This window comes from Hordeum vulgare, chromosome 5H, assembly GCF_904849725.1.
Source record: "Hordeum vulgare subsp. vulgare chromosome 5H, MorexV3_pseudomolecules_assembly, whole genome shotgun sequence".
In the NCBI taxonomy this organism is placed as follows: Eukaryota; Viridiplantae; Streptophyta; class Magnoliopsida; order Poales; family Poaceae; genus Hordeum; species Hordeum vulgare.
Genome location: NC_058522.1, coordinates 256,779,924 through 256,852,012, shown reverse-complemented (window position 1 = coordinate 256,852,012; position 72,089 = coordinate 256,779,924). Strand labels below are relative to the sequence as shown.

General features: G+C 49.1%; 1 protein-coding gene across 4 annotated transcripts; it reads right to left on the bottom strand.

Moving 5' to 3' along the window:
* Positions 1 to 22,253: 22,253 nt before the first annotated feature.
* On the bottom strand, positions 22,254 to 65,958 carry LOC123397376 (E3 ubiquitin-protein ligase RGLG2-like). 4 transcript variants are annotated; one of them, XM_045091941.1, is made up of 12 exons: positions 65,747 to 65,958; positions 65,077 to 65,580; positions 64,454 to 64,538; positions 64,237 to 64,377; positions 64,035 to 64,148; positions 63,853 to 63,950; positions 63,643 to 63,722; positions 53,763 to 53,868; positions 53,563 to 53,690; positions 53,258 to 53,462; positions 22,630 to 22,686; positions 22,254 to 22,547 (listed from the first exon to the last, which is right to left on the bottom strand). In XM_045091941.1, exons 1-12 carry the CDS (start codon positions 65,759 to 65,761, stop codon positions 22,467 to 22,469), a joined length of 1,614 nt encoding a protein of 537 aa, XP_044947876.1. In that variant the 5' UTR covers positions 65,762 to 65,958; the 3' UTR covers positions 22,254 to 22,466. The 4 variants fall into 4 exon arrangements, 3 of the variants coding, with proteins under 3 accessions (XP_044947876.1, XP_044947877.1, XP_044947878.1); XM_045091942.1 differs by having other exon boundaries at positions 64,469 to 64,538; XM_045091943.1 differs by having other exon boundaries at positions 65,077 to 65,523.
* Between the last annotated feature and the right edge of the window lie 6,131 nt (positions 65,959 to 72,089).

Genomic DNA, 72,089 nt, shown 5'->3' with positions numbered 1-72,089 from the left:
CTTGGGGATGCTAGTTTTGCTATGTCCACTACTTGTTGCAATGATCATGATTGGGGTAATGATTTTTCTTATGATCTTGAAAATTTGTTTAAGCCTCATGATGAATGTGATATTTTCAATAATATTGAAAGTGGGATTGGATAAGTCATGACTTTAGTTGATGATAATCCCACTATTTTTGAAAAGCGTCAACTTTGCATGCATGTGGATCATGAAAAGAATATCCTTTGTGATAGCTATATTGTTGAATTTGAATATGATCCCACATGTAATTGTTATGAGAGAGGAAAATATTGTGGTAGAAAATTTCATATCACTAAATCACCTCTTGCTGTGTTGAGATTGTTATTGCCTCTTTCTTCTTCCTTGCATATGGTAACTATTGGTTGTCTTGACAATTTGTTTTCCTATAAAATGCCTATGCATAGGAAGTATGTTAGACTTAGATATGTTTGTCACATGTTTCAAGATGCTCTCTTCGTGTCCGATTGCTATATTCTATGTGAGCATCATTGAATTATCAATGCCTAGCTAAGGGCGTTAAACAAAAGCGTTTGTTGGGAGGCAACCCAATGAATTTATCTTTGCTTTTTTGCTTTCTGTTTTGTTGTGTCCACACCATCATAATTTTGTTATGATTGTGTTCTTTGTTTTTCTTTTTGTGTTTGTGCCAAGTAAAACCTTTATGACTAGTTTTGGTGATGGTTGTTTGATCTTGCTGAAAAAGACAGAAACTTTGCGCTCACGAAATTATTTTTAATTCCTATCCAGCAATATCTTTTGAGTTGATTCGTTTTGCTGCTGGTTGATATGCCAATTGCCCCAATTGTCATAATTGTTCAGAATTTTTGAGATACCATAAGTATACGAAGTATACAAATTGCTACAGATTGGTCTGTTTTTGACAGATTCTGTTTTTTGTTGTGTTGATTGCTTATTTTGGTGAAACTATGGATAGTATCGGGGGGGTACTAGCCATGGAAATGTGATAATACAGTAATCTAACACCAATATAAATAGAAATCAAGTTTGCTACAGTACCTAAAGAGGTGGTGGTTTGTTTTCTTATGCTAATGATATCACAAGTTTCTGTTTAAGTTTTGTGTTGTGAAGTTTTCAAGTTTTGGGTGATGTTCTCATGGAAAATGGGATAAAGAGTGGAAAGAGCTCAAGCTTGGGGATGCCCAAGTCATCCCAAGCCAAATTCAAGGACACCAAAAAGCCTAAGCTTGGGGATGCCCCGGGAAGGCATCCCCTCTTTCGTCTTCAATCCATCGGTAACGTTACTTGGAGCTATATTTTTATTCACCACATGATATGTGTTTTGCTTGGAGCGTCGTGCATTATAGGAGTTTTTTCTTTTTGTTGTGTCACAATCATCCTTGCTGCACACCTTTTTGAGATAGACATGCACTCATCGTGATTCTGCTAGAATACCCATTGAGCTTCGCTTATATCTTTTGAGTTAGGCAATTTAGCTCGCATGTGTTTCACTTATATCTTTTGAGCTAGATAAATTTGCTCTAGTGATTCACTTATATCTTTTTAGAGCACGGCGGTGTCATATTTTGGAGAAATAAGAACTCTCGGTCTTCACTTATATCTTTTTGAGAGTGCTCTCTCTGAGTAACTTGGTAATTGGCGTGTGCTATGAAAGTAGTCCTAAAGTTGATAGGCATCCAAAGAGGATACAATAAAAACTTCCATATTCATGTGCATTGATTAGTAAGAGAAGTTTGATTCCTCTCAATTAGTTTTGAGACATGGAATTAGTGATATTAGAGTTATGTTAGTAGGGTGTCATGAATCTAGAAATACTTGTGTTGAAGTTAGTGATTCTCGTAGCATGCACGTATGGTGAACCGCTATGTTAGGAAGTCGGAGCATAATTGATTTATTGATTGTCATCCTTTGTGTGGCGGTCGGGATCGTGCGATGGTTAACACCTACCAACCCTTCTCCTAGGAGTATGCATTTAGCGCTTTGTATCGATTACTAATAAAACTTTCACAATAAGTATATGAGTTCTTCATGACTAATGTGAGTCCATGGTATAGATGCACTTTCATCTTCCACCATTGCTAGCCTCTCTAGTGCCGTGCAACTTTCGGCGGTGCACAAACCCACCATATACCTTCCACAAAACAGCCACCATACCTACCTATTATGGCATTTTCATAGCCACTCCGAGATATATTGCCATGCAACTCCCACCGTTCCGTCTCATGACTTGTGCCGTCACTTTCAGATTACCATTGCATGATCGTTAGATAGCTAGCGAGATGTTTCAACGTCATACGCTAAGCTAGATCGTTGCACATCCCGGTACACTGCCGGAGGCATTTCCTATAGAGTCATCATTGCTCTAAGTGTTGGGTTCTGAGTAAGTAAAAGTGTGATGATCATCATTATTAGAGCATTGTCCCATGTGAGGAAAAATGAAAAGAGGCCAAAGAGCCCAAACAAAGAAACAAAAAAAAGAGAAAAAATAATGAGAGAAAAAGAGAGAAGGGACAATGCTACTATCTTTTTCCACACTTGTGCTTCATAATAGCACCATGTTCTTCATGATTGAGAGTCTCTTGTCTTGACACTTCCATATACTAGTGGGAATCTTCATTATATAACTTGTCTTGTATATTCCAATGATGGGCTTCCTCAAAATTGCCCTAGGTCTTCATGAGCAAGCAAGTTGGATGCACACCCACTAGTTCTCCTTTTGAGATTTCACTCACTCATAGCTCTAAGTGCATCCGTTGCACGGTAATCCCTACTCATTCACATTGATATCTATTGATGGGCATCTACATAGCCCATTGATACGCCTAGTCGATGTGACCATCTCCTCCTTTTTGCCTCACAACCTCCACCACACTCTATTTCACCTATAGTGCTATATCCATGGCTCACGCTCATATATTGCGTAAGAGTTGAAAAAGGTCTGAGAAAGTAAGAGTGCAAAAACAATTACTTGGCCAATACCTGGGTTGTGCGTGATTTAAATTCGTTGTGTGGGAATGATGGAGCATAGTCAGACTATATGATTTTGTAGGGATAACTTTCTTTGGCCTTGTTATTTCGAAAGTTCATGATCACCTTACTAGTTTGCTTGAAGTATTATTGTTTTCATGTCAATAGCAAACTATTGTTTTGAATCTTACGGATCTGAACATTCATGTCACATGAAAGAAGTTGCAAAGGAAAAATATGTTAGGTAGCATTCCACATCAAAAATTCAGTCTTTATCACTTCCCTACTCGAGGAGGACCAGGAGTTAAGCTTGGGGATGCTTGATACGTCTCCAACGTATCTATAATTTTTGATGGTTCCATGCTATTATCTTGTCAACTTTGGATGTTTTGTATGCATTTTATATCTTTTTGGGACTAACATATTAACTTAATGCCAAGTGCCAGTTCCTGTCTTTTCCGTATTTTTGACCCTTTTCAGAGAAGAATATTAAACGGAGTCCAAACGGAATAAAATCTTCGGAATGATTTTTTCCGTAACAGAAGATACGCAGGGAACTTGAGAACCAAGGCAAAGGACCCCGGGGGAGGTCACAAGCCCCCTAGGCGCGGCCTGGGGGCGCGCCTAGCAGGCTTATGGGCCCCCCGTGGCTCCTTTGCCCTACCTCTTCCGCCTATAAATTCCCTAAAAATCTGAAACCACGGGAGAGAGCCACGAAAATACTTTTCCACCGCCGCAAGCTTCTGTCTCTGCAAGATCCCATCTGGGGCACGTTCTGGTGCCCTGCCGGAGGGGGATTCGGACACAGAGGGCTTCTTCATCAACACCATTGCCTCTCCGATGATGCGTGAGTAGTTCACCATAGACCTTCGGGTCCATAGCTAGTAGCTAGATGGCTTCCTCTCTCTCTTGGATCTTCATACAAAGTTCTCCATGATCTTCATGGAGATCTATCCGATGTAATCTTATTTTGCGTTGTGTTTGCCGAGATCCGATGAATTGTGGATTTATGATCAGATTATCTATGATTATTATTTGAGTTTCCTCTGATCTCTTATATGCATGATTTCGTATCCTTGTAATTCTCTTCGAGTTGTGGGTTTTGTTTGGCCAACTTGATCTATAATTCTTGCAATGGGAGAAGTGCTTGGTTTTGGGTTCATACTGTGCGGTGACCTCATACAGTGACAGAAGGGGTAGCGAGGCACGCATCGTGTTGTTGCCATCAAGGGTAAAAAGATGGGGTTTATATCTATTGCATGAATTTATCCCTCTACATCATGTCATCTTGATTAAGGCGTTACTCCGTTTGTCATGAACTTAATACACTAGATGCATGCTGGATAGCGGTCGATGTGTGGACTAAGAGTAGTAGATGCAGACAATATCGGTCTACTTGTCTCGGACGTGATGCCTATATGTATGTGTGACGCCCTCGAGGGCTAGAATACGAAAGCTCGATAAACACACGAGTCAGCGGAAGCAACAAATATCTGAGTACAGACATAAAACATGGGGGTGCCTTAGAGAAGGCTAGCACAAAAGATACAACGATCGAACGAGGCGAGGCCTCCTGCCTGGGAACCTCCTAACTACTCCTGATCATCAGCGGCCTCCACGTAGTAAAAGGCACCGTCGGGGTAGCAGTCGTCGGTGGCGGGGACCTCCATCTCCTGGGCTCTATCATCTGGTCGCAGCAAAACGGATCAACAGGACAAGGGGGGAGCAAAGCAGCGGTGAGTACTCATCCAAAGTACTCGCAAGTCTTACATCAGAACTATTCTAATTATGCATCAGTATCAAAGAGGGGGGTTATATGTGGAATGACTGCAGCAATGCGAGAATAGAGAGAGAAGGCCTAGTCCTATCGAAGACTAGCATCTTCAGGGTCTTGCAGCAATAGACGAGAGTAGAACAGGGGGTAACACATTAATAGTCATATTGTTGCAGCAATATTAAAGTGAGGTCACGCCTAAAGATCCTCCCTCGACTCCCTGCGAGGAAGCAATCCCGAGGCAAACTAATGATCCAGTTAAGTAACAACTGTAGTTGTATAAGATCGGGGCACAACTCCAAGTCGTCCTGTAACCGTGGACACGGCTATCCGAATAGTTAATTTTCATCCCTGCAGGGGTGCACCACATGTCCCGTCACGCTCGATAACACTCTGGCCGGACATACTTTTATGGGTCCTGCCCGGCCTCGGAATATCGACACGTCGCAGCCCCACCTAAGACTAATCAGAGAGGCCAGCCCGCCGGTCTAACTCCTAAGCACAAAGGGTTCGTGGGCCCACTTCCCCTTCACGCTCCTGCACGTGGCGTGGGCGGCCGACGTCAGTCCTAGCATCCCTTAATCACAAGCGCGATGCATCTCGGGACCACTCGGGCGCGCGCCGCTACAATGCTGGCATCTGAAAAACTTCGGCTGATACCGCGACGCCGAGTACCCATAATTCTTCCCGCGTAGCCGGTTAGTGCGAAAAGGTCTTCGACCAACCCAGATCAAATACCCAAATCCATTAGCATTTTAATTAGGCCAACAATAAAGTCTCACGGGTATCCACCCGTCTTACAACTAATCACCAATGATCCCAGTAACATGGTCAAGTAACTGTGTGGTTGTAACATCGGGGGGGATCCGAGGTATCACCCTCGTTGGATTCCGAACGATGTACCCGTCAAGGTGGGCTTAGAGGAATCACCCTCCGGGTCCCACACTTGCGGGGTTGCACGACAGAGGCGTCTTCGGGAATGGTGAAAGAGGAATCACCCTCGATAACCACGACCGACTAGCTATACTACAGAGATATCATCAGGAGTACTTAGCGAGGTGTCACCCTCGGTACCCGATAGTATCTTTGTAGCGTCGTACAACGAAGGGGGGTGTATGTGCTGTGCCGGGTCTGGCTCGTCGATCAGAGATCGAGACTTGAAAACAAGCGGGGCAACTGGACTACGGGGTCAGAGGGGATGACTGCTCCACCTATACTAGGCATTTTAAAGGTACAGGACTGAAAGTAGCAGTTCATCAAAAACAGGCTATGCATCAGATATAGGAGCTAACTACAACAGTAGAAAAAATACTAATGCAAGCAGTAGGAAGAAAGACATAGGCGATATAGGAATGATCAAGGGGGGTTTGCTTGCCTTGCTGCTCTGCGGCAAAGGACTGATCGGCAGGGTCGTAGATGTACCCGGCAGCAGCGTCAGTCTCGGGGTCTACCGGTAAGAAGAGGGGGAAGAAACAATAAATAATAGCACCGATGCAACACAAAGCATGACATGGCAAGATGCAGGCTAGACATGAGCTAACGCAGCAACATCCGTCATAGACGGGTCGGAAGAATATCAGATGATATTTTCCGGGTGTCGGGCTACTACCGGTCATACTGGAAACGATGGAAAAGTTCCACGTTCACCATGCTAGAGACGCGTGACAAACGAATAGCAAGCGTATTCGGATTCGTCTCGTTTTGCTGATCAACTTTCATGTTGACATTATTTTGATCTGACCTACGGATTATTTAATATTAATTTTTAAAGTTTTATTCAATAATTAGGAATTAAAAACAGATTTTAATAATTTTAATAAAATCCTATTATGACATCATCGCGATGTCATGCTGACATCAACATTTGACTGGTCAACTCACCTGCGGGTCCCGAACGTCATAGGCACAAGTTTTATTTAAGATTAAGTATTTATTAATCAGATTAATTTAGTGGGGGACCCACGTGTCATACTCTAATTATTCTAATTAATTAATTTAACTAATATATCTATTTAACTAATTCATTAACTCATTAATCAATTATTACATCTATTTATTTATTTATTTAATAAAAACATATATTTTTATTTTTATTTTAACTATCGCGTGGGGCCTCCCTGTCATAGACAGCGGGTGCGTTGGCCCCACCGGTAAGTGACCTAAGCCTATTTACTCATCTTTTTTACAGATACATAACCGTGCAAATATCGTATTCCTACAAATATCCATATACGCAAATACATACATCGCATCTCATGCATACATACATTCATATGCATCTAATACATCATTTATTTTATTCTCTCTCAAAACTCTCATCTCCCTCTCTCTGTTAACAAATATAACAGAGAGTCTCTTTGCTAACTCCTTCAACATAGAAGAACATAAACTTCAATCCCTCCTACCGGTCACTACCGTCGACGGATCGGGGTCCCGTTTGCCGGAACGGAACCGGGACGGTGAGTGGAACGCGACGGTGGGAGGAGCCCGAGGAGGGGCTCACCAACGGTGATGAGACGGCCCGATGAAGCTGGAGTTCGCGGGAAGCGGAGGTGACGGTGGTGATGACGCGGTGGTGGTGATGCCGGTGAGGACGGTCGCCGGAGAAGCCTCCCGGAGGTGACCAACCGGCATGACGAGGAGAGGGAGTCTCCCTGCCCGGCCCCTCTTGGACCGAGCGGGAGGGGCTCGCCGGCGAGGTGGAGGGCCGAGGTGGCCGGGGCTCCTGCCGGCGGGGTGGAGGGCCGAGGTGGCCGGGGCTCCTGCCGGCGGGATGGAGGGCCGAGGTGGCCGGGGCTCCTGCCGGCGGGGTGGAGGGCCGGGGGGAACACCGGAGGGAGGAGGTCGGGGTGGGGAGGTGCTGACGGGGGCTCGCCGGCGGGAGGGCTCGCCGTCCAGGGAGGGAGTGGATCTGAGGGGGGGCGACGGGAGGAGAGGGATACGAGAGAGAGAGAGAGAGATTCGGTGGGGGGTGGGGGTTACGAGAGGTGGGGGCGTGGGGAGTGGCGGCGCTGCCAGGGGAGGGAGGGAACGAGGCAAGGGAGGGGGCGCTAGGGTTTGGAGGGGTGGGGTGGCCGGCTGGGCCATTTGGCCAAGTTGGGCCGGTTGGTTTTTTTTCATTATTTATTTTTACTATTTGATTTTTCTTTTTAAATACTTTTTTTTCTTTATACTTTATTTTATCATTATTATTTTTAATACTTTCCTTTTTATATATATTCTTTTAATATTTGTAATGAACTTATAAAGTACTTTTCTTTTGTTTTCAAATTTTGAATCCGGATAGACTTGAATCAACGCGGGTCTGAGATGGGAATTGTCGATGATGTGGCATCATTAGCGGGTGATCATTGTAGCTTAATTACAATAATTATTGTAGCAAAAGTCGAAGATGTCACAATTCTCCCCTACTAACAAGAATTCTCGTCCCGAGAATTAAGAGGTAGAGGGAAAGAGCCCGGGGTATTCATCACGAAGATGATCCTCGCGTTCCCAAGTGGCTTCATCTTGAGAGTGGTTTGACCACTGCACCTTAAGGAATTTAGTGACCTTGCGACGAGTCTTACATTCAGCTTGGTCGAGAATGCGAACCGGGTGCTCTTTATAAGAGAGGTCTTGTTGTAGCTCAAGCATATCGTGATCCACTGCTCGAATAGGGTCCTTGAAGCAGCGACGGAGCTGAGAAACATGGAAGACATCGTGAACCTGAGAAAGGTTCGCCAGCAGTTCCAATCGATAAGCCACTCTTCCACGCCTTTCGAGAACAGTGAAAGGACCAATATAACGAGGAGCTAACTTGCCCTTGATTCCGAAACGGTGTGCACCTCTCATTGGTGTGACACGAAGATAAGCCTTTTCGCCAGGTTGATAGACCATATCTTGATGATGACGGTCATACTGACTCTTCTGACGAGACTGAGCAGCCTTCAGATTCTCATGAATAATGCGGACTTGATCTTCGGCATGTTGAATAATATCCGGACCGAAGAGTGATCGTTCCCCAGTTTCTGACCAATTCAGAGGAGTTCGACACCTTCGCCCATACAATACTTCGAAAGGGGCCATCTTCAGACTAGCTTGATAGCTATTGTTGTAAGAGAACTCGGCATACGGGAGAGATTCCTCCCATTTCTTACCAAAAGAAATGACACAAGCTCGAAGCATGTCCTCGAGAATTTGGTTGACTCGTTCAACTTGTCCCTGGGATTGAGGATGAAATGCAGTGCTGAAGGACAGATGAGTCCCCATAGCCTTCTGAAAACTTTCCTAGAATTTTGAAGTGAACAAGCTGCCACGGTCCGAACTAATTACCAACGGAATACCATGAAGTGAAACAACTCTTGACATATAAAGATCTGCCAGCTGACTAGCATTAATCGTTTCCTTGACGGCCAGGAAATGTGCAACTTTGGACAGTCGATCAATGACGACAAGAATAGCATCATTACCTTTCTGAGATCTGGGAAAACCAGTGACGAAGTCCATTTCAACGTGGTCCCATTTCCACTCGGGAATAGAGATAGGTTGCAGAGTTCTAGCAGGCTTTTGGTGTTCTGCTTTGATACGTCGGCATATATCACATTCTACCACATAGCGTGCAATGTCTTGTTTCATATTGGGCCACCAGAATCTCTGTCGGATGTCTTGGTACATCTTGGTACTACCCGGGTGAATAGACAGTGGTGTGTCATGAGCTTCTTCCATCACCTTCCCAGTCATCCTGAGATTTTCCTTCTTATTTGGGACGAATAGGCGACCCTTGAAGTACAAGGCGCCACCTTCATCAACAGTGAAAAAGGAGGGCTTACCCTTCGCAATATAGCTCTTAATCCTGTCGACATCATCGTCAAAGTCTTGCAGATTCTTTATGGAGCTCACAAGATCTGGTTCAACCACTAGGTTACTGAGGGAACCCTGATTAACAACACGAAGGTTCATCTTTTGACACTCTTCAGGAGGGGGAACAAGGTAACCCTGAGGAACAATGTGGAGGTTCAGCTTACGGAATTCCTCTTGCAGACGATCGTGAACCTGATGAACCTGGAGGTGGTTGCAGTATGACTTGCGACTTAAGGCATCAGCCATTACATTAGCCTTGCCAGGGGTATATGATATACTACAGTCAAAATCTGCTATACGCTCCATCCATCTTTGTTGACGCAGGTTCAGCTCCGGTTGAGTGAACAAGTACTTCAGACTTTGATGGTCGGTGTAGATTTCACAGCGATTACCGACAAGGTATTGTCGCCATTCCTTCAATGCATGAATGACTGCGGCAAGCTCGAGATCATGAACTGGGTAGTTCTCTTCATGAGCACGCAGTTGACGTGAAGCATAAGCGATCACCTTGCGATCCTGCATTAGGACACAACATATTCCTTGACGAGAAGCATCACAGTATATGATGAAGTCCCTTTTCGTATCTGGAGGAGCAAGTACTGGAGCGGACGTCAGTTTGTCCTTGAGCGCGTGGAAACTTTCCTGACATTTATCACTCCATTCATACTTAACACCTTTGTGAAGCAGGTTGGTTAAGGGCTTCGCAATCTTGGAGAAGTTCTCGACGAATCGACGGCAATAGCTGGCGATTCCGAGAAAACTTCTGACTTGCTTGACATTCTTCGGGGGAGTCCAGTCAAGAATAGCTTGAATTCGTTCGGGGTTGACCGCAATACCATCCTTGGAAATCACATGACCAAGGTAAGTCACTTCGTCTAGCCAGAACTCACATTTGGAATACTTCGCATAGAGTTTATGCTCCCGAAGCTTATCTAGTACAAGACGAAGATGTTCAGCATGCTCTTCTTTGTTCTTCGAAAACACCAGAATATCATCCAGATATACCACGACAAATTTGTCGAGGTAGTCCATGAATATATAATTCATCAATCGAGAGAAGGTTGCCGGTGCATTGGTTAAGCCGAAAGACATGACGGTGTACTCGTATGATTCATATCGAGTAACAAAGGCGGTCTTTGGAATATCCTCCTTGCGAACACGGATCTGGTGGTATCCCAATCTCAAGTCGAGCTTAGAGAAAATGGTGGAACCAGCAAGTTGATCATACAAATCATTTATCCGAGGGAGAGGATATTTGTTCTGAATAGTGGCCTTGTTGATAGGACGATAGTCTTGGACCAATCGATTTGTCCCATCCTTCTTCTTAACAAAGAGAGAAGGTGCTCCCCAAGCAGAGGAGCTCGAACGGATGAAACCCAGACGGAGCGAGTTCTCAATTTCTTGCTTAAGTTCAAGGAGTTCATGTGGTGGCATTTTATAAGGACGCTTGGCAATAGGAGTGGTACCGGGTACCAAGTCAATGACAAACTCGACAGCTCGAGCAGGGGGAATCCCCGGAAGTTCTTCTGGAAAGACATCTTGAAATTCTCGGACCACTGGTATGTTTTCAATCCCTTCTAGAGGCGACGCATTTAATGCATTCAAAGCATACAGCCGTGCCTCAACATTTCGGACGAGGTGAGCATGGTAGCTTACTAGTTCATCTGAAGGGTGTAGGAGGTGGACGGTTTTGGTGGCACAAACGATCGATGTCGTATGAGCTTTCAACCAGTCCATCCCAAATAAGAGATCAATGTTGGATGACTTTAGTAGGATGGGGTTGGCAAGGAATTATAATCCTTCAATTTCAACTGGAACATGGGGGCAAACCACAGAGGTTCGGCATTCGCCCCCAGGGGTGTTTACCACTATCGGGATGTTCATCTCTTCGCTCCTAATGTCATGCATGTATGCAAAATTTTCCGACATAAAGGAATGCGATGCTCTTGTATCAAACAATACAGAAGCAGGTACTGAGTTAACGAGAAGTGTACCCATCACGGTAGCAGGCTGGTCTTGAACTTGACCCATATCAATGTTGTTGGCCTGACCACGAACATAAGCAGGCTTAGTGTTGAAGTTGCGGTTCTGGCTGTTGCCACTGCCAGTTGCGGGAAGTGCCAGCTGATTCGGATTCTGCCTGCAGTCTCTAGCACGGTGACCTGGACGGCCACACTTGAAGCACAGCCCGTCCTCGGGACGGGAAGGAGGAACTCGAGGCGGTGGAGCTGGAAGCCTCGGTTGCCTAGGTGGTGGAGGAGGCAGGCGAGGTGCAGCATAGGACGGTCTCGGAGTAGGAGCAGGTGCATGGTACATGTTGTTGGGAATCCAGATCTTCCGCTTCTGTGCAGATGAGCCCGAAGATGAGCCCATGTCACGGTTGCGCTTGCTGCTATCTTTGTATTCCTGCAGACCAGTCTCAACCTGAATAGCCTTGTTCACCAGGGTGGCGAAATCCGCATAGTCCTGAACGAGGAGTGTCAGCTTGATATCAGGGTGGAGGCCTTCACGGAACTTCTCCTGCCTGCGTGCATCAGTCGCAATGCCTTCCTCAGCATAGCGAGATAATTCCAGAAATTCCTGTTGATAAGCATCCACAGTCTTGTTGCCCTGGACCAAGTTGCGGAACTCACGCTTCTTCCGGTCCATGATTCCCTGGGGAATGTATCGAGCACGGAAAGCAGCCTTGAACTCTGCCCAAGTGATGATAGTTCCATCGGGCTGAGAGCGCCTGTGGCTGTCTCACCATTGAGCAGCGGGACCCTTCAGAAAGTAGGCGGCAAAGTTGACATAGCTCGCCAGGGGCACATTGGCAGACTCCAGCTCATAAGAGATGTCACGGAGCCAGTCATCAGCATCTAGAGGCTGAGTTGAGCTGCGGTAGATCGCAGGGTTGAGACGGCAGAAGTCTTGCAGTGTCACGCCTTGCGGTTGGTTCATGTTCGGCCTTTGGAACTGATCCATGAGCCCTTGCATAAACTGGCGGTTCAGCTCAAACTGTTGGATCATCCCTGCCATATACTCAGGAGGCGAGGGTGGTGCATCGTTGGTAGGGGCACGCGGGCGGCCAGCTGGTCTAACCATCCTGTTAAATATTTAGCAGGGGTAGTTTAGCTTAAAGTAATTGCAAAGGCATCGCATGCATTCATGAAGTAATTAAGCATAATGAAAGGGAAATGGGATAGATACTCCATAGTAGTTGAGTTCGACATACAGACCCATACATAAGTTCGATTACAGACTAACGATCACAAATTCGAAATTTGGCGATAGCCCGGACGCATTAGACGATACCCCGGACTCACTAGGCGGCGCGCAGGCACGCGGTGGAAGAGTACCACAACGAGATGTAGCGATCAGGCTACATCAACGTCGGAGAGGACGAACGAATCCTGGTAGCTCGCGGTGATAGAAGGTAGGGACAGGACCCTGTGTCCCGTTGTGACTCTGGTGACGGTACCGCATCCAGTCGAGGAGCTGAGGTCCAAGTGCACGGGTTCTACCCCCAACATCTGTCCACTCGAGAGGTGATGGTAGCTCTGTCCTGCTCGGCTCGCGGATGCGCATAGGGGGAACCCACGGGCAGTGTGATGGCTGCAGCTCTGTCAATGCGTCGTAAAGACGAGCGTGCGTAGCATACAGCTCCACAGTCAGAGCTCGGAGAGCACGATCCATTGCCTCAGTGTACCGCACCAGAACCCGCGTGTCGTAGCGACGCGTCACGTAGGGGGCGCAAACAGTGACGTAGGAACGGTCGTTGCGCTCCCGAACGTCAGAAGTGTAGGCAGTGAGATCAGACCCAGTCTCATCCCCAGCAGGAGTATGCGGGATGTATCTGAAAGGGCTCTCCTCCAGGTGAGGGTACGCTCCACTGAGACGGGTGATGGCGATGTAGGCCGCATCATGGACGGCCATCTCGACCGACACTCCAATACCACAGAACACGTGGCGCTCGAGGGTCTCGCCGCCCCTCTGGTCGAAGATGCGAACCTCAGCCTGGTACTGGTACTGGTTGTACTCGCGGAAATCCTCGAACACAGTGTACTCGGGGTACCAGCGATATCCCAGCCTGGTCAGGAGATCGACCAAAATGGTCGGGAACCCAGTCGTCTCAGTGGCCTGTGTCAGGCACACGTGGTGTCTTGCGGGACGCATCTGAAAATAAGACTGACGGATGTCAAATGACAGTGTGTGTAATATATATTCAGGAGAAAGAGTAGTTAGTCCCGCGCTCCGGATCGATGTGATTCGAGAACCTAATGTTAGAGTTAGTAAAATCTTTGACCCGAAAGAGAAGAGGGAGTAGAGCCCAGAGTATAGGAAAGGAGTAAAAGATACTAATACCACCCAATTGAGATGTGGGCCCGTAAGCCACAACATCAGTGTTAGTAAAGTTTTTCAAACACTAGACTCAACTTCGGCCAAGGAGTTGGAAAGGGGGCTACCTACAGGCAGTCGGCTCTGATACCAACTTGTGACGCCCACGATTTAATCGTACGCTATTCATACACGCAAATGCGTACGATCAAACCCAAGGACTCACGGGAAGATATCACAACACAACTCTAGACACAAATAAAATAACATCAGCTTCATATTACAAGCCAGGGGCCTCGAGGGCTAGAATACGAAAGCTCGATAAACACAAGAGTCAGCGGAAGCAACAAATATCTGAGTACAGACATAAAACATGGGGGTGCCTTAGAGAAGGCTAGCACAAAAGATACAACGATCGAACGAGGCGAGGCCTCCTGCCTGGGAACCTCCTAACTACTCCTGATCATCAGCGGCCTCCACGTAGTAAAAGGCACCGTCGGGGTAGTAGTCGTCGGTGGCAGGGACCTCCATCTCCTGGGCTCCATCATCTGGTCGCAGCAAAACGGATCAAGAGGACAAGGGGGGAGCAAAGCAGCGGTGAGTACTCATCCAAAGTACTCGCAAGTCTTACATCAGAACTATTCTAATTATGCATCAGTATCAAAGAGGGGGGTTATATGTGGAATGACTGCAGCAATGCGAGAATAGAGAGAGAAGGCCTAGTCCTATCGAAGACTAGCATCTTCAGGGTCTTGCAGCAATAGACGAGAGTAGAACAGGGGGTAACACATTAATAGTCATATTGTTGCAGCAATATTAAAGTGAGGTCACGCCTAAAGATCCTCCCTCGACTCCCTGTGAGGAAGCAATCCCGAGGCAAACTAATGATCCGGTTAAGTAACAATTGTAGTTGTATAAGATTGGGGCACAACTCCAAGTCGTCCTGTAACCGTGGACACGGCTATCCGAATAGTTAATTTTCATCCCTGCAGGGGTGCACCACATGTCCCGTCACGCTCGATAACACTCTGGCCGGACATACTTTTCTGGGTCCTGCCCGGCCTCGGAATATCGACACGTCGCAGCCCCACCTAAGACTAATCAGAGAGGCCAGCCCGCCGGTCTAACTCCTAAGCACAAAGGGTTCATGGGCCCAGTTCCCATTCACGCTCCTGTACGTGGCATGGGCGGCCGACGTTAGTCCTAGCATCCCTTAATCACAAGTGCAATGCATCTCGGGACCACTCGGGCGCGCACCGCTACAATGCTGGCATCTGAAAAGCTTCGGCTGATACCGCGACGCCGAGTACCCATAATTCTTCCCGCGTAGCCGGTTAGTGCGAAAAGGTCTCCGACCAACCCAGATCAAATACCCAAATCCATTAGCATTTTAATTAGGCCAACAATACAGTCTCACGGGTATCCACCCGTCTTACAACTAATCACCAATTATCCCAGTAACATGGTCGAGTAACTTTGTGGTTGTAACATCGGGGGGGATCCGAGGTATCACCCTCGTTGGACTCCAAACGATGTACCCGTCAAGGTGGGCTTAGAGGAATCACCCTCCGGGTCCCACACTTGCGGGGTTGCACGACAGAGGCGTCTTCGGGAATGGTGAAAGAGGAATCACCCTCGATAACCACGACCGACTAGCTATACTACAGAGATATCATCAGGAGTACTTAGCGAGGTGTCACCCTCGGTACCCGATAGTATCTTTGTAGTGTCGTACAACGAAGGGGGGGTGTATGTGTTGTGCCGGGTCTGGCTCGTCGATCAGAGATCGAGACTTGAAAAAAAGCGGGGCAACTGGACTACGGGGTCAGATTGGATGATTGCTCCACCTATACTAGGCATTTTAAAGGTACAGGACTGAAAGTAGCAGTTCATCAAAAACAGGCTATGCATCAGATATAGGAGCTAACTACAACAGTAGAAAAAATACTAATGCAAGCAGTAGGAAGAAAGACATAGGCGATATAGGAATGATCAAGGGGGGTTTGCTTGCCTTGCTGCTCTGCGGCAAAGGACTGATCGGCAGGGTCGGAGATGTACCCGGCAGCAGCGTCAGTCTCGGGGTCTACCGGTAAGATGAGGGGGAAGAAACAATAAATAATAGCACCGATGCAACACAAAGCATGACATGGCAAGATGCAGGCTAGACATGAGCTAACGCAGCAACATCCGTCATAGACGGGTCGGAAGAATATCAGATGATATTTTCCGGGTGTCGGGCTACTACCGGTCATACTGGAAACGATGGAAAAGTTCCACGTTCACCATGCTAGAGACGCGTGACACACGAATGGCAAGCGTATTCGGATTCGTCTCGTTTTGCTGATCAACTTTCATGTTGACATTATTTTGATCTGACCTACGGATTATTTAATATTAATTTTTAAAGTTTTATTCAATAATTAGGAATTAAAAACAGATTTGAATAATTTTAATAAAATCCTATTATGACATCATCGCGATGTCATGCTGACATCAACATTTGACTGGTCAACTGACCTGCGGGTCCCGAACGTCATAGGCACAAGTTTTATTTAAGATTAAATATTTATTAATCAGATTAATTTAGTGAGGGACCCACGTGTCATACTCTAATTATTCTAATTAATTAATTTAACTAATATATCTATTTAACTAATTCATTAACTCATTAATTAATTATTACATCTATTTATTTATTTATTTAATAAAAACATATATTTTTATTTTTATTTTAACTATCGCGTGGGGCCTCCCTGTCATAGACAGCGGGTGCGTTGGCCCCATCGGTAAGTGACCTAAGCCTATTTACTCATCTTTTTTACAGATACATAACCGTGCAAATATCGTATTCCTACAAATATCCATATACGCAAATACATACATCGCATCTCGTACATACATACATTCATACGCATCTAATACATCATTTATTTTATTCTCTCTCAAAACTCTCATCTCCCTCTCTCTGTTAACAAATATAACACAGAGTCTCTTTGCTAACTCCTTCAACATAGAAGAACATAAACTTCAATCCCTCCTACCGGTCACTACCGTCGACGGATCGGGGTCCCGTTTGCCGGAACGGAACTGGGACGGTGAGAGGAACGCGACGGTGGGAGGAGCCCGAGGAGGGGCTCACCAACGGTGATGAGACGGCCCGATGAAGCCGGAGTTCGCGGGAAGCGGAGGTGACGGTGGTGATGACGCGGTGGTGGTGATGCCGGTGAGGACGGTCGCCGGAGAAGCCTCCCGGAGGTGACCAACCGGCGTGACGAGGAGAGGGAGTCTCCCTGCCCGGCCCCTCTTGGACCGAGCGGGAGGGGCTCGCCGGCGGGGTGGAGGGCCGAGGTGGCCGGGGCTCCTGCCGGCGGGGTGGAGGGCCGAGGTGGCCGGGGCTCCTGCCAGCGGGGTGGAGGGCCGAGGTGGTCGGGGCTCCTGCCGGCGGGGTGGAGGGCCGAGGGGGGGTACACCGGAGGGAGGAGGTCGGGGTGGGGAGGTGCTGACGGGGGCTCGCCGGCGGGAGGGCTCGCCGGCCAGGGAGGGAGTGGATATGAGGGGGGCGATGGGAGGAGAGGGATACGACAGAGAGAGAGAGATTCGATGGGGGTGGGGGTTACGAGAGGTGGGGGGCGTGGGGAGTGGCAGCGCTGCCAGGGGAGGGAGGGAACGTGGCAGGGGAGGGGCCGCTAGGGTTTGAAGGGGTGGGGTGGCCGGCTGGGCCATTTGGCCCAGTTGGGCCGGTTGGTTTTTTTTTCATTATTTATTTTACTATTTGATTTTTCTTTTTAAATACTTTTTTTTCTTTATACTTTATTTTATCATTATTATTTTTAATACTTTCCTTTTTATATATATTCTTTTAATTTTTGTAATGAACTTATAAAGTACTTTTCTTTTGTTTTCAAATTTTGAATCCGGATAGACTTGAATCAACACGGTCTGAGATGGGAATTCTCGATGATGTGGCATCATTAGCGGGTGATCATTGTAGCTTAATTACAATAATTACTGTAGCAAAAATCGAGGATGTCACAGTATGATCATTGCCTTAGATATCGTCATGACTTTGCGCGGTTCGATCAATTGCTCGACAGTAATTTGTTCACCCACCGTAATACTTGCTATCATGAGAGAAGCCTCTAGTGAACACTATGGCCCCCGGGTCTACTTCACATCATATTTTTAGCTCTACACTTTTACTTTGTTGCACTTTCCGCCTTCAGATCTCACTTTGCAATCAATCGTGAAGGGATTGACAACCCCTTTATAGCGTTGGGTGCAAGTTTGTTGTTTTTGTGCAGGTACTTTGGAGACTTGCCTTGATACTCCTATTGGATTGATACATTGGTTCTCAAACTGAGGGAAATACTTACTGCTACTGTGTTGCATCACCCTTTCCTCTTCAAGGGAAAAACCAGCGCAAGCTCAAGAGGTAGCATGGATTCAGACGAGAAATTTGGGATTGGTGATCTTTTTCATGAGGAAGTCGCAGAGGCAAGCAAGGGCGGTAAGACCGGCGGCAACATGTCGGTCAAGTCACGGCTAGGCATGACATCGGTGTTCATCAAGTTTGATGTGGAGAAATTTTATGGCACGGGTATATTCTGTCAATGTCAGACAAGATTCAAGGATCTTCTGGCGTAGCAGGAAATCTCGAAGAGTTTGTAGGAGACGAAGCCGACCAAGGTTGAGAATGATGCATGGGAGGATATGCAAGTGCGACGGTCGCTCCAATCCAGCTTTGTCTTGCGGATCAGGTCATGTATTATGTCGTGGATAAGTTTCTCCTAAAGGAATTTGGGATAAAATTACAAGTCGTCATATGTCCAAGTCTGCGATCAATAAATCGTATTTGGAGCAAAAAAATCTATGGGTTGGAAATGTAGGAGGGGTCGTATCTTGTGGAGCATGGGAATGCCTTTAATTAGTTGGTTACGGATCTAGCACGTCTAGATATGAAGATTGATGATGAGGGTTAGGCACTACTTCTTCTTGATTCGTTGCCATCGTCTTATGAGAATTTGGTTATTACGTTACACATGTAAAGACAGACGTTAATAATGAGGAAAACATTGTAGCGTTGCTTGGGCATGAGTTGATGAAGCAAAAGAATGCCTTTGAAAAAGAGAGTACTCAAGGTTTGGGGTCAATAGTTAAAGGTTACCATCTCAGGAAGGGACAAGAGAAGAAAAAGAAGAAAAATTGGAGTGCTACAGGTGCAAGGATTGGGGACTTGTAAAGAAGGAATGCCGAGAACTGAAAGATGGGTCAAGTGCTAATGTGGCTACTCACGGTGATGGCTCGAATAGTGATAGTGATATTTTTGTAGTATAAGACATACGCTCTTTTCATGCAACGCCCAATAGAAAGTGGTTCTCTTCGTACAAGTCTGGTGAATTTGATTGAGCCTATGTGGGCTATGACACATGTTATCTAGTTGTTGAACTAGGTGACATCAAAATCAAGATGTTTGATGGAGTTGAGCGGATGCTTCGAGGAGTCGGGCATGTGCCATTGCTAAGGGGAAATCTGATTTTGTTTGGTGTTCTTCATGATGGTGGTATGAAATTCTGTTGTGATCAAGATAAGAAGACCATAAAAATCATGAAATATGGGGTGATTGTGATGATAGAAGAAAGGACTACTTCACATCTTTACAAGTTGCAAAGGAACACTATTGCACATGGAGCCATGAAAAGTGAAGTTGCGGAAGTAGCATTGGAGTCCCACGGTGGCGACAGGTCTGATCCGTTAGGTGGCTTACGGTAAGCTACAAAGACGACAACCCAAGTCCGGAGTACATGAATGTTCGACGCATGAATGACTTCTAGGTGGTGGAGAATATTCGTCAAGGTGAAGTTTGTTATATTTGAGTCGAATATTATGTACGCAAGGGGTTACATGGACTTAAAGTTAAAACTGATGTGGATAGGTACGAGTCGTTTAGGAGTCGTACACGTTGTATTTTGTGCCTCTTATATATCAAGGGGCATCACACGGGTGTGATCTATGACGACTTGTTAGCAATAGGTATCCGGGAGAGTCGACGGTTGTGCCGGCGTCTGGACGACGTGTGTTACGGTATTTTGGGAAGGAGCATTCGTAGAACGACGTGTGTTACGGTATTTTGGAAAAAAAACGTCTGTAGTCATTGCTTCGGAATGTAGCATACCGATAAACCTCATTAACAAATATCGTGTCTTGATTTGTTGTTTATGATCTTGTATAAGCATTTTATTCTATAACAGCCATGGTTTGAGAAAGCTACAGAGGAAGAGAGAGCGGTCATGGTGCATGGATTGTAAGGGCTATGGCTTGCTCGTAATGAGACAAGAGATGGAAAGAAGATAGATGAATCTCGTTCTGTTGCATGTGCAGTGGCCAACTATACGCAAGAATGGAAGGCAGTGTATCCAGCTCGAATTAAATTCAATGCCCCGACGCCGGCTGAGCCATGGTCTCCGCCGGAAGAAGAGTGGCTCAAAGCCAACGCTGATGGAGCTACGTCCAAGCTCGGTGACAAAGGATGGGCGAGGCTTCTAGTAATGAACTTAGTCAGGACTGGTTTAATTTTCCATCGGACTGTATTTTGCTAACATCCTCGTCATAGATTCCCGACCTATTTGAATAAATCCAAATACTTAAAAATACAACTGCATTTTTTTAATAGTTTCGAACGCATCCATCTTTTGATCATCCGATCGACCTAGTAACGCTGAGGTGACACCTGGTCGGCAGCGAGCATGCGCTACAGAACAAAAGTCAACGCACGTTTCCTCCGTCTTACTATTTCTCAATCAGATTTCACGCGCATGCATTTACTTTAGACTTTAAGAGAATTTAAAATCGATAACTTTTGACTCTATCGTCAAATTTCAAATCCGTTTTTATCATTATGTTTATCGCGATGAGTATTTCAAAACTAGATTACATATGGATAGGTTCCGACTAACTTCTTTTGAGCAACTTTAGGATGATATTTAGACAACTTTAGTGTTATAAAAAGCAACTTCTTATTAGTGTGCGTAGTATAATCTCGTATCAATGAAAATTTCTTCAAAGTTGTCTACTATGACTAAAAGGTTAACTAACTTCACTCTTTAGCAACCACATGACAGATGTCGTTAACTATTTTTAAACTGAAATGATTAAATTATACGATCGATGTGCATGCTCAGCTCCTCATGCATCGGATGTGCATTAATTTCTGTATGAAAAAATTCAAAATGCTATAACTATCAAATCATGTGTTGGAATTGTGACATGTTTTCATCGTTGGGTTCCTCGTGATGAACTCTTCAAAACAAGATCTTATATGAATATGTTTTAGAAAAAAATCAAAAGCAACTTCGATGCTAGATGAGGCAACTTTAATACTAAACAAAAATAACTTTGATGTTAGATAAATTGCATCATGTGTATACGAGTTGCTTGTTAAATACATTGAAGTTGCACAAAACACACTAAAAGTTGCTAAATTTTTTAATACTCGAGTGTAGTTATGGCAGGTATTTTTCATCTGTAATAGATTGTGCATCAAAATTGAGCAACTTTATAGTATTTGTAGGCAGTTAAACATCAATCATAGGCAACTGATTATCATTAATAGGCAACTAGCCATCAATATTTAGCAATTTTATAGTATTTATAGGCAATTAAGCATCAACCGCATGCAATTACTTATACGTAACACTAAATGCGTCTCATGTTTTGTGTGATTTTTTCATTTTACAAAAATCAATCAAATAGGTAGTCCAACTAAGCTAAAAAAATACTTTTCTATAACACTAAAATAGCCTCAATATCATTTAAAATTGCTAAAAAAATGTTAAAACCTATTTGTATAGGATCTATTTTTGAAGAACTCGTTATAAGAAACTCCACTGTGAAAATGGATCTTAATTCTAACACTCGGTTCAAATTGATGTAACTTTTTGAAAAAAAATTCTCGCGGGGCGCCACCGATGCCTGGCTAGCCGCGTCCTTGAATTAATAGCGAGCAGTTTGAACCTAAAAAAAAAAAAAACTAGTAGCACTTTTCGTCCGTAGCTATTTTTCGCTGGCACTGCTAGTTAGTTTTGCCGTAGAGCCCCGTTCTAGGTATGGAACTGATGACATTCTTAAATATAAGTTCTTTAAAGGTTTTACTACGGACTACATATGAATGTATATAAATATATTTTAAAATATAAATTCATTTATTTTACTGCATATGTACTCCCTCCGTCCCAAAATTCTTGTCTTAACTTTGTCTAAAAATGAATGTATCTAAATACTAAAACTTGACTAGATACATTCATATCTAAACAAATAAGAATTTTGGGACGCAGGGAGTAGTTAGTAGTGAAATATCTATAAAAACTTATATTTAAGAACGGAAGGAGTAACATATAGCAGTACACAACTGTTATTCATTTTCTCTACTGTACAAGCTACAGTACAAACAGAGTTCTTTTCTTTTCCATGGATTCTACTTCCAACACTCCAGAGTTCTTTTCTTTTCCCTAGATTCTACTTCAAACACTCCAACGTACTTCAGTCAAACCTAGTTAGGCATGTGAGGCTGTTAGTATAGTTTTACTCTTGTATCAATTGGCCTTCGACAGATGGGGCAATCCGCGACCTGCGGTCCACACCCTGAACAAGTCTGCATGTAAAGAAAAAACTTAGAACTGGGAAAATGCAGTCTAGCTAAACAGTCTAGGTCTACCGGTGCTATAAAGTCTCACCTGATGACCACAACCAAATGCCATATCCCGGGGTTTGGCAAGGCAAACTGGGCACAACTGCAGATATCGAAAAGTAGATGTGAATATACATATGTTTGTTCAATTTCAATGAAACTATTTTACTGACAAACAGAATATACATATGTTGGAGTAGAATCTTCACTAATGAACGACTACACCATCTATGAAGGAAGCGTGGAAGCCAAGACGGTAGAAGATGGAGCAGTAGAGGGCAAAATGAACAAATTTAACCTCTTTGCTGAATGAATTCACAGACTGAACCTAGTTCAAAAAAAATTAACCAAGCTGACCCTTTTGCGTGACGCCCGACGCGTAGGCGCCACACTACACTGTGTGACGCCTACACTGTGTGACGCCTAAGTCGTCGGCGCCACACAAAAGGACCACGTTGGCGCTGCAGGGCCCACCTCCGGCCGTGTGACGCCTAAGCCTCGGGCGTTGCACATGCTGCAGTGTGATGCTGAGCGCTTAGACGCCACACATGCACTTATGCATTATGCAGCCCCGGTGAACCGGAGAAACGGGCGTGGGGCCGACGCGGGGCAGGAGCAGAGCCCGGCACAGGCCGGGCCACGCAAGGAGCGCGCGGCTGGCCAGCGCCTCCGCGAAGGCAGCGGCGACGCGCTGCATGGCGTCGCCGTCGGGCACGGCAAGGGTCGCGATGTGCTCGAGCGCGGCGTTGGCAGCGTCGAGCTGGCCGGAGGCCACCGCGGCGGCGCAGTTGAGCAGGAGGTGGATAAGGCAGAGGCCGCGCCGTCGGAGCAGTGCTCCAGGAGCATCCAGGGCGGCGTGGCGCCAGCGCCGGCGCCGTTAGCGCCAGGATGCGGGTGGAGCGGGGAGGAGCTTCTGCTGCACAAAGAGGTAAAAAACTTTGATTTTCTTTCCCTCTTTGATTGTTCTCTGTTTGTTTGTTTACCCAGGTTCTTTGCTTGACGAATGAGTGGATTGAGCTTCTGCTGCACAAAGAGGTAATAAACTTTGATTTTCTTTTCAACTGGCCCTACTGCTATACTGAGATCATACATCTTCGTTCCCCTTCTTGCCACTCCATTGTAGTACCAGTCTTCGTTCCTCAGATGCAGAGATTTTCTCTCTTGCGAGGACAGAGATGCTTGTTTGTAACACAAGATGCGTTAATTGTCTCGATGCAGCAACAACCTAACTGGATCTAACTTTGTTTACTACTGTCCTTCAGGGAGAAGAATTCGTCCACAGTTGCTGATGCCTAGCAGTGGCCTATTCTGATGCGGCTGCCGGCTGCCGCCATGGTTTCCACCGGTCTGAGTTCAGAGATGACGAGGAAGGTTCTTGGCCTTACATTGTGGGTCTGGATTGCAATCGGTGTGGTCGCTCTCCTAGTGGCCATTCTGCTGATGATATGTATCTGGGCGGCGTCCCGTCGCAAGACAAAGAGAACCATGGAGAACTTGAGCCAGACGCAGATCCCCATCTACTCCAAAGAGTTCCCGGTAGACAGGGTGGGCGGTGGGCGCAGCCTTGCGCGGACGATGCATGAACGTAAGCAGCCTAGCCTCCCAACGCAGGACAAGCACGCCGCGAATCGGGAGTCGGGGAAGACAGCGGGGCATATGGCATTGAGCAAGTCCGGCCGGCTCCACGCCGCCAACGCCGCGCTCGAGCACATCGCGACCCTGTCTACGCCAACGCCATGCAGCGCGTCGCCAACGCCATGCAGCGCGTCCCCGCTGCCTTCGCGGAGGCGCTGGCCCGCCGCGCGCTCGGTGCATGGCCCGGCCTGTGCCGGGCTCTGCTCCTGCCCCGCGCCGGCCCCACGCCCGTTTCTCCGGCTCGCCGAGGCTGCAGGGCCGGCCCATAGGCAGGGGCAACGGGGCGGCCGCCCTGGGCCCTGGGAGGGAGGGGCCCGTTCCAGGTAGTATTACATATATGTATTAGTATATTTTTTATTTAGATCCAAAATAATAGGAGGAATAAAAAAGGCCCAAACCCACAACATAGCTACCTTTCCCGGACCTAAAGAATCGGTCCCTAGTTCACTATGCTGCTGCAGCACTCCATCGATCTCCTACGGTCATCTCGCCTCCTCGGCTCCTAAAAAAATCTTGCCTCCTCCCCTCCTCCAAATTCTCCAGTCCTGGAGAACAGCGTCGTCGCTCCCGTTCACTTCCAAATTCGAGATGGTTCTCCCGTGCATCTATTAATGGAGATCGATGGTGCTATTCCCTTCCCCAATCACGTCTTATAGCATCCTCAGTGTTTCCCATCAATAGACGTTTGAGGCATCATCACATCAGAGATGGTGCGTCTCCCTCCTTAGCCTAATCAAGTACTATTTTCCCCATCAATAGACGTTTGAGGCATCATCACATCAGAGATGGTACGTCTCCCTCCTTAGCCTAATCAAGTACTATTTTCATTCGTTGTTAAACAACCCGCCTCTTCGCTTCTGATTGCTCCACCTGACATCTTCAATTCTTCTCTTCCTAGTTCCTACTCTTTTGTTGGCCTGTTCTTCGAACCTTCATTGGATCCAGGGAAACTACATCGAAAATTCGACATCAAGCCATATGCCCATACCCAAATGCTTTTGTTCCATGTATTAACAGTTTTTCTATAATTATTTGGTGACATGTGTTCTAACAAATGTTTATATGTGAGAAAAGAAAGTGAAAAAAAATAAATGGTTCAAGTTGCTATCAGTTTTAACAATGTTTTCATACCTAGAAGAGCAAGATGATAGTCTCTTTGTGCAACTTAAAAGAACGCTCCTTTGTAGAACTATATTATTTCCATACTATTAATTATAATGTAGTTCTCTCGACCATCATCTATGCTATGTACATAATTGCTTTCTAAATATAATATATTCTTAATTTTTTTTTTATACAAGGACTCCATTTTGTCGTCTCGCCCCAGGGCCCCGAATATGTATGGACTAGCCCTGCGAGGCTGCATAATGCATAAGTGCATGTGTGGCGCCTAAGCGCTCGGCATCACACTGCAGCATGTGCAACGCCCGAGGCTTAGGCGTCACACAGCCTGGGGTGGGCCCTGCAGCGCCTGCGTGGCCCTTTTGTGTGGCGCCGACAGCTTAGGCGTCACACAGTGTAGTATGACGCCTACGCGTCGGGCGCCACACAAAAGGGTCAGCTCGATGAAATTTTTTTGAACTAGGTTCAGTCTCTGAATTTATTCAGCAAAGAGGTTAAATTTGTTCATTTTGCCGCAGTAGAGCTACAGTCACCGGACGTCTGTTACCTGATGAAGAGGAAGGTCCAGGAGCGACCAAGCAGTAGTCGTGCTCCAGCGGCCGGGCATCCGGTGGCATACCGTACATCCGGTGCTTCCTGACCGGACGGAAATCAACGGATTTTCAGTGAGTACCGGATGTCCGGTACCAACCGAAAATCTGATGCTAGGACACATCCAGTACCCACCGAAAATCCGATGCCAGGACACCCGAGAGGAAATCAACGGATTTTCGGTGCGTACCGGACATCCAGTGCCTCTACCCACCAGACATCCGGAGTGTATGAAAGACGGGGCACATGGTCTTGTATCTCTCTCCCACCTACCCTTTTGTGGTTTGTATTATAAATAGACCTCCCCCTCCTCATTTCTAGGGTTTGCTAAGAATAAAAAGCAAATCATAGAGCTTCGCTCATGTATTTCCCCTTGTGGGGATTCCTCTTGAAAAAGGCTCCATTGGAGCACAAGGCCTCCTTTGGAGAAGAATCCTTAATGAATTATCAAGGCCTCCACATTTCGAACCGGGCTCCTCCCCTTTCCATTATAAAGCATGACGGAAATACAATGTCTTTTTTTCGAACCAGAATCAGAGAAGGGAAAGGAAAGAAGCAAGTTCGAGACAATATCAGGAAACCCACCGTCTGCGTCTGTCATCAGGAACACAGACTATAGGGCGAAAACCTAAAGTATCATCCAAAACCGTCCAGAACAAAACACTCTAAACACACAAAGTACCGCAAAAGACCCTAACAGTCCAACACCACCCAACATCAAGCATCAACTGATCCCTATGGATCACCAGACTGACAGAAGCAAGCCAACAAAATAACTACAACTCCAGCTCTTCTCTTCCAACAGCAACAGCACTACCAGATCACCATTCCTCCCACCTATCTCCTTCATCAACATGCTCACTTGTTTCTGGCATTGGTGGCCCGCACAGCAGCAGCATTTGCAACTGTGGAAGCCTTCATAAAAGCATCAAGCCCTCTTTGTCCTAGGACTGGGGAAGAACTATCTTGTTCCATCTCACTCTGTAACGCGCCGGAGGAAGGGGAAAGGGGATCATATCGGGGGTGAGAGACAGAGAGGAGAGGGACGAGCCTTGGAGGAGGAGGTGGGATTGCTGAGGAATCTTAAGGTAGGTTCAGAAAAGTTCACATAAAACACACCTCTCTGGCTGCCACAGGCGGCTGCTTTATAACCCCACACCCACGCACATGCTTTCTCCTCGGTTGCCTCCTGGCATGCCAGGTGTGGCCAGGTGTGACATTCTCCCCTCCTTAAGCATGATCCTCGTCTTGGGCAATGTGATCTTCTTGGTCCCAGATGGTCGCCGTCGGGAAGCGCTGTCGCAGCACCTCATAGTCTTCCCAGGTTGTGGCCAGATGTGTGCCATCGCCCCATTGAACCTTGAGCTGCGCAATCGCGACGTTGCCCCGCTTCGTCATGCGCCGCTCCAGAATCAGGGTTGGTTCTGTCGTCGGCATGGACAGATCCAGGACGCTTGGCAGCTCGGTGAAGGCCGGAGTGTAGTCAGGCGTGAACGGCTTCAACTGGGAGAAGTGGAAGACGGGGTGCACATGGCTCGTGGCTGGCAGGTCCAGCTTGTACGCCAAGGGCCCGATCTTCTCCAGCACGTGTATGGCCCAAAGAACTTGAATGAGAGCTTGGCGCAGGGGCGACTGACGACGGATTGCTGAACATACGGCAGCAGTTTTAGGAGAACCTGCTCCCCCACGTCGAAGTGACGCTTGGTGCGGTTGCGATCAACTTGCTTCTTGAAACGCCGCTGCGTGAGCTCCAGCTGTGCCTGAATCTGCGCGGTGTGCGCCCCCCAGTCCATGTCGTCACCGGCGGGCGCCTCCACCGGCCATGTTGCCGTCGCCCCCAGATTTGCTTCCTTGCAGTAGAGTGCCTTGAAGGGAGTGCAGTTCAGGGACGAATGAAATTGGGAGTTATACCAGAACTCCGCCATGGGCAGCCACCAGCGTGGCGCGTCGTGCACAGCGCATCGGAGGTACATCTCCATGCACTGGTTGACGCGCTCACTCTGGCCGTCCGTCTGCGGGTGGTAAGCGGTGGAGTAGAGCAGTTTTGTGCCCGCTCCGGCGAGCAGCTCGCGCAAGAGGCTGCTGGTGAAGACCTTGTTGCCGTCGGAGACGATGGGGGAGGGGATGCCATGGAGCTTGACGACGTTGTCCTAGAACGCGCGTGCCACCTGTGCCGCTTGAAATGGGTGGCGAAGAGGGATGAAGTGGGCAAACTTGGTGAAGCGATCCACGACCACCATGATCGTGTCGAAGCCCTCAGAAACCGGCAATCCCTCCACGAAATCCATGGTAAGGTCCTCCCATGGAGTTGTTGGGACTGGCAGGGGTGCCAAGAGCCCCGCCGGCTTGGAGTGTTCGTGCTTGGCCTGCTGGCAGGTCGAGCATTGCTGCACGAACTCCACGACGTCCCGCTTAATTAGGCGCCAATCAAAGTGCTTGCGCACTCGCTGGTAGGTCACCGCGGAGCCAGAATGCCCGCCCACGGCAATTAGCTTGGTGCGAAGCGCGGTGTTGGCGCCGATCCAGATGCGCCCGCCGCCGCGAATGACAACCCGGTCAGCTCGTAGCCGTCGGCATCGGGGCTGGTGATGGGGAGCTTGTGCAAGCGATCCTGCAGATGCTCGACTCCTTGATGAACAACTGATGCGCTCAAAGAAGCTCAAAGACGATGGGCAGATGATCGAGGTGTTCCTCCATTGTTTCACTGAACACGAGAATGTCATCCAGAAAAATGGTAACGAATTGGCGCACATGCTTACCGAATATGGAGTTCATGAGACATTCGAACGTTGCCGACGCGTTGGTGAGGCCGAATGGCATGACCCGGAACTGGAAGTGGTTGTGGTGCGTGTCGGGGCAACGAAGCACGACACCTATGGGATCGCGTGGATCCCTTTACGGTTCGGCGGGGGGAGAGGATTGCACCAAGAGCAGAACCAACAATCAAGCGCAAGGGGAGTTTTACCCGGGTTTGTGCCGCTGAGAAACATAAAACCCTACTCCTGCTTTAGGTGTATTCTGTGTTCTAGGGTTTGGGCTACAGGAGCGCTATGCATGTAAAACGGCTACGTACTGAGCGTCTAAACCCCAGAGATCGATCCCTTTGCAGCTACGCCTTGGGCCTCCTTTTATAGGTCAAAGGGGTCACCAACAGTGGCGAAACTAGGAACCCACGGGGTGCACAGTAGTACAGTGCACACATGGGTGTACGGCTAGTACAGTGTTACTGGCGTCTTAAGACAGACGCATTAAATGCTTCGTCAGGCGCCCCTGACATGGGACAGGGACGCGTTCCATCGGCGCTGCTCACCCCCAGATGTCGCTCGACACGTATCCTGGAGGATCGACACGTATCAAGAAAAAAGGGACAGCTGGTTGCTGCGCTGGAGCGGTGACGGACTGGGACCTTGCCGGGAGCGCGTCTTGTCGGGGTTTCGCTAGCTCCCCCGGCAAGGATCTTGCCGGGGTCCCAGTCTTCGGTCTTCAGTCTTCCGGTTGTAGACTTGGACGTCTTCGTGTTTGTCTTCCGCAGTCTCCCGGCAAGCCTTACCGCGGGTGTGGCTACAACTGCCCGTGCACAAGGGGCACTAAAGGCCCAAACTTTAGTGCACCGACAGGAGCCCCGGACCAAGGTCATACACGAGTGCGAGGCGTTGTTGGGCTAGGCCCAAACAGTGCATGGGCATGCGTGGCCGGGATCTGCGGGTGGAAATTTTACCGTTACTGCGCCCCTGCCTCCCCACGACACTCATTGAATGCGCGACGTGGGAGACGTGGACGGAGTGGCGAAACGCCCGCGTACGTGCAGGGGCGGTTTCTGGCTTGCCAAGAGGCGGCCATGCGTCTTTACATAAAGGGGAAACCGCAGGGGTACTTGCCCATTACCTCTCATCCTTTCCAGTCTTGGAACTGCCGCCTCCTTCCTCTCTTGAGCACGAAGTAGAGCTCCTCCACCTCTCCGCCACTTCCAAGCCCGTACCATCTCCGGCCTCTGCCCCCATTGCCAAGCAAGGGGAAAGGCGCCGTCACGGAGAGCGATCTGCGGAAGAAGCTTGTTGTCTTCCCCCCCGGGCTTGATGCGGCAACCCTGAAGGATCGATACTTGTTCATGTGGGTGAGGAAGACGAAGGCGCACCCCGCCACTCGCGTGCATCCAGGTTCTGCCGCTGGCGGCCCAGATAAATTTCCTTTCTTCGCAGACTATTTTTACTGCGGTCTTTGTCCTCCTTTCTCCGATTTCTTCGTCGACATCATGTACACGTACAGCTTCCGGCTCTTGGATTTTATGCCGAATGTCGTAACGTGCATGTCTGTCTTTGCCACCTCTGTGAGAACTTCGCCAGAATCACCCCCAACACAGCCCTCTTCCGCCACTACTTCATCCCCCGGATTCAAAAGGGAGATGCCCTCTCTGGTTCCATCACCTGGATCCCCGAGAGAGGGAGCAAGGAGATTTACCTAGATGGAGTCTACTGCGAGAAGTGGGAGGAGTTGCGTGGGAAGTGGTGCTGGATTGTGGAGGAAGAGCCCCAGCCTTTCTGCTCGCCTCGGACAGCCAAGATGACGTGCGGCGAGGACTGGAGCGCTTTCGATCCTCAGGACGAAAAGCTCACGGTCGCAATCACCAGAATCATGCGCCTCAGGGCTGCCAGGCTCACCATAGAGATGGTGGGCGCAGATTTCCTTCGCCGGCGCATCGCCCCTCTGCAGAACAAAGGGAGGCCAGCCCGGGACTTCAAGAACGCGGCAGACATCATGAGGCTGCGCCCTGGGCTGAATGGCAACCTGACAGTCATGCAGCACACAGCCCTCTGCCACAAGAGGTTCAAGGCTGCGGGAAGTTCAAGCTGCCGGCAGGAATAGTTCCTCTTTGCAACAACTCTGTCGTGAGCTCGATCGTCGCCATGATGTCGGTGTGCAACGCCCATGGCCTCGACAAGACTTGGGCTGAGCCGGCTGCCGAGCAAGCACAGCAGTTCTTCGACAACTTGACGGAGATAGCCATCCGGGAAGAGACGGACCTCATCCGCCCCACCACTGAGGAGGAAGTGGCGTACATCGCCACCAGGGTCGAGGAGGCGGCTCTTGCCGCGGAAGACGGGAGCCTTGGCTTCATGGGAGGAGAGTCCAGCGAAGAGGAGACGGTGCCGGAGGGAGCGGTTGCCGGGGAGCACAATGGCGCAGCTGCCGGGGATCCTTCTGTCGAAGAAGTAGCCGAAGATCAGCCGCACGAGGAGCCCCCAATTCAGAAGAAGAAACGCGTTCTTCGGAAAGCCGCCTTCGGTGCCGCAGTCCAGCGGCCTTCCTCTCCTGCCGCAGCCAAGCGTCGCAGGGCCACCCCTCCACCTCCTCCCATGGTCACTGTGGCAGAGGTCGACTTCGACCTCTCCGCCTTCAGCTCAGAAGAAGAAGAGTAAGAGCTCTGTCGCATCTTTTAACTTCTGCATCACCGGTTTTGTTTGGTTTGCTTATATTGCTTCTCTGCAGGGATCCGGAGCCATTGGTGCGGAGGTCGTCGAAGAAGGCGAAGACCTCGACGGGCAATGAGCCCCCGGCGAGCACCTCAGGTGCGCCAAAGACTACTCCCATCAGCCCGAAGCTCGGCCCACGACGAAGCCCTCTACGCAGCCCCCAACGTGGGTCCTCTAATTTCCCACTGGCGAGTGCTGGGACAGTTCTCTTCGCCACTAACATCGCCGGGCTTGCAGGGGAAGATCGGCGGCAAGGAGAGCCATCGGAGGCTGCCCCCGACATGCTACCTCCATCAACCACGCCGCCCAGAGATGGATCTCCGGCAAGGGCTACCGCCAGCGAACACATCCTTATCAAGGATGATCCGGCAAGCTCAGGGGCCGGCAGCCCTACACCGGCAACCAACGTTGCCGGGGAAGGGACAACCACCTCCCAGCAGCCTGGCGCAGGTAAGCCGTTTACCCTAGAGTGCTTGTTATTTTATCTCTATCTCTTTTTGTCTTCTTGAACTTCTATCTTGGCCTCATCTTATCCCCCTTCTTCTGGGTTCCAGACCCACCTCTGATGGAGGACATGGATGTCGACACCGTCATCGAGGAGATCGCCAAGGGTGTTGCCGCTGACGAGGTCGACAGCGTTGCCGCTGACAAGGCCGCCAAGGCTGCCCAGGAGGAGGCCGCGGAAAGGGCCGGCAGGGAGCCCAGTGACCGTACTGACATCATTCCTGCCGCAGGAGCACCAGGCGCTACGCCGGCAACCGAGCCCTCGGCTGCTGGTGGAGCTGATGCTGAGGATCCTCCGTCAACATCCCAAGTCCCCCTCTCCACGCAGATATCTCGAAGCTGGCGAGAATCTATTCGTCAGCATGCCGGGAGCGACAAGTGCCAGGGAGCCCATCGAAGGAGAGACCTTTGATGGGGAGATCACCACTGCTGCCGGGCTCAAGATCGTTGGCGGATCAAGCATGCCGGGAGCGACAAGTGCCAGGGAGCCCATCGAAGGAGAGACCTTTGATGGGGAGATCACCACTGCTGCCGGGCTCAAGATCGTTGGCGGATCAATAGCCAGCGGCAGCAAATCTAAGGAGGAACAACTCCTCCAAGCTATGAGCGATAACTTCAACCAGCTCCAGGCGCTCCACCTTGCCCGGAAAGAGAAGTTGGACTCCAGGGCAGCAATCGTCGACGCAGCGGAGGCAGATTTCCAGAAGCACTTCGAGGAGACACAAACCTGGTTTGCCGAGGCTCATCAAGAGCTGCAAGCTGGCCGGGCGCAGCTGAACAAAGACCGGAACGAGCTCCTTTTGAAGCGGTCCGATATGGAGCAGGCGCAAGAGGAGGCCTCGCAACGGACCGACGTAGAGGAAGCTCGCCTAACGCAGCTCCGTGTCGCGCTCGATGCTCAGGAAGAGGATCTTGCCGCCCGCGAGGAGGCGCTTGCTGGCAAACTTCGTCGCAAGGATGAAGAAGTTGAGAGACTTGTCGCGCAGCGGACCCAGGAGCTGGAGCGGAAGCATCAAGAAGCGGCCCAGGCCACAGACCATGCCGGCAAGCTGAAGGAAGCCGTTGATGCCGTCGTTGCCGCAGAGGCCGCCAAGAGTGAGCTTGTCGACAGGGTGAAGAGGCTGGAGGCGGATCTGGCAGGTTTCGGCAAGGAGATCTTGACGCTCAGGGCCGAAAGAGAGAAGACTCTCCTTAGCCCGGCGGAGATGCAGACTGTCGTAGCCAACAAGACCACCCAACTTGACGCTGCCAACGCCTCCCTTGCCGAACTGAACCCGAGGCTGGCTACTTTGGAGGAGGCCCTCGAGAGCGGCAAGGCTCGCGAGAGGGCCTTGACCAAAGATCTCCAGGACGAGAAGGCCAAGCTTGATGGCGCTGCCGCTGCCCATGACGACTATGTGGTGGGCGTGCAGACCTGGACTGAACGTCTTGCCGATGTCGCGGTAAGGCTCACGGCACAGCTATCCACCATGGGCCTGTGCAGCTTCTGCTATTCTTCTGACGCAGGGACATCTCAGAGCGCCAAGTTGACTCTGTTCTTCGATGGCCTGGTCTTGGGGCAGCTCCACTCTAGCCAAGCAACCCGTCTGGCCGACGAGTCCCGCAAGCTCTGTCGGGTCGTCGTCCTCAAGGTGCTCACCAAAGTGGCGCACAAGAATCCCGGCATCAACTTCACCAATGTGCTTGAACGCTTGCCGAAGGACGTGGACCTCAAGGCGCTCGAGGAGCTGGTCATGCCCATCGTCGACAAGGTGAGCCAAGTCAAGAGGGTTGAAGGCCAGCGCTGGGACTAGCTGCTCCACTTTCTTTTGCCGCTACCAATTCATGTAAAAGACAGATCTACCTTAAGTTAGAACTGTGGCGACTATCAATGTAATATACTTTGCTATGTTTTGAATGAATGTATGATATTTCCCTTGCTTGATTTCTTCTTGTGTGGTATATGCCCTACGCTGTACTGGAAACTTGTCGGTGCGCACAGTCCTGTCACGAGCGCTTCGAGAAACGGGTCTTTAGCAGCTTGCTGGAGGTGCCGCTGCCGGCAAGATACCTTGGCGCAATCAAACTTGCCGATGCGCACAACCTTGCCGCGAGCGCTTCGAGAAACGGATCCTTAGCAGCCTGCTGGAGGTGTCGCTACCGGGAAGATATCTTGGCGCAATCAGTGCAGCCACTTAGGTTGTTGAGCGGGCTCGAAACAAAGTAAGGGTGCAACAGATCTTGGCAAGGTTCCTTCGCGTGCAGGTTTTCCACACAAAAGTCGACATCGTCCAAGGAAAACAACTTTACAATTCAAAATTTACCCAGAGTATTTGCAACTTAGCTTTTAGTTGTTGCACTCCTTTATGTTTGAACAAAACATCGCCTGAATCATCGTCTGTTGGTGTCCATACCCTTCATCCCCCCGGCAAACTTGCATGCGAGGGAACCTTCTATCCCTTGGGAAAAAGAGGAAATATGGATATGGAACCTTGGCGGTTCGTTAGTACTTGCTGGGAAATAAGCGTAACACAAAACTTCAGACAAACATGCACATAAATGAATATGGAAATCAACAAGAATTGTGAAACGCTACACTTTATTCAACTACGCACGGGGTCTACGCCTGGCTTTGTACAAAGGATTACATGCCTTGCCGGCAAGACTTGTACAAAAGGTGGTTGCCGGGAGGACCGGCAACCGCGCCTTATGGGTAGAACTTACGAAGATGTTCGATGTTCCAGAAGTTGCTCACCGGAATGCCATCTTTGGTCCCCAGGCGGACTGCGCTAGGCCTGGTGACTCGTACTACCCGATAAGGGCCTTCCCACTTCGGCGTCAACTTGTTGGAATTCTTGGCCGACTGAACGTGACGAAGAACAAGGTCGCCTTCCTCAAGACTTCGGGCTTGGACCTTGCGGCTATGGTAGCGACGCAAGGCTTGCTGGTAGCGTGCAGCTCCCACAACAGCCTGAAGACGATCTTCCTCAAGGAGCGTTGTGTCATCTTGCCGCAACTGCTCTTGCTCAAGCTCATCGAGCACTTGAGGTGATCCGTATATGAGTTCTGTGGGGAGAACTGCCTCCGCCCCATAGACTAGGGAGAAGGGTGTCTGACCGGTGGCTCGATTTGGTGTCGTTCTGAGTGACCAAAGAACCGCCGTCAGCTCATCGATCCAGCGTCTTCCGCACTTGCGCAGCTTGTCGAAAGTTCTTGTCTTGAGGCCTCGCAGCACTTCAGCATTTGCCCTTTCCGCCTGGCCGTTGCTCCTTGGATGAGCAACGGAAGCAAAATAGATCTTGCCGCCAAGGTCTTGGACGTATTGCATGAAGGTGCGGCTCGTGAACTGCGTGTCGTTGTCGGTGATGATCCTGTTTGGAACACCAAAGCGGCAAACTAGTTCCTTGAAGAACTTGACGGCTGACTGTGTTGTCACCTTCCTCATTGGTTCCACTTCTGGCCACTTTGTGAACTTGTCGACTGCAACATACAAGTACTCAAAGCCCCCGGCAGCGCGGGGGAAGGGGCCGAGAATGTCGAGCCCCCAGACCGATAATGGCCAGGAGAGGTGGATTGTCTGAAGAGCTTGGGTTGGTTGATGCGCTTTCTTTGAATGGAACTGGCACGCTTCACACTTGGTTACTAGTGTCGTTGCATCCTGGAGGGCTGTGGGCCAAAAGAAACCTTGTCGGAATGCCTTTCCAACAAGAGCCCTTGACCCTATGTGGGAGCCACATATTCCTCCATGTATCTCTACCAACAACTCCAGTCCATCTTCCCGAGGAATGCATTTCAATTTCACCCCGTTGGGTCGCTTTCTGTACAGGATGTTGTCCACAAACTGGTACATGTTGGGCCGACGGGCTACTTTCTCCGCTTCTTCCTGTTCTTCGGGGAGTTCCCCTGTTTGGAGGAACTGGACGATGTGTTGTGCCCATGCCGGAGCCTGAGGCTCGACGACAAAGACTAAAGGCATGTCTTCTGCTGCGGGAGCATTTATCTCTACGGTAAGGACTCGAGGTCCTGCCGAAGCCTCTTGCTCCCCGACAGGCTTGGCGTTGTCCCCGGCAACTTCCTTGCCGACAGCTTCTGGCAGCTCTGCAGGAAAGTATTGGTCGGAGTTCAACTTCCTTCTCTTGTCTGGCCTTGCTGGTGGTGCCACGGATGGTTGAGTCAGTCGGAGCACAAAAGTCCCTGGTTCCACAGGTGACTTGAGGGCAGCACGCTTTGATAGGTCGTCGGCAGTGCTATTTTCAGCACGAGGGATGTGCTTTGTTTGCAGACCATCAAAGCGCTCCTCCATCTTCCTCACTTCATCTACGTAGGCTTCCATCAACGAGCTCTGGTAATCTTTGTTGACTTGCAGGACAACAAGCTGTGAATCGCCTCTGACGATGAGCTTCTTGATTCCGAGGTTTGCCGCGATCCTGAGACCGGCAAGCAGCCCTTCGTATTCGGCAGTGTTGTTTGTTGACTTCTCCCGGGGAAAGTGTATCTGGATTACGTACTTGAGGTGCTCTCCTGTGGGTGCGACCAGCAATACGCCTCTACCTGGCGCGCCAAAGATGTCGGGGCGACGAAGCACGACACCTATGGGATCGCCTGGATCCCTTTACGGTTCAGCGGGGGGAGAGGATTGCACCAAGAGCAGAACCAACAATCAAGCGCAAGGGGAGTTTTACCCAGGTTCGGGCCGCTGAGGAACGTAAAACCCTACTCCTGCTTTGGGTGTATTCTGTGTTCTAGGGTTCGGGCTACAGGAGCGCTATGCATGTAAAGCGGCTACGTACTGAGCATCTAAACCCCAGAGATTCGATCCCTTTGCAGCTACGCCTTGGGCCTCCTTTTATAGATCAAAGGGGTCACCAACAGTGGCGAAACTGGGCACCCACTGGGTGCACAGTAGTACAGTGCACACATGGGGTGTACGGGTAGTACAGTGTTACTGGTGTCTTAAGACAGACGCGTTAAATGCTTCGTCAGGCGTCCCTGACATGGGACAGGGACGCGTTCCAACGGCGCTGCTCACCCCCAGATGTCGCTTGACACGTATCCTGGAGGATCGACACGTATCCTGGAGGATCGACACGTATCAAGAAAAAAGGGACAGATGGTTGCTGCGCTGGAGCGGTGACAGACTGGGACCTTGCCGGGAGCGCGCCTTGCCGGGGCTTCGCTAGCTCCCCCGGCAAGGATCTTGCCGGGGTCCCAGTCTTCGGTCTTCAGTCTTCCGGTTTTCGACTTGGACGTCTTCGTGTTTGTCTTCCGCAGTCTCCCGGCAAGCCTTGCCGCGGGTGTGGCTACAACTGCCCGTGCACAAGTAAGGGGCTCTAAAGGCCCACCGACAGTGCGTTTTGAACGTTGTCTTGGATTGTCCTCTTTGCGCATGCGTATCTGGTGGTACCCTGCGCGGAGGTCCAGTTTAGAGAACACCGCCACGCCAGCCAATTCGTCCAGGAGTTCGTCGACGACGGGCGGGGGAAACTTGTTCTTGATGGTGGCGTCGTTTACGCGACGGTAGTCGATGCAGAAGCGCCACGTCCAGTCCTTAACGAGTAGCATCGAGGCGGCGTAAGGACTGGCGTTGTGTGTGATCACCCTGGCATCCAGCATATCCTTGACCTGGCGCTCGATCTCGTCTCCTGGAGGGGCGAGTAACAGGGCCGGCCCTGGTGTATGGCCGGCGAGGCGACGGCCCAAGCGGGAGGGAGGGCCCATAATGTAGTATATACATACAATGTAGCCCAGCAAAAAATAGGTAAAAAAAATCTACAAAGGAAAAGAAATTAGATGGGCTCGTGAGATAACAAGCGACCGATTAGCGAAGCGTCACGCTAGTATGCTAGCGATCTGTGCCGAAGCGTCAAGCGTCACGCTCATTTGTTAGCCTGTCTTCGTCCTCTCGACACCTCGCCTGTCGGCCTGCCTGTCGCTCGTCGCCTCGTTGCCTCGTCCGTCGCTGGTTGTCGCTGCTGCATGCGCCGCACGACAGTCTGGCCATCCGGCATCGGGCATCCATTAGCAGCAGTAATCACTAATCAACAGCACCAGTACGAGCCAACGAGGCCCGGCCATCCCGCATCTGGCAAGTGCTAGGAAAGCAACTTGTATTCCCATGAGGCCATAGGCCAGTATATATACATGTACAGGTGGTGGACTATATGCAGGAAACCCCTTATATATTGGGATAAATACAAAAGGGTACATGACTTATATTATAACTCTAACACCCCCCCCTCAACTCATGGCGGATGAACAACACTGAGTTTGGAGAGATAAAAGCCATGTTGTGCTCTAGTCTGGGCCTTCGTCAGGAAATCCGCCAACTGTAACTCGGAAGGCACATACTGAAGAGCAATAACCTGATCCTGCACAGCAACGCGCACATAGAAAGCATCAACGCCAATATGCTTGGTGAGCTCATGCTTCACAGGGTCGCGTGCAATGCATGCTAATAGCACATGTACTGTCATATAAGAGCAGAGTCGGTGAAGTGACAGAAACACCAAAATCCTGAAGTAACCACCGTAACCAAGTCACCTCTGTCGTCAAAAGAGCCATCGCTCGCAACTCAGCCTCTGCACTCGAACGGGAAACTGCAATCTGTTTCTTCGTCTTCCAGGCAATGAGAGAACCACCAAGAAAAACACAGTAAGCAGAAAGTGAACGGCGATCTGAAGGATCACTAGCCCACGTAGCATCCGAATAGGCCTGAAGCTATAAAGAACTGGAGCGAGGAAAGAATAGACGGTGAGAGATCGTGCCTGGAAGATATCGGAGAACGCGCAGGAGATGACTATAGTGAACCGATGTGGGAGCAGAGACAAGCTAACTCAGAATATGAACCGGATAAGAGATATCCGGACGAGTGACAGCTAGGTAAACAAGACTGCCAACAAGATGACGATAACGCGTCGGGTCAGGCAGGGGATCACCATCAGTAGCAGAGAGGTGAACATTGAGCTCCATATGAGTCTCAACAATGCGCTCATCAGTAAGAGCAGCACGAGCAAGAAGATCCTGGATATACTTTTCCTGGGATATAAAGAAGCCATCAGAGGTAGAAGAAACTTCAATCCCAAGAAAGTAGCGAAGAGGTCCAAGATCAGACATAAGGAACTGCTCACTAAGACGGGCCTTAACAAAGGCAATATACTCGGGGTCATCCCCAGTGATGACCATGTCATCAACATAGAGAAGAAAAAGAGTCCGACCACGAGGAGAAAGGTGAATAAACAATGCTGGATCATGAACACTGGGTGAAAAACCAGCGGCAGTCACCACAGAGGCAAAACGCTCAAACCAGGCGCGGGTGGCTTGCTTAAGGCCATAGAGAGAGCGACGAAGACGACATACCATGCCATCAGGAACAGAATACCCAAGTGGTGGCTGCATGTACACCTCCTCACGCAGCTCACCACTAAGAAAAACATTCTTAACATCAAGCTGAGAGATAGACCAGTGGCGTGTAGAGGCCACGGCAAGAAGTGTACGAACAATGTTCATATGAGCCACAGGAGCAAAAGTCTCGTCATAATAACGATCATGCTCCTGCTGAAAACCACGAGCCACAAGACGAGCTTTGTGACGCTCAAGAGAACCATCGGAGCGAGTCTTAACCTTGTAGACCCACTTACAAGTGATGGGACGGACTCCGGGAGGAAGGGAAACAAGATCCCACGTACCAGTGCGTTCAAGAGCAGCAATCTCCCAAACTGCCATTCAGGATGAACAACAGCCTGATGATAAGTAGTCGGGTCAAGAACAGCAGCACCAGCGGTGGAAAATTCAAAGCGATCAACAGGCGGACGAGGACGAGAACGCAAGCCATAAGTAGGCTGAGACGAGGATGACGGCACATCCACAGCGGCATCCACAGAACATGAACGACGAGTGTAACACTGAGGAAAAGATGGAACAATGGAAGGAGGAATCGCCAAGGTAGAATCGGGGAGTGGCAACGAAGAAGTCACCGGAGATGAAGGTGTAGAATCCGATGACATGCTAGACGAGGAGACCGTGGAAGATGGTGGCGGCAAATCGACTGGAGATGAAGAAGCAGAGGGAGCGGAACGAATAGGCAAAGGCTCGACAGGTGTGATAGGTGTGTCAGGAAAAGTGAGAAAAGAGATATCTTCCACGGAAAAGGTCGAGGAAGATGGGCGTGGGTAGAAGGGACGAGACTCATCGAAAGTCACATCCCGAGAGATACGCATTCGACGACCGATAGGATCCCGACAACGATAGCCCTTATGCTCATCACTATAGCCTAAGAAGACACACTCAACAGACTGAGCGGTCAGTTTGGTGCGTTCGCGGCGGGCAAGAAGAACATAGCAAACACAACCAAACAAACGAAGCATCGAATAATCGGGAGAACGATCAAAAAGACGCTCGAAAGGAACACCACCCTGTAGAGCAGCGGAAGGCTGGAAATTGATGAGGTAGGTGGAGGTAGAGACGGCCTCAGCCCAAAAATGAGGCGGGAGAGAGGCAGCAATCATCAATGCACGAGCCGTCTCAAGAAGATGACGATGCTTGCGCTCAGCCACGCCATTCTGAGCGTGAGCACCAGGACAAGAGAATTGAGAGAGAGTCCCTTGCTCAGCAAGAACACCACGCAACATCTTAGAGATATACTCGCCAACGGAGTCAGCACGGAACACACGAATGGGAGAAGAGAACTGAGTATGAACCATGGCAACAAAACGCTTATAAATGGACAACACCTCACTACGAGAAGTCATGAAATAAAGCCATGTGTAACAAGAGAAGCCATCTATGAAAATAATATAGTATTTATGACCCCCTTTCGAAGCGAAGGGAGTCGGACCCCATAAATCGGAATGAACTAAATCAAAAGGACGCTTAGACACTGGCTCACTTTGTGGATATGGTAACTGAATCTGCTTGCCAAGACGACTGTTAGGAAAGCAACTTATGTTTATTGAAGGCCCAAGGGGCATATATATATTACACAAGACTTGAGGTGCAAGGAAAGTAAACATAGACTAATAAGGACTCCTAAACTAATACTAATACTTCCTAACACCCCCCCTCAAATGCAAAGCGTATGCAATAGCATTGCATTTGAAGAAGTGTAATACTAAAAAAAATGATAATCCAAATCCGCGTCTTGAGAGTGTCGTCGTAGCATGAAGAGTCTTCAAAACTTGTCGAGTCGCCGAAGGAGAGAACGAAGAGATGGCACATCAGAGGTAGACACCACATCACTTGAAGATACAAGATAAGTATCAAGAAAAGATGGGTTGTCAAAAGAAGATTGCACATCAAGAGGAAGACACCGAAGAGATGGCACATCAGAGGAAGACACCGCATCACTTGAAGATACAACATAAGTATCAACGGATTTGGTGGACGCAGCGGAAAACAAAGAAAACTAGAAAACACACACTAGATTAGGGATGATGGCAGCGGGAGAGAAAAAAAATATCATGACGGCGAAGGCCAATTCCAACCAGAGTGTGCGTGAGACGGTCCTGACTGTGTAGAAGTTGGTTGCTCAGTGCGGGAAGCCTGAGTCAGAATACCAGCAGTACCCGTCGAGGAAGAACCTGAAGCAGTGAGCAGAGGCTTAAGTTCATGAATATCCTGCTCAGTCAAAGCGATGGCTGAAGCTGTCGAGGTAGATGACGAAGTCTCTGTAGATGATGATCGCGCCTTGCGCAAGTGTTTCTTCTTCGTGTAGAACTGGGACTCAATATGACCATCATTGTTGCAGTAGCCACAATGTGGACGGGGGCGACCTGAGCCTCCAGAAGGAGTGGGCAAGAGCGGCGGAGCACTCGAGTGAGAAGGGGTCGGTGCAGCAGCGGGCGTAGAAGTACCCCGAGCAGCGAGCACCGAGGGAACCTCCAGCAAACCAGCACCACGTAAGCGAGTCTCCTCAGCACGAATCTCAGAAAGCGCATCCATGAGAGAAATACGGCCACGAGCAAACAACTAAGCACGTCGGGGCTCAAACTCCTTACGAAGCCGAGACAGGAACTCGTAGACGCGATGGAACTCCAAGTTGGTCTGGACAGCCTGGCAACAGGGGCAAGTACGACAACCAGCAGTGCGGAGAGAATCGAGCTGGTGCCGGATAGCAGAACTCTGTGCATAGAAGTCATCAACAGTAGAGTCACCCTGCTGAAGAGCATGCTCATGACGAACCACGGAGAGGTATAAGGCATCACCAGAGGGCGCATAGCGCTGACGAAGGCGAGTCTACATCTCAAAGGCAGTAGGAAGGCCCAAAAATCAGAGGCAAACTGAGGCAGAACACTAGCAGTGAGAACAGCTGCAGCACGAGCATCATCATCAAGCCACTGGGTGTAAGCGGACAGAGCACCGTGATACACCTGAAGAGCCTCCTCATAAGCCAAGACCTTCTCATCATAAGCACTCACAGCGGCCTCATCATCAAGCTTAGCCGCATCCCTTGTGGCATGAGGAGCATCCGGAGGAAGAGCGGTGGGGTCGGCGGAGTAGGAGCCATGGGAGGAACCGGACGTGGCGGACAACAGACCTCGCCAGAGAGAACTTCCCAGAGACGGATGCCACGCATGTGAATGCGCAAGAAGCCAGTGAACTCAGTGTAGTTAGTACCATCGAAGATCACCGAACAGCGAGGGACAGCAACATAGCCAGATGCAGTAGACAATTTTTTCTTCTTCTTCTTTTCTTTTTTTTTCTTTTTTTAGCCGAGAATCGGCAATAGCAAGCCGAGCCGGATCCAAATCGGGGGATTGGAGCGGCGGCTAGTGACTTAGAGGAGCGCTGGCGGGCGCTGCAACGAGAGCAGCGCTGGCTGTAGCAGGAGAAAACGTGGATTTGCTTGTAGGCTGTAGCAGGAGAAAAAGGTGGATTTGCCTATAGGCCTCCTGCTGAGTACCAGCTCGATCTGGAGCGCAGTCACCAATCACGGTACCTATCGCGAGTTCTGAAGCCGCCTTGACCTGCTCGATCTGGATCAGGAACCAGCCGCCAATCACGGGACCAACCACCAATCCTCACCACGACCCTGCCTGGATCGGAACCAGCCGTCAATCGGGACCAACCGCCAATCCTCAGCACGGCCCTGCATGGATCGGAACCAGCTGCAGCCGCTAGTTGCCCTCGATTTGGCCGCTGCACCCCGCTGCCACTTCAGGATCCCCGTCCTGATCTGTTGATCTCGCGAGGGATCCAGCGACCGGCTCAGCTTCCAAAACTCGCGGCGGCGGAAGCGGCGGGACCATGGCGGCCGGCGACAGAATCCGACTGAAGATCACGTCCACGAGAAGAAGATAAGCTAGGAGACAAGCTAGCAGCAGCAAGACGCGAGGAGAACACGTCCGCGAGAAGAGAGGATCGAAGAAAAATACAAGAACGATACGAAATCGATCTGTACGAGCACGAGTTGCGACGTGCGAGAAAAAAAATAACCTAAGCTCTAATACCATGTTAGGAAAGCAATTTATGTTTATTGAAGGCCCAAGGGGCATATATATATTACACGAGACTTGAGGTGCAAGGAAAGTAAACATAGACTAATAAGGACTCCTAGACTAATACTAATACTTCCTAACAACGACAACCCTGACACTCTAAAGAGGCATCTCCTGAGACAGACCCCAGAAGACATCGACGAACTAACGACGACAAACGAGAACCACACAGATGACCAAGTCGATGATGCCACTGCTGGAAGGAACCAGTAGCCGAGGCGACCAAAGCGGAAGAACTGGCGATAGAGTGGGCAGCGGAAGGAACATGAAGCCAGTCCAACTCCCAAATACCCTCAGAATCACGGCGGCGAGGACCAGCCCCAACAAGAGTGTGCGTGCGACGGTCCTGGACAAAACAAGAGTCAAGGTCAAGGATGACACAACAACCAGAATCAGCAAGTTGACCAGCGGAAAACAGATTCATGGTAAGTCGAGGAACATGAGCAACGTCAGGAACAGAATAAGAGGAAGTGGTAAGAGTGACTCTACTAACGACAGGAAGGGGAGTACCATCAGCGGTGAGGACATGAACAGGAGAATTAAGCGATCGAAGAGAGGACAGAGTGGAAGAATTAGAAGTCATATGAAAGGAAGCTCCAGAGTCCAGAACCCATGGGGATGTACCTGACTGTGTAGAAGGTGGTTGCTCAGTGCGGGAAGCCTCAGTCACAGAACCAGCAGTACCCGTCGAGGAAGAACCGGAAGCAGCGAGCAGACGCTTAAGTCTCAGGATATCCTGCTCAGTCAAAGCGATGGCTGAAGCTGTCGAGGTAGATGATGAAGTCGCTGTAGAGGATGATCGCGCCTTGCGCAAGTGTTTCTTCTTCGTGTAGCAGTGGGACTCAATATGACCATCATTGTTGCAGTAGCCACAATGTGAACGGGGGCGACCTGAGCAGCCAGAAGGAGTGGGCAAGAGCGGCGGAGCACTCGAGCGAGAAGGTGTCGATGCAGCAGGTGGCGTAGAAAGAGTCCGAGCAGCGAGCACCGAGGGAACCTCCAGCAAACCAGCACCACGTAAGCGAGTCTCCTCAGCCCGAATCTCCGAAAGCGCCTCCATGAGAGAAATACGGCCACGAGCAAACAACTAAGCACGTCGGGGCTCAAACTCCTTACGAAGCCGAGACAGGAACTCGTAGACGCGATGGAACTCCAAGTTGGTCTGGACAGCCTGGCAACAGGGGCAAGTACGACAACCAGCAGTGCGGAGAGAATCGAGCTGGTGCCGGATAGCAGAACTCTGTGCATAGAAGTCATCAACAGTAGAGTCACCCTGCTGAAGAGCATGCTCCTGACGAACCACGGAGAGGTATAAGGCATCACCAGAGGGCGCATAGCGCTGACGAAGGCGAGTCTACATCTCAAAGGCAGTAGGAAGGCCCAAAAATCAGAGGCAAACTGAGGCAGAACACTAGCAGTGAGAACAGCTGCAGCACGAGCATCATCATCAAGCCACTGGGTGTAAGCGGACAGAGCACCGTGATACACCTGAAGAGCCTCCTCATAAGCCAAGACCTTCTCATCATAAGCACTCACAGCGGCCTCATCATCAAGCTTAGCCGCATCCTTTGTGGCATGAGGAGCATCCGGAGGAAGAGCGGTGGGGTCGGCGGAGTAGGAGCCATGGGAGGAACCGGACGTGGCGGACAACAGACCTCGCCAGAGAGAACTTCCCAGAGACGGATGCCACGCATGTGAATGCGCAAGAAGCCAGTGAACTCGGTGTAGTTAGTACCATCGAAGATCACCGAACAGCGAGGGACAGCAACATAGCCAGATGCAGTAGACAATTTTTTCTTCTTCTTCTTTTCTTTTTTTTTCTTTTTTTAGCCGAGAATCGGCAATAGCAAGCCGAGCCGGATCCAAATCGGGGGATTGGAGCGGCGGCTAGTGACTTAGAGGAGCGCTGGCGGGCGCTGCAACGAGAGCAGCGCTGGCTGTAGCAGGAGAAAACGTGGATTTGCTTGTAGGCTGTAGCAGGAGAAAAAGGTGGATTTGCCTATAGGCCTCCTGCTGAGTACCAGCTCGATCTGGAGCGCAGTCACCAATTACGGTACCTATCGCGAGTTCTGAAGCCGCCTTGACCTGCTCGATCTGGATCAGGAACCAGCCGCCAATCACGGGACCAACCACCAATCCTCACCACGACCCTGCCTGGATCGGAACCAGCCGCCAATCGGGACCAACCGCCAATCCTCAGCACGGCCCTGCATGGATCGGAACCAGCTGCAGCCGCTAGTTGCCCTCGATTTGGCCGCTGCACCCCGCTGCCACTTCAGGATCCCCGTCCTGATCTGTTGATCTCGCGAGGGATCCAGCGACCGGCTCAGCTTCCAAAACTCGCGGCGGCGGAAGCGGCGGGACCATGGCGGCCGGCGACAGAATCCGACTGAAGATCACGTCCACGAGAAGAAGATAAGCTAGGAGACAAGCTAGCAGCAGCAAGACGCGAGGAGAACACGTCCGCGAGAAGAGAGGATCGAAGAAAAATACAAGAACGATACGAAATCGATCTGTACGAGCACGAGTTGCGACGTGCGAGAAAAAAAATAACCTAAGCTCTAATACCATGTTAGGAAAGCAATTTATGTTTATTGAAGGCCCAAGGGGCATATATATATTACACGAGACTTGAGGTGCAAGGAAAGTAAACATAGACTAATAAGGACTCCTAGACTAATACTAATACTTCCTAACAACGACAACCCTGACACTCTAAAGAGGCATCTCCTGAGACAGACCCCAGAAGACATCGACGAACTAACGACGACAAACGAGAACCACACAGATGACCAAGTCGATGATGCCACTGCTGGAAGGAACCAGTAGCCGAGGCGACCAAAGCGGAAGAACTGGCGATAGAGTGGGCAGCGGAAGGAACATGAAGCCAGTCCAACTCCCAAATACCCTCAGAATCACGGCGGCGAGGACCAGCCCCAACCAGAGTGTGCGTGCGACGGTCCTGGACAAAACAAGAGTCAAGGTCAAGGATGACACAACAACCAGAATCAGCAAGTTGACCAGCGGAAAACAGATTCATGGTAAGTCGAGGAACATGAGCAACGTCAGGAACAGAATAAGAGGAAGTGGTAAGAGTGACTCTACTAACGACAGGAAGGGGAGTACCATCAGCGGTGAGGACATGAACAGGAGAATTAAGCGATCGAAGAGAGGACAGAGTGGAAGAATTAGAAGTCATATGAAAGGAAGCTCCAGAGTCCAGAACCCATGGGGATGTACCTGACTGTGTAGAAGGTGGTTGCTCAGTGCGGGAAGCCTCAGTCACAGAACCAGCAGTACCCGTCGAGGAAGAACCGGAAGCAGCGAGCAGACGCTTAAGTCTCAGGATATCCTGCTCAATCAAAGCGATGGCTGAAGCTGTCGAGGTAGATGATGAAGTCGCTGTAGAGGATGATCGCGCCTTGCGCAAGTGTTTCTTCTTCGTGTAGCAGTGGGACTCAATATGACCATCATTGTTGCAGTAGCCACAATGTGAACGGGGGCGACCTGAGCAGCCAGAAGGAGTGGGCAAGAGCGGCGGAGCACTCGAGCGAGAAGGTGTCGATGCAGCAGGTGGCGTAGAAAGAGTCCGAGCAGCGAGCACCGAGGGAACCTCCAGCAAACCAGCACCACGTAAGCGAGTCTCCTCAGCCCGAATCTCCGAAAGCGCCTCCATGAGAGAAATACGGCCACGAGCAAACAACTAAGCACGTCGGGGCTCAAACTCCTTACGAAGCCGAGACAGGAACTCGTAGACGCGATGGAACTCCAAGTTGGTCTGGACAGCCTGGCAACAGGGGCAAGTACGACAACCAGCAGTGCGGAGAGAATCGAGCTGGTGCCGGATAGCAGAACTCTGTGCATAGAAGTCATCAACAGTAGAGTCACCCTGCTGAAGAGCATGCTCCTGACGAACCACGGAGAGGTATAAGGCATCACCAGAGGGCGCATAGCGCTGACGAAGGCGAGTCCACATCTCAAAGACAGTAGGAAGGCCCAGAAACTCAGAGGCAAACTGAGGCAGAACACTAGCAGTGAGAACAGCTGCAGCACGAGCATCATCATCAAGCCACTGGGTGTAAGCGGACAGAGCACCGTGATACACCTGAAGAGCCTCCTCATAAGCCAAGACCTTCTCATCATAAGCACTCACAGCGGCCTCATCATCAAGCTTAGCCGCATCCTTTGTGGCATGAGGAGCATCCGGAGGAAGAGCGGTGGGGTCGGCGGAGTAGGAGCCAAGGGAGGAACCGGACGTGGCGGACAACAGACCTCGCCAGAGAGAACTTCCCAGAGACGGATGCCACGCATGTGAATGCGCATGAAGCCAGTGAACTCGGTGTAGTTAGTACCATCGAAGATCACCGAACAGCGAGGGACAGCAACATAGCCAGATGCAGTAGACATTTTTATTTATTTATTTATTTTTAGGAAAGGAAATCAGCAGTAGGAACCGCGAGATCCGCCAGGCGGTAGTTTGAGCGGGGCGAGATCGACCCAGGCAGCAGTCGGGGCGGCTGATCCCATGGGGAACCGCGAGATCCGCCCGAGATCGAGGCGGGAGAGAGGCAGTCGGGGCGGCTGGTCCCGTGGGGAACCACAAGATCCGCCAGGCGGTAGTTTGAGCGGGGCGAGATCAACGCAGGCAGCAGTCGGGGCGGCTGATCCCGTGGGGAACCGCGAAATCCGCCCGAGATCGAGGCTGAAAACCTGGAACCACCGCGTTCTGGACAAGATCGAGGCCTGGAACCGCGAGATCTGCCCGAGATCGAGGCTGAGGACCTGAAACCGCCGCGTTCTGGACGAGATCGAGGCTGGGTCAGAGCTCCTTCCAGCGGTAGAACACGAGATCGAGGCTGGGTCAGAGCTCCTTCCAGCGGTAGAAAACGAGATCGAGGCTGGGTCAGGGCTCCTTCCAGCGGTAGAAGAGGAGGTCCTGTCACCACGACGAGGCGCAGTTGGAGCGGGATTCGGAGAAGAGCCAGCCACGAGAGCGACGACGGCTGTGCAAGGAATTAGATCGGGAGGAGCACGAGTTGCGCGTGCTAAGAAAACCTATGCTCTAATACCATGTTAGGAAAGCAACTTGTATTCCCATGAGGCCATAGGCCAGTATATATACATGTACATGTGGTGGACTATATGCAGGAAACCCCTTATATATTGGGATAAATACAAAAGGGTACATGACTTATATTATAACTCTAACAGCAAGATCCATGATACATCCATCCATCGGCAGTAATAAGCAACACTTGTACGTATCCATGCATTATCCATCCATCCACCAGCAGTAATCAGCAGCAGTAGTGCAGTACGTATCCATGATCCATCCATGTTCCTGATCCATCTCCCCAAACCCCAATTTGACAATTTCAGTAGTATATTTTTTTCTTTATTTAGTATGTCGAATTTAACTATTTATTCATGTATGCCTAGGTTCCAATCATCCGATGTATAAGTTTATAATTCTTTCTATCTCTTTTTTCATAATCTTAGGACATCCACCTGCCATGTTGCCAAGAAGAAGCAACTGTCGGTGCTGAAAAATTATTTGAGGTCAACTATGTTGCAAGATAGATTGAAGGCCTTGGCTATGTGCTGCATTCAGAAGGACATTTTGGACACTTTGCATCAAGAAATGCTAGAAGAAAGTTTTTCTGACGCACTGAAGTTGTATTGTAGTTGATGAAGTCAGTCAAAATTTGATTCTTATTTGAGGTAATCATGTCATGTTAGTTTTATTTTGCTATTTTCTTAGTATTATTGTTTCGATGGAGTAAGTGTGAATTTGGTTATTACTATTGTCGATGGAGCTAGTCAAATTATTGTAGTCAAATTTTAAACTAGAGATGTGTGGTCTTAGGACATAGGGCCCATGTCGTCAAGTTCGCCTAGGGCCTCCCGAAACACAGGGCCGGCCCTGGCGAGTAATGATACGGCCGTGTGTTGGCGGGAACCGCACCCTTCACCAGAGTGACCGCGTGGTCATACCGGCAATGGGGAGGAAGACCGCACGGCATTGTCACGATGTCGGCGAATTCGTCGAGCGGGTCGGCGAATTTGTCGAGCGGGTCGGCGAGTGGAGTATTGCTAACGCCCTTACGTGCGAGAGGAGGGGGCCGGCCACCGATGTCCACCATGGCCATGGCCCAAACGTCGTTGGCCGCGATCATCTTACAGAGCTCCTCCGGTGTCATGGGCTTGAGCGTCGGGGTTGCTGCCGTTTGCACGCCATGGAGGGTGATCACCTCGTCGGCGTGCTGGAACTTGACCCATGTGTCTTACCAGTGGCAAGTCATGGGCCTGTGCTGGGCTCGCCAGTCCTTCCCCAGGATGTCGTCGTACGCGCCTATCTCCAGCTCTCGCATCGGTGTGGAGAAGGTGTGCCCCTGCATCCACCATTTGAGCTCAGGCACGATGCGATTGCAAGTGAGCCGATCTCCATTCGCCACCCGCACATCCACCGGCGCGATGTCGTCGGTCTTGGTGCCGGTCCGCTCGACGAATGATTTGTTGACGAAGTTGTGAGTGATGCCAGAGTCGAGCAGGAGCGGCATCACTTGATTGCCCACCAGTGCACGAAGGCAGATGGTGGTGGCCGAGTCGGTGCCGTCAAGCGCCTGCGAGGAGAGGAGACAGCACTCCGGCGCATCCGCTGGAGGTGGCGGTGGAGGAGCGCCCGGGCCTAGATCATCTAGCAGCTCCAACGCATGTATGGCGTCGTCGGAGAGGAACTCGCCATGCTTGCCCACGCGGATGGTGAGCAACTAGGCGGGTTGGGCACACTTGTGTTCCCGCAAGTAACAATAGCCGCACTTGAAACACAAGTTGTTGGCGCGCCTGAAGTCACGCAGTTGTCGCTCGCGCGCATACTCGTCCCCTTGTGTGCGAATAGGCGCGGCGGCTCGTGGAAGTTGCGTCGGGGCCGCCGTTGGAGGTCTTCCTGGTGGGGGCATGCGAGGTTTCGCCCGCGTCGTGCCCAGCTCCTCCTGCTGGATGCGGGCCAACACGGAGGCGCGCGTGATGCTGGATGGTGCTTGGAGACGTACCGCGGCACGGAGTTCGTCCTTGAGCCCCAAGAGAAACTGCGTGACGAAGAACTTGGCGTTGATGGTGGGGTCGAGGGCAGAAGATGGTACATCTGCTCGTCGAACGCGACGCGGTAGTCGGAGACGTTGCCGGAGTGGCGAAGCTGCAAACAACTTGTGCATAACCAGCTCGTACTCGTCGACGCCTAATTCTTCCAGTAGGGAGGCCGTGATCGCCTCCCAAGTGATGTCGCGATGTGTTTGACGAAATGCATGTAGCCAGTGCGTGGCTTGGCCATCGATGTACAGAGCCGGGTGGCCACCCAGTTGTGTGGTGCCACCCTGTAGAGCTCGAAATAGGCCAGGCAGCGGTGCCCTCGAACCTTGGAAAATCATGCTTGGGTGGCTTGTGGTGCTCCCCGTTGGTGTAGAACGCGGTCAGGGAAGAGGCCAACCCCATCAGCGATGCAGCGACCGCGGGCGGGATCGGAATCAGGGGCGGACGGTTGTCCCCAAACAAACCTGCGGTCCTACCGGACGAGCCAGATCCGAAGGGTTGCGCGGAGACAGGGGCGGCGGTGGTTGTGGTGGTGGTTGTGGCTCCGGGGCTTGGTGGACTTGGTGACCGATCCGGCGGTAGACGAGGATCGCTCCACCGTCTTGTGCGTCACATCGACGTCTGCCCGCGTCAGATCGATCTGCTTGGCAAAGCCGCGTAGTTCTTGGGAGAACTGCATGTTGAAGGCGGCTTGGATCTCGATCTGCTTGTCGCGGAGCACTTTCTGCTCGTCGACCTCGGTGATGAGCGACTCCAGCAGCTTGGTGATGTTGTTGTTTCCCTCATGCATGGCCGCCAGGATTTGTCGCGTTGCCGCCGAAGGTTTCTGGGGCGCCGTTACCATTGCCTGGGAGTAACCCCGCGACGGATTTCGACCGAGCCGACGGGAGTGGCTCGCACCGGCGCGGTGGATGTTACCAGAACGGGAAAAAAATCGACAAGATTTTGGCTCTGAATACCAACTGTAACGCATCGGAGGAAGGGGGAAGGGGATCGGGTCGGGGTTGAGAGGCAGAGAGGAGAGGGACGAGCCTTGGAGGAAAAGGAGGTGGATTGCAGAGGAATCTTAGGTAGGTTCAGAAAAGTTGACATACAACACATCTCTCTCGCTGCCACAGGCGGCTGCTTTATAACCCCACACCCACGCACACGCTTTCTCCTCGGTTGCCTGCTGGCATGCCAGGTCACACCTGCCAGGTGTGACACACTACTTGGATGATTTGAATCATGGATCTATCTATGTGATTTTTATTTGCATCTATGTGTATTGGTTCTCGTATTTCCCCTCGTGTTCTTTGTTCTTCGTGTTCTTCCTCAAATCCATCTCCAATTTGTGAAGATTAGGCCACATAGGGTCTCTACCCTACATCAACACTTGTATCATAGGTCTCCTATATAATGTGGGGGTTTGAGAACAAAACCGCCAGCTCCCGCGTTGCCCCCTCCCTGGGTGACAGGGGCATCAACAGCAAATCCTCCAACCACTCACTCCCTCCACTCCGACCTTCCCCACGCCTTCGCTGACCGGAACGGTTACCCAAGCGCGGGCACGGATCCTAGATCGGGCAGCGCCCGAGCTGCTTGCTCCGTCCATACCTATTTTAAGAGGCGGTAGTACATACCTATTTTATTGGCAAACAATATATGCTCTTTCGGATCGTAATTAAGCAGTATATTGCCAAGTAGTATATACTACCTACCTCTGTAACTAAATATAAGTCATTTTTGCAGTCAAACCTCTGTAACTAAATACTCCTCCGTTCGCGAGAGACTACACGTTAGGCTCCAACTTTTTTCCCTAAAAGACTGTACGTCTACGTTTTTAGGGATAATTTTACATTTGTCCCCTTGGTCTACGCCTCGAGGTAACGCGAGGCAACAACTCAGTCCATTAATTCAATTCAGGCTGCAAGCGAACCCCCAATCATCTTGCATTTTACTTGCTTTACTAATTGCTTTGGCCCACAAAATAAATGTGATGGTATGAATCGAAGTGTTCTCCTAGCTAGTGGAGCAGCATAGCTAGGGGAAGTAGTTCTTTGCAAATCTTAGAAAACACAGAAGTGCAGTCTTTTGCGGACGGAGGGAGTGTCTTATATTTAGTCACAGAGATAGTAATAGTACCTTTCAATTGCCAACAAGTATATACTTGTTTGGATAGTCGCTAGCAGTATCATTAATTGTTTAATCATCCTAAAGAAGGAAACTACTTTCAGCATATATACTTCCTTTTCATATTCATATATTGATATCAGTATACCACTACCGTTCACCATGAAAAATACGGTACTCCCTCCGTCCGGAAATACTTGTTGGAGAAATGGATGTAACTAGACGTATTTTGGTTCTAGATACATCCATTTTTATCCATTTATGCGACAAGTAATTTCGGACGAAGAGTAGTATTTTATTTGACAATGCCAAATAAATCATATGAAAAAGCAAACATCATGTCTCCTACGAATTTTGGATCCCCTTATTTTGGTAGTTGGCTAATTGCTCGGCATGCGCGCGCGCACACACACAATAGTGCTATGCTAAGGTCAGAGTGTAAAATCGTTATTCTACACCGCTAGAAAAACTATCCGTAATATAGTAAAATTGTGCACAAAAGGTAGCAATTTTGGAACAACTTTTTACTATCCAAATCACTATTCTGTAACATCGTTCAAAAAATTGCTACATACAATATTTTACTACAATGTGTGTGGGTGCCCATAAGATTTCCGTTTTTTTCTAGTCTAAATCAATTTATAAAGATCCTACGATATAGCAGGATAGTATTTCTTACTTGGAGTTCTGATGCTCCAGCATCTGCAGCTGGTGGGGGTGTAACTGACAGTGTGATTGTTGAATCTAAAGTTGCCTCCTCCCTAAGATTAGAAGGCACACTTCGAAAGTTATTTGCCCGATATGGTGCTGCTCTTGAGGTGCTATTATAACTTGCAAAAGGAGGAGGAAGTGGAACTCGCTCAGGAGACTTTGCAAGTCGACACCTAGTTAGTAAAAATACGAATAACAAATGAGACAATCAAGCCAACTAGAAATGGCAAATAAGAAATATGTGTAACCATGCTTGCTCTTGCTTCTCCTTACCCCAGTATTCCAAGCTGTAATGTTGCTTTGTACTGCAAAGGTATTTCCATGAGTGCTGAAAGGGCAAACTCTGTCTCCTTGTTGCTTTGACTGATCTTTTTTGACATGATTCCAGTGAAGTTGACAAACTAGAATAGCGGATATCACCGTTATTTTGCTTGTGAAGTAGATATCAGTGTTTATATAGTTTTGGTATTTACCTGGAAATTGTCAAAAGATCTAGCAGGAATGTTGTCATCAAATTCGTTCATCATATCCCAAGGACCATCTCCAACTCCGACCAGAATTATAGACAAAGGAAATTCACTGCAAAATGGGTACACATGACCAAGGAGAAGTCAGTGTTATGTCAATGCATATGATGAATTTATGATGTTATATTTTTTGGCAATAGTCATGCAAAAGCAAGGTGTGAACTCTTAGCTTAGCTTCATGTATCAACTGCACCAGTTTGTTGAACACTCGCTTCATGACTACCAGAACCCAGAGGCTTCATGTATCAACTGCACCAGTTTGTTGAACACTCGCTTCATGACTACCAGAACCCAGAGGGAACCCTATCGCACCTCGTAAGTTGCCTGGGAACAGTCGTACTATAAAGAGGGGCAGAAGCAAAGGTACTTTGGTTTGAACCCCGCAAAAGATCCCAAGCCAAAGTTCTCAAAATAATCCACTTTAGCCGCTCTACTTCTAAGATTTTCCACACCCCCGGTACCATCGTTTTTGCTAACCGGTTCTACCGAGCCTATCTGGGTGGGTGGGTGGGTGGGTGGGTGAGTGGGTGGGTGAGTGAGTGAAGGTGAGTGATGGGTGATTACATGAACACTTCTTTGATTCTTGGAAGTTTTGAAGGTCAAGAATCCTTTCCTTCTTCATGAACACCTACACCTAGTGTTCCTCTCCTTACACCACTTGTACACCTTGTGTCAGAGAGAGATCATATGGGCTCTTGAGAAGAGCTTTGATTGAAGATCTTTCGAGGAAATCTACCAACTGAGTTTGCTTGTTACACTGGGAGGGTATGCGCTTGTAGACGAGTAGGAGTCACTTGAGAGCCTTCACCCACTACTTTGTGAAGGACTCAAGAGTTTGTGAGGGCAAGGAGATCGTGTTTATTTCGTGAAGATCTACCCCTTAGTGATGCTTCTTGGTGCAAACCATGGTGGAATAGGTTCATTGAGCTCCTTGCAATCTAAGAACCATTTGGTTCAAAGTCTCCATCAACGTGGAGTAGGATATCCACGCAAAAAAAATGTGGACTAGGATAGCGCCAACTATCGAACCACAGGAAAAACATCATTGAGCCCCTTGTGTTTGCATCTTCTAAGCTCAGCTCTTATTTTCGTGCAAGTTACTTTATTCCACTACCATCTCTTTGTACCTTGCTTATTAAAGTGTTCCTAAGGACCAACCAATCTAGTGTGTTGCTTAAAATTGCCAACTGTTGGGTGTAGTAATCTTCATAGGACTATTCACCAACAACAACCCCCCCCCCTTATTCTTAAGACCTCAATCCTAACAGCATGGCATCCACCCTTCCATGTGGGTGGGAAGTGTTGGGCAACGTTGGAGGTGTTCTTGGCGTGGTGGTTGGCTTGGGTAGGTACATACGATTAACCCGGCGCCCAGAGGCAACCGTCGGTTGGTGGCCTACACGGTGATTGGTCGCGTCCAGCGTGTGTTCACCGATGCACCTTGGTCCATGCCTGGCAGGGCCGGCTTCACGAGGTTGGCATTCTCCCTTGCCTTGTTGTCAATGTGGATCACGACTTCATGAGGCCATGGTGTTGATGAGTGCGTTGGCATCATAATGCAGATTTCGCATCCTACAAGCCATTGGGGCCACTGATGAAGAATAATAGAGAGAAGTAATAAAAAAGCCAGAAGTCAAATCCGTCCGACTTCTAATAGATACTTCTACTACATTCTAGATAAGTTGGCCCTCAAACCATATGTAGTTGCATTTGTTTCTTTAACCTACAAATAATGTTACTAGAGGTTTCCAGCTGCAAGTAGAGGTTAGAGGTTGAACCGTAAGGACTGCTTTGTTAAATTGTGATCCAAATTCTACCGTATTGGACTAGACGTAGTACAAACGGTGTGGGCCTTTGCGTTGGTATCGACGCGTACGAGTACAACTCGTTTACTTGTCCTCCAAGGACTCTCATGTATTGCCCCTTATATATACTCCATGTGGTCGCACCTAAAGACGGTATGTCGTCTCGTGCTTGTAATACTCCATCCTCATAGTGATTGCGCCTTCGTGCGTCCGTGGTTTTCTCTCGCAAGGGTTTCCACGTAAAAATCCGTGTGTCTCATGTATTGTTTATCTCGTTTTATCTAACAAGTGGTATCTAGAACCAAGTTGCAGATACGAGATTCATATGAGACGAGAGAGCTAGGGCGCCGCCGACGTAATCTGGCAATCCGACGCCGCCAGATCGAGCAAGACACCGAGACCGACACGAAGTTGATTTGCCTGGCTGTGGCTGCGTACGAGATTAAGTCCCGAGGCTACGTGAAGCATCCATTGAGCCGTTATTGCCGAGTTCGTCCCGCTGCATCGACTTGTCCGATCCGCCAAGTTGTTGCCGCGCACGTCCCGCTGCATCGTACATCCAGAGAAAATGTCCGCTGTGCTGCTGCTTTGCAATTTTTTTCACCGATCCATCCATCCATCAGCACCTGAACATACTAATACAGAGTAGTAGTATCAAGACCTGGTACTAGATAGCTTGTCACGTGAAGCTACAGTCCGTTTGTTTTTCAATTGCTACATCCGGGCTGCTACATCTACCCGAGAGCTACCGGGTGCTATTTTTCTTCAGTTTCGTTGCTCGCATTAATTAATTTTGTCAAGAATTTTCTACCGGCTTGTACTACTTTGTGTACACAGATTCATCTACTCATGGCTTCCATGAAGTACGATCTTCCGATGTTGGATCGTGACACAAGGTTTACCCTATGGCAAGTCAAGATGCGGACGTTGTTGGCGCAGGCCGACTACGATGATGCGTTGGATAGTTTTGGGAAGAATAGAATTGAGGATTGGACTGCTGAGGAGAAAAGAAGGGACCGTAAGGCTTTGTCACAAATTCAACTTCATTTGCATAATGATATTTTGCAGGAAGTTTAGAGCGAGAAAACTACCGCCGCTCTATGGTTGAAGTTGGAAGGGATTTGCATGACAAAAGATCTCACTAGCAAGATGCATCTGAAGCAAAAATTATTCATGCACAGGTTACCTGAGGGAGGTAATATTTTGAATCATATTTCAGAATTTAAAGAGATCGTATCCGATCAGGTGCAATGGAGGTTAAGTATGATGAGGAAGATACTGTTTTAATGTTACTTTGTTCACTGCCAAGTTCTTATACTAATTTTCGAGACACCATATTATACAGTCGTGATACTCTCACGCTTAATGAAGTTTATGAAGCTTTGAACTCTAAGGAGAAGATGAAATTAATGGTGCCTCATGATGGTTCAAGTTCATCCCAAGTCGAGGGATTATATGTCCGTGGCAGGACAAAGGAGAAGAACTCACATAATGGAAACCGTGGCAAAAGTAAGAACGGCCAAAGGGGCCGGTCGCAATCCAGAGACAAGAAGCAGTCTTGCAGATATTGCAAGAGAGACGGGCATGACATCTCAAAATGTTTCAAGTTGCAGAACAAGGAAAAGAGGAATGGCACATACAAACCGAAAGGTAACAGACAAGGTGAAAATTCTGCTAGTGTTGCTCGTGATGATAGTTCCGATGATGCTCTTGTTGTTATTGCTGGATGTGCTGAGACCAATGATGAGTGGGTACTTGACACTGCGTGTACTTTTCATATGTGCCCGCATAAAGATTGGTTTACTACTTTTGATTCTACTACTGCTGCTGGTTCCGTTTTGGGTTTTGATAATTCACCATGTAAGATTGAAGGCATAGATTCCATTCGAATCAAGATGTTTGATGGCACAATCAGAACTTTGACAGATGTTCAATATATTCCGAAGATGAAGAGAAATCTTATCTCTGTGAGTGCCCTTGATGCAAAGGGTTACAAGTATTCAGGTGGAGATAGTGTTTTGAATGTCACCAAAGGTTCTCTCATTGTGATGAAAGGTGACTTAAGTATGGTCTTTATTACCTTCGAGGTTCTACCGTTTCAGGTAACGCTACTCCAGTTATTTCAAAGAATTTTGGTTCTGATGCTTCTAACCTTTGGCATATGCGTCTTGGACATATGAGTGAACTTGGTTTGGTAGAGTTAAATAAGAGAGGTCTTCTTAAAGGATATGAAACTGGTAAATTGAAATTTTGTGAGCGACAAGCACAAGAGGGTGAAGTTCAACACTTCGACTCATACAACTGAAGGTATTCTTGATTATGTGCATTCTGATTTATGGGGATCATCTCGCAAAAAGTCACTAGGTGGTGCTAGTTACATGTTGACTATTATTGATGATTATTCGAGAAAGGTTTGGCCTTATTTCTTGAAGCATAAATGGCAAGCATTCTCAGCTAAGGAGTGGAAGATTATGATTAAGAGGCAAACTGAAAAGAAGGTAAAAATACTTCGCACTGATAATGGTATGGAATTCTGTTCTAAGCAATTTGAGAATTATTGCAAGTCTGAAGGCATTGTCAGACACTACACCATTCCTTATACTCCTCAACAAAACGGTGTTGCTGAGCGTATGAACAAGACCATTATTTCCAGAGCCCGTTGCATGTTGTCTAATGCCGGTTTGCATAGGCGTTTTTGGGCTGAAGCTGCTTACACTGCTTGTTATCTCATTAATTGTTCACCATCTATTGCGCTTAATAAGAAAACTATAATTAAGGTATGGTATGGTTCACCTGCTGATTATTCATAATTGAGAGTTTTTGGTTGCACTGCTTATGCTCATCTTGATAATGCAAAGTTGGAGCCTAGGGTTGTTAAGTACATCTTTCTTGTTTATAAATCTGGTGCTAAAGGTTTTAAATTGTGGAATCCTGAAACACAGAAGGTTGTTATTAGCAGAAATGTTATCTTTAATGAATCTGCTATGCTACATGATGTTCCATCTACTAATGTTCCTGTTGAGAGTGAACATCAGCCTACTGTTCAGGTGGAGCATGTTATTTCTGATGATACTTCTGATAAGGAAAATGTTGACGCACATGACGATCCCGTCTTTAATGATGAACATGTCACTCCAAATCAGCCTATTGTTCCACCCGGTTAGAATCTCGCACGTGACAGAGTTAGGCAGGGTATTAATGCACCTGAAAGGTTAATTGAGGAGTGCAATATTGTTTCTTTTGCTTTATTTGTTGCAAAGGAAATTGAAGGTAATGTTGAGCCTTCTTCATATTCCGAGGCTATTATTTCTGATGATAGTAATAAGTGGATGACTGCTATGCATGATGAGATGGAATCACTTGAAAAGAATGGCACTTGGGATTTAGTAAGATTACCTAGAGATAAGAAACCTATTCGTTGCAAGTGGGTTTTCAAAATAAAGGAAGGTGTTTCTCCTAATGGTGAGACAAGATATAAAGCAAGGTTAGTTGCTGAAGGTTATAGCCAAATTTCAGGTATTGACTATAACAAAGTTTTTTCTCCTGTTGTGAAGCATAGCTCTATTCGCACTTTACTTAGTATTGTTGCCATGAATGATTTTGAGCTTGAACAATTGGATGTTAAAACTGCATTCTTACATGAAGAATTAGAAGAGGATATTTATATGGAACAACCTGAAGGTTTTGTTATTCCTGGAAAAGAAAAGCTTGTCTGGAAGTTAAAGAAATCTCTTTAAGGATTGAAGCAATCCCCTCGACAGTGGTACAAGAGATTTGACGCCTTTATGCTCTCTCAAGGTTTCAAACGGTCTAATTATGATAGTTGTGTTTATTTGAAAACTGTCAATGGTTCACCTATTTATTTGCTCCTTTATGTTGATGATATGTTAATTGTTGTAAAGAGCACGTTAGAGATTGATGAACTGAAGAAGTAATTGAGTAATGAATTTGAGATGAAGGATTTGGGTGCAGCAAAGAAAATACTTGGCATGGAAATATCCAGAGATAGACCATCTGGAAAATTATATCTAAATCAGAAGGGATATATTGATAAAGTTCTTCGTCGTTTTAATATGCATAATTCCAAGCCAGTAAGTACTCCGGTAGCTGCACACTTCAAATTATCCTCAGCCTTATGTCCTAAGTCAGATTCCGATATTGAGTACATGTCCAGAGTTCCCTATTCAAGTGCAGTTGGTTCACTTATCACTTATGTATGCCATGGTTTGTTCTCGTCCCGATTTATCTTATGCACCGAGTGTTGCTAGTAGATACATGGCTAATCCTAGAAAAGAGCATTCGAAAGCCGTTCAATGGATTTTCAGATACCTGCGAGGTACTTCTAATGCTTATTTACAGTTTGAGAAAACTGGAGATGGACTTGTTGGTTTTGTTGATTCTGATTTTGCTGGTGATTTGGATAAGAGAAGATCGCTCACGGGTTATGTTTTCACCATTGGTGGTTGTGTTGTGAGTTGGAGAGCAACTTTGCAGTCTATTGTGGCTTGTTCCACTACTGATGCCGAGTATATGGCCATTTCTGAAAGCTATCTGGTTGAGAGGTTTGTATGCTGAGCTTTGTGGAGATTCATCTTGGCCTACCATATTTTCTGACAGTCAAAGTGCTATATATCTTATAAAGAATCCAATGTATCATGAGAGGACAAAGCACATTGATGTTAGATATCACTATATTCGAGATGTTGTTGAAGGTGATTTGAAGGTATGCAAGATAAGTACACATGATAATCCTGCTGATATGATGACAAAGCCAGTTCCTACCAATAAGTTTGAGCTTTGCTCAGGCTTAGTTGGTATGTCTCACTAGTCCTATGGACTTTGGCGCACAAGGTGATTATGCTGATTTGGATGGAGTTATTTACTTTCTTCGACTACTGGAGGGAATTTGACTCAAGGTGGAGATTGTTAAATTGTGATCTGAATTCTACCGTATTGGACTACACGTAGTATAAACAGTGTGGGCCTTTGCGTTGGTACCGACGCGTACGAGTACAACTCGTTTACTTCTCCTCCAAGGACTCTCATGTATTGCCCCTCATATATACTCCATGTAGGCCTGTTGTTTCGTGCTTGTAATACTCCATCCTCATAGTGATTGCGCCTTCGTGCATCCGAGATTTTCTCCCGCAAGGGTTTCCACGTAAAAATCTGTGTGTCTCGTGTCTCGTTTATCTCGTTTTATCTAACATGCTTTCTAGGGTCTTTTAGCTATAAGTAGAAGATGAGATGTGACGGCTTCGTAAAGCCTATAAATAGAGGTTCTCACCTCTAGTTTGTAACTTAGCCTATTTACCCACTACCTATAATAATACTTAGTGTTCTTATCTAAGATCTTGGAGTAGATCTTGTGTTCTAGGAGTTCTGAACTGAACTCCTTCCGCCACACTAGCCAATATTCACCTCTAGAGCAATATCCAGCGTAGCACGTTGAAGTATAATTCCTTTAACACTAGTGATGTACACTTTGTAGCGGAAAGGAGTTGTTCCTCCACAACCTTGTGTTGCTCCAACCACGGGCCAGCTCATTGACATCATCATGCACTCACCGACAGGTCCAGGTGGACCACACGAGTACATGCATGAGCCACCCAAACCGAGGCGACCTCACTCCTCTTTGAGCTCCGTATACACTTAATGAGACTTGGTTGATACCTCAAAGTGGAACCCTATGTGTAATTAGGTGTGTTGGCAACGACCATGGAAGGATGAGGAAGGAATACCAAGTTCATGACCAGGCACGAGGAGACGAGGAAGAAGACGGAGCACCAAGTCCCGGGCCAAGGGAGGTGATCCTGCACACCCAAGAGACCTGGGCACATGGACCCGAAGCTTCGAGCATCAGGTGGTCACGCCTCTCCCCAGAGACGGGGCATGCGAACCCTTGGTGGCGCACTATCTAGACGCCTCGGAGGGCCACTTAACCACGGGCTCCAGACTTGCCTACATGCATATGTTCGGGAATGACCATGTACCCTCACTTACCCCCTCTCCACTTCCCAGGACCTACGTAAGTCAGAACCTCTTTCAATTTCTAGGGTTAGCAAGGTATACACTTAGAACTTGAGAGAGCTTTCCTAAATCTACCTTCCCCAAGGAGATCGGAGCATCCATTTGTGGAGAAGACTCCATTAGAGTGATCAAGACCTCAATTCGAGAAAATTCCTAAGGGAACTCAAGACCTCCTCTTCCTTTGGATTTGGGGGAAAACTCTCTCAAGACCTCCAGGCCTCCATCAGTCTTGGATTTGGGGATGAGCTATCCTTTTGGCGACTTTTTTCCTTTGCTTGTTTGTTGGATCTAAAAGGCATTTCTTGTATTAACTTGTGATATGAGTGAGTATATGTAGTGAACCTTAGCCTTGTGTGTGTTTCCCCTAATTTCCCCTTTGTTCTTCATGTTCATCCGTGAATCCACCTCCAATAGTGAAGATCGGGCCACCCTAATGGATTGCCCCGTATCACCCGTGTTGATCTTGATATGTGGCGTGAATTGGCCTTTGTTGGCCAGACGACACATGTGGTGGCCTCTATTCTCAAGTTGGTGCAATAGTGGGTGGTGCTACGACTTTGCCAATATGTCTTCAAGGATATGGTCAGTGCTTGAATTGCGGTCGTGGCTCTATGGAAGGCATGGATTTTTGGTGATATTCCAGTCCTTCATATCTCTCTTTAGACCTTCATATTTCTCTTTACGGACTCCTCGTATGTAAGTGTGGTCTACCCCAACCTCTCCTGACATTATCAGAACGCCATAATCATCTGCTATGCACTGTCGCTTTTGGAGGTCTACATTGTATATGCCCAAACCATCTCAGGTGATGTTGGACAAGCTTCCCCTCAATCGGTGCCAGATCTATGACATATATGATCATTTTAGACCTGATGCTTTCTTGCGTGGCCACATATCCATCTCAACATGCGCATCTCTTGTAGACCTAGTTGTGGGACATGTCGCCTTTTAGTTAGCCAACATTCAGCACCATGCAACATTGTAGGTCAAATCGCCGTCCTATAGAACCAGCCTTTTAGTATGTGGCACTCTCTTATCACCGCGAACGCCAGAAGCTTGGCGTCATTTCACACATCCAACTTTTATTCGATGGTTCACATCTTCATCAATATCACCATCCTTCTGCGTCATTGACCCCAAATATCGAAAGGTGTCATTCTGAGGTACGACCTGCCTATTAAGGCTAAGTGGCTAACTTCCTCCTCCACGCACCTAGTAGTACCGAAACCGCACCTCACGTACTCAGTTTAGTTCTACTATAAGCAAACCTTTCGATTCTAAAGTCTGTCTCCACAACTCTAACTTCCTAATAACCCTTGTCTGACTATTGTTGACTAGCACCACATCATCCACGAAGAGCATACACCATGGGATATCCCCTTGTGACCTCATCCATCACCAAAGCAAAAGATAAGGCCTAAAAGGTGACCCGTGGTGCAGTGCTATTTTAATTGGATAGTCATTAGTGTCACCATCACTTCCCCGAACACTTGTCACAATATTATCGTATATGTCCTTGATGAGGGTAATGTACTTTGTTGGGACTTTGTGTTTCTCCAAGGCTGTTGGTAACATAATAACAATTAAACGCTGATAGCAATTACTGTAGTTGTTTGAATATCAAGACAAGTAGCAAGAGCTTTTCAACGTGTCTTACGCTTACTCTATAGTTACTAATCAAATGTGAATAATTTGTTGCAAGCTGGACTTAATATTGCATGAACAAGAAATACAAACAAATAGGTGTATTATTGACATACCAAAACAGAACTTTGTAAGTACATATACGCATTATGCCATCAGGTAAGCAATAGAAAATTGGGGTAGTAGAATAATGAAACACACCTTTAACTGTACACATCTGGTGTTAACAGGAATCATGTAAAGATTAAACATACAACAATAGCATCTTGATCCTGTTATTTATTTCAACTAAGAAACTTCTATGGTACACCATTTTACATAATCCACCTAAAATAACCCCACATTACCTGGCTTGCACAATAGCATCTACAGTCATCTGCTCTTGGGTACTTAATTGACCAAATTCAGTGTTAACACTTCGTGTGACCTGTATAGTGATATTTCAGATACAGGCCAAATAATACCGACATAGGAAAAACATCATCGTGCACAGGAAGCCAATAATATAATAATTTAAATAACAAATAAAAATATGAAGGGTGATAGAAAAGGCCTACCTGTCCATCAGCGATTATTACTAAAACATGGTATTGGCCACCGCTTTGCTCAACAATGGTTGTGGCCATTTCAATTATTGGAGAAAATGATGTAGGACCTTCAAGCATATAAGAAATTTTATGCATACATTGACCATGATTGTACGCTTCAAGAAACAACAATAAAAACTGAGCTTTCCTACCGGAAAGACGAAGATGAGGAACAATTTCTCTATATCGAGCCAAAGCCTCTTGAAACCCATAGCATGGTCTTTCGTCAGGATTGAAGGCAAATACATCTTGGTCATGTGTAGATGCTGCATTTTCCAAATAAAACTGAACTATTAGTCTTGTGCAATTCCACTATATATTGGTAAATTAACAAAAGAAATGTGTGAGCTTTACCATCTCCAAAACCATAGCACGGAATTAAGTTATCCTCATCAAAAGCTGACAGTGTTTGCCCAATGATGGAGATTGCCTGCTCATAAGGATTGGGGGCATCACCAATATGATGCAGGCTCATACCATTGAATGAACTCTTTCCTGGATGCCGAATTGCAGACATAGTCAAGCATCAAGAACGTGTGTTTTGTCCAACGCATATATTTTATTCAACTACCTGTCCATTCATTACTTTTTGTGAAATCAATTCCAATGATTAAATTGGAAGACTCAAGGCCAGCTTGCGCTAATGCTTCAATAACCTGCATACAGAACTCTAGTATTGAGCCAAGTGTCACAATTTGTTAAGTATATTACTCCAGTATTTCATGACTATCCTCCTTGAGGCTAACAGAGCACGATTACATGTGGGCATGGAAAAATGCAAGAAAGGATATTATGTTCGAAGTGTTAGACGATTTTGTACGTGCATTAATTTTATGTTCAGTCCTCTGAAGTGCCGGACTCGGTTGTTTGGCGTTAGTCTACAGACAGTGTTTATTCGGCGGGGTCGGTTTGCAATTTTCCATTTCAAAAGAGCAGATGCTTCAGTTTGTTGTGCGGCTCGTGCAAATTGTTCCCCACCTTGTTATCATCTGGGTGAAAGTTTGCCCTATCAGTTTTGCGCCTTCTACCACAAGCACCATGCAAGCTCCACAGCACTACATTAGCCCAGATACCGCCAATGTCCAAGCCATCTACAATGGTTAATTCCATCCCTGATATGGCTTCGAACCCAATTTTGGAAGCAGTGTTGAACATTTGAGCATCACCAAATCCAATACAGACATTGATACATACCTCATCCAAGGAGCGGTACTGGTCCACAATCTTGGAGTACTTTCTCTCCAGCTTGGGCCGCTTACTGGCAACTGCCGGTGTCTTAATTGTCCGCGAAACAGGTGGCGCTGAGACAGCATGAGCCGGAGGGGCTGGCGCTGCTGTCACGGCAAAACGAGAGTAACCGCTGGAGGAAACCACTAAATCCTCAACGGCCTGAGGGGCGCTCACCCTCCGCCGGTAGATCGAAGACGAGTGATACTCATCCGTCACCGGAGCGGTGTGGGTGGGCGGTGGTAGGTCCCACAGCTGTGACCGCGGCTCGTATGGGTCCGCGGGGCCGCCGCCGGCGCGGTTCCTCGCATCCGGCGGCGATCTGGGTCCTGGTGCTGCTTCTGGTTGCGGCTCATCTTGTGGCTCGGCTGGAGGTGCGACCTGCAGTAGGCCCCCGACAACCTTGGTGGCTGTCTGCAGGACCAGGAAGAGCACCCACAGCAGGAACGTGACAATCTTGCCGGCCACAGCCTAGAAACTCCAAGCAAATCGTAACGGCAACAGTCAAGATCAATGAATCGAAACAAAACCAAAAAATCGAAGCTCAAATAGCTCGGACGAACAATAAACAAATCTAACAGGGACTTTTTGTTGAAGATTGGGAGAGGTGAATGAAGCTGGTGCATCTAGTGCGTACGAGGAAACCGCTCATGCTGATGAGGACGACGACCGGAGGGAGGCGAGCTCTGCCACTCCTCGGGAGAAGGGAGATGCGAAGTCGGACGAATTGGAAGGGCAATGGCTCAACGGCTCATGCCGAGGAGGAAAGTTACTTTCGTGAGGCCAACTCCACAGCACCACCCGAAACTGACGTCGGGTTTCGTCCGGATTTTGTCCGTTTCGCATAGAAAAACGTATAACGGACGCTGGACAATGACCGGACAAAATCCTTTCACCTAGCGCTCCTATCCATTTCTAACCCATTTTATCAGACGTTCAACTCGTCATTTTCTCGAACACGTAGCAGGCCGTGCCCAGCCTGGTCGCGCCCACGCCGCACGCACGCACCCCCTCGCCGCGCTCGCGCTCAGCCGGGCCCACGCCGCACGCCCGCGCTCGCCCGTCCCAAACCCAGACCAACTTTGGTCTGGAAATAGGATAGAAACGGACACGGACATGGCAAAAAGTGGATATGCTCCCGTGCGAAGGGTCGTCTATTTTGTCCGTTTTACCTCAAACGGACACACACGGACAATTTAAGGTCGCGCGGTGGAGATGGCCTCAAGTCGGTGTTGTTGTTGCATCTACTTTTTTCCGAGAGTACGTCAATGGCATACCATATTTTTATAGAAGGCACACGGTTAATATGTACAAGAATACATCATGAGGTGCGAACATCTGAGATGAAACAACCACAAAACAGAAAAATAAAGGTCACTCTCTCACGGAAGGATCTAAACCTCTAGCTCCTCATCCAGTCGCCTTCGAGTCTCTAATGTCTTGCAAAACCTGAGAAACGAGGTGCTCCGGTGTCATTTGATGAATTGTGTTGTTGAAGATTCGGGCGTTCCGCTGCTTCCAAATGACCCAAGACGAAGGAGTCAAAAAACCCTCCTGATTCTGCACGAGAATCTCTCCTTGCCGGAGAGCCACCAGTCTTTGAATCTGTCGCTAGTTGTTGGAATGTCAATGTTGAGCTGGAAGGTCTCAAAGCATTTGTGCCACACCTCCCTTGCGTACACACAATGTGCAAGGATGTGATCCACATTATCCTCCTCCTGTAGGCATGAGAAGCAAGGGGAGGACTCCTGCTGCAAGCCATGTCTGGCCCTCCGATCACTAGTCCATACGCGATATTGGACCATAAGCCATGCAAAGATCTTACAATGTAGCGGAACCCAACTCCTTTAGATGCGTGAGGCAAAAGGAGATTCAATCAACCCCCGGCAAAGACATTTGTACATTGATGTGGCAGTGTAATGGCCCGACTTGTTCGCAGGCCACACGAACTGATCCGGGTCAGCCTCGTTCCTAGGCACGGAGGCCATAGCTTGGCAGAGGTGCGCAACTTGCATGTGAGCCATGAAGGAGAGATATCCATGCCAATCCGCTCTAGTCAAGGCCTTGATGGCCAACTGAATCCCAAGATATCGACAGGGGAAATTTCCCATCTCACATTGCAGAATTTGCACAACCCTTTGCCTGTCCTCCTCGGTGCCACGAATCAAGACAGCCGCAGTTTTCTGATAGTTGATCTTCAATCCAGATGCCTCTCCAAAAAAATCCATAGCTTGTCTGACAAAGGAAAGATCTTGCACCGAGGGTTTAATGAACATCGCCACGTCGTCCGCGTACAAGGAGTCTCTGGAAGGTAGAGACCCCCCTCAACTCACTAATCAACCTCAGCTCAGAGGCCTTAGCGAACAGGGCCGAGAGGGCATCCATCGCAATGATGAAGAGGAGTGGGGAAACCGGATCTCCTTGTCTGAGTCCCTTAACATGATAGATGGTGCAGCCAGGGACTCCATTGACGATCACCTTGGTGCTAGCAGTCGAGAGGATAGCAGCCACCCACGAGATCCACTTCTGGCCAAACCCTTTGGCCCTCATTACCTCGAACGGGAAGGGTCACGACAACGAATCGAAGGCCCTAGATATGTCCAACTTCAGAAACAGCCCCAACTCCCTTCTTTCATTGATTTTCCTAGCAACTTGCCTGACGAGAAGTTAGTTGTCGTGGATGCAATGGCCTTTGATGAAAGCTGACTGATTAATGCACACTACCTCCTACATTCTCTTCCGCGCACGGAGCGCCAACACCTTGGCGAAGAGTTTTGAGAAATTATGCGGCAGATTGATGGGTCTGTAATCGGCTACTCGCGAGGCGTCCGCCTTTTTTGGAATCAGGACGATATGAGCCTTATTAAGATTACCAAAGCATCTTCTGTCCCCGGCGTACAGCTTGAGCATCGCCGCCAGAATGTCTTGCTTGATCACGTTCCAAGCTTTGTGGTAGAACACCCCCAATGAACCCATCCGGCCCGGGAGCACGATCCGGAGGGATATCCTTGATTGCATTCCACACTTCCTCCTTCGTGAAGATGTTGTCTAGATCTGAGAGGTCTAACGGTTCCAGTCCTAGGAAGTCAAAGTCTAAGATGTGTGCGTGATCATGCTCAGTGCCCAAGAGACCCTCGTAGATATCAGCAAACACCTCCTCCTCTCTAATCTGATCGGTGATAATCTCAGAACCGTGCTCAACGCTAGGGATGAAGTTCTTGGTGCGCCTTCTGTTCGCCACTGCTTGGAAGAGCTTGGTGTTGGCATCCCCATCTCGCAACCACTTCATCCTCTAGCGTTGTCGGTCAATCGTTCGTTCCAATGAGGCAAGGCCAAGAAGGGACAACTTGAGCGATCTACGAAGCCACAGCTCAGAGGTGGAGAGCAACCTGAACTCCTGGACTTGATCAAAGCGGAATATGATCCAGTTGGCCACCGCCATCAGAACCTTGATGTTCCTTGTACGGCGTTGACCCCATGTCTGTAAGTACTCAGTCGTGTTTCTGAACAACATGTCGAGGCACTTAAAAGGGTCAACAATGGCGCCATCACACACCCAGGCCTCTCGAACCGCATCTTCGAAACCCTCTGACTTTGTCCAGAAATGCTCAAATCTAAATCTCCTTTTGGATGAGAATTGCATATTGGTAGATAGGTGAAGCGGCGTATGGTCAGAGTCACTCGAGGTGATGGCCTGAAGAAGATGGTCGGGGTAGGCCAACTCCCAATCAATCGACACCAACACACGGTCAATCCTGGTGAGTGTCGGACCAAGTGAACAAGTGTCCATGCATATAGAGCTCTTTCAACTCATGGTCGTCCACGAAGCCTCTAAACTTCGCCATCATACCTCTGTTGATATTAGAATTGTTCTTCTCACTAGCCCTCAAAATCATGTTGAAGTATCCCAAGACCATCCATGGCCCGGGGCAAACCGCACGCCTAGCCTCAAGTTCGAGCAAGAACTGGGACTTGAGCTCATCACCTTAAGGAGCGTAAACAACCGTGATCCACCACATAAGGTTGTTTTTGCTATGAACTAATCCAGTCAGAGAATTAGTATCAGGCTGCACCGAGTCCACCGTAAGAATACTCGAGTCCTAGGCCAGGAGGATACCTCATCTCGTGTCGTCAGCCGACAAGTACACGAAACCGTCAAACGACGGCCCTAAACATTCCATAACCACAAAATGATCAAGTACATCAAGTTTAGTCTCCTGCAAACAGACAAGATTCGCTCTTGTCGAAGTCACCACTCCTTTCATGGCCTTCCTCTTGGCGGGTTTGTTAAGCCCCCGCACATCCCAGCACAGAACCTCGTGGTTGCAATCCATAAGGAAGAGAAAAAAAACACCAACTCCGGGGGGGGCACCTAGACGACGGAGATTGCCGTTGAGTTGCCTGCCATCATCTCTTGCTGTGGTGGAAGGGACTTGCCAAACAAGGTCGCAATCACCCGGACATGCTGCTCTCTGAGGGGCGAGTCAAACAGTGCCCGCAGCTCTTGCACCGTAGCATCATCTGGAACCATGTCCTCCGGCCCCAGACCGAACGTTTTGAGCAGTACATTCTCCGTAGGCTTCGGCTTAGTCGGGCCAGAGCTCGCCGTCCCAATGCGCTTGGTGGAATGAGTCGTCCTCTACGACGTGAAAGGTTCAGCTTCGGCGCGAAGCGAGGAAGCTTGGACTTCGTGGAGTAGAGGCGGGGCCAGTCTTTTAACGATGTTGGCGCAGAACAACATGAGCTTAAGGAACGTCGCCGCGTCCATAGCCATCATGCCCTCAGCATCAGCCCCCTCAACCACGATCTGCGTGGCTGGCAAGGTCTCACCAGATTGCGCCAAGGAGTGCACATCGAAGTCACCGGCCCCCGCCTCCTTCTAGATAACGAGCTCGCTGCAAAGCGTGGCCGCACCACCTTCCATGCATGTATCTGTCCCATCAGCTGATTCGACGTTCCCATGCAGCCGCATTAAACTATCCCCCAAAGAGTCCGTGACGGGAGATCGGGCGGCGGGGCACACAGGAATATGGTCCACCGCTTTATCACTCCCAGGGCCCACCACGACCGGAGGGACATCAGCCCCAGCAGGATCGCCAAGCACTGCCGAATCAATAATACCAGCTCCCGATCCGAGGCCAATCATCTCCGGGGGTCCCCCAACCTGCCCCACATCCGACACGGTCGCCAGGGTAGCCGACGCGTCCTCGAGGCCCGGGCGGGGGACAGGAACTGGACTGTCCTGCAGCACCTGCTCCTTCTGATGGCGTGGGCCAACGGGCTCTTCCACCGGCACAACAGATGGCTTGGTGGGGGTTTCTCTCAGCCTCGTTCCCCGCCACTTGTGCAGATTCCGAAGGCAGAACCGCAGTCTCGGTGGTAACCGCCACCGTCCCGCCCTGTCTGGCATCAGCCGACTCTTCCACTAACCGCGGGGGTGGGGTCAGTGGGGGTTATCTCAGCCTCTGGAACTGCCACATGAAACAGACGGATTGGCGGTCAAGTATGAGGGAAATTCGCGTGCCTATGATTTGAAATCTTCTGGGCAGCAGCAACGGGACCAGTCAAACGGTCAAAAGCAGAAACTCTGGTCGACAGGTGCTCCCGCACTGGTAGAGCGGGCCCATGCCCCAGCACGACATCGTGGGGACCCATGGGTGGAAGCTTCCACAACGGCGACGCCGGCGAACCACCCCGCTGCACATCCGGGTGGCCGCCACCGCCCGACGACCTCCTTCCATCTAGCAACCCAAACTGCCAAGATCGTCTACTGACCGAGCCACCGCCGCCACCGTTAGGACCATCGTCGGCGTTTGGGATGCCACTCTGTCCATTGCTCGAGGAAGACCCAAGAAAACAAGACTTGCCGGCGTTGGAGAAATCCCGAACCTCATCCAGATGGATCAAAATTCTGTACTGCAGCAACGTAGGCTCCACCAGCGGCGAAATCAGCCCCGGGTCCGGCACCGCGAGCCAGCGGATGGCTCGGATGGAATCCGGGTTCGCCGTCCATGCCGATACCTTGAAGGAAGACAGATCAGCGCGTGAGTGAGTCTCTGGCGCCACCGTATCCACCAAACAAGAGGATCCCAGCAGACACTCGACCACGTCCCTGTCCCAAGCATGGGGTGGAATGCCATCAATCTCCAACATCACCTTGAAGCGTAGCATGGAGTGCACTGCTTGGGCTTGCCAGTTCCAGGGGCAGAAGAACAGTCGGACGCCGTTGTGCTCGACACAGGGATGGCACTAACTCTATTGCGATGCTCCTCCCGCCCAAACACCACCAGAAAGTCCTCCGGTCTGAAATGGATGACCGAGACCCACTCCTGAGAGATACCCGTCTTCGCGCGGAGCGCCTCTAGCACGAACTCCGGTGATAGGTCACGATGAGCACCACCGATGTACGCAACTATGGCGAACTGCAAACGCCTCTCCAAGTCTTCCATGGATTGGGAACGACACACGTAACAGACCTCCTCCGGTAGCACAACGCTGTCAAGGGGAAGCTCCAGTCTTAGCGCCCAGAGCACATGCCAGCTAGCATGAGAGGCGGGGGTGGCAACAAAAGGGGGCGACGGGGGTGGCACATGTGAGGAGGACAGGGGGCGGGAGGTGTCGCGACGGGCCACCTTGGCCGCCGTCAAGCGACGGAGATCCTCCTCAGGCGACGGGCTCCTCAACCGCTTGCACTCCTTGGAACTGTGCCCCGAGAGCCCGCAGTGGAAGCACACCATCTCGTTGGTGCAGTCCCGCCGAAGATGCCCTTCCTCGAAGCACCGGAAGCAGAGCCCGCGCATCTCTGGGGAGATCGCACGCACCGCCCGTGGAGCAGGCGCCGCTTGGGCGCCCTGCTCGTCGAGGCCGTGGCGCGTCCTCCACCTCTCACGCCACGTGGGGCGCGGCTGCCGCCAAGCCGCCTCCGGCTGCACGGCCGCCGACGCGGGGAGGGCAGGACCCGACGCCTCGGAACCACCAGA

What these genes read in the sequence shown, in the direction of transcription:
- LOC123397376 (XM_045091941.1), bottom strand. An exon ending in AGTACCGCTCCTTGGATGAG is followed by an intron (nt 64,539 to 65,076) that starts GTATGTATCAAT and finishes TTCTGTATGCAG; the next exon opens with GTTATTGAAGCATTAGCGCA. An exon ending in GTGCTATGGTTTTGGAGATG is followed by an intron (nt 64,149 to 64,236) that starts GTAAAGCTCACA and finishes TGGAAAATGCAG; the next exon opens with CATCTACACATGACCAAGAT.